Source organism: Geotrypetes seraphini, chromosome 5, assembly GCF_902459505.1.
Source record: "Geotrypetes seraphini chromosome 5, aGeoSer1.1, whole genome shotgun sequence".
NCBI classification, from domain to species: Eukaryota; Metazoa; Chordata; class Amphibia; order Gymnophiona; family Dermophiidae; genus Geotrypetes; species Geotrypetes seraphini.
In genome coordinates, this window is record NC_047088.1 from 13871826 (window position 1) to 13943914 (window position 72089).

General features: G+C 43.0%; 1 protein-coding gene across 1 annotated transcript; it reads left to right on the forward strand.

Moving 5' to 3' along the window:
* The first annotated feature begins 3154 nt into the window (after positions 1 to 3154).
* On the forward strand, positions 3155 to 49377 carry CDX4 (caudal type homeobox 4). Its single transcript, XM_033946865.1, has 3 exons — positions 3155 to 3675; positions 43290 to 43435; positions 48570 to 49377. Exons 1-3 carry the CDS (start codon positions 3237 to 3239, stop codon positions 48801 to 48803), a joined length of 819 nt encoding a protein of 272 aa, XP_033802756.1. The 5' UTR covers positions 3155 to 3236; the 3' UTR covers positions 48804 to 49377.
* The last annotated feature ends 22712 nt before the right edge of the window (positions 49378 to 72089 follow it).

Below are 72089 nucleotides of genomic sequence, written 5' to 3' on the forward strand. Positions count from 1 at the left end.
TTGGGCAAGCCACTTAACACTTTATTATCCCAGCTACAAAATACATACCTGAATAAAATATGGAAACCACCTTCATTGTAACAATACACAGGAAAAGCACTGTAGAAGTCCTATGCCCTTTGCATAGCTAACTAAACAAAGATAGGCCTGTCTTTTGTGTGGTTCTAGCTGCCTGCAACAATGCTGAATTTAATGGGTGCCCACATAACTTCCAGCTCCACCCACCGACTGCCCCAGCATTAACAGCAGCTCTGCAATAGTCCAAGCGGTCCATTGCTGCTGACCATCGGGCAAGGCCTGCTGAGCAGGGCATTAGTGAACAAGAGCTTCTCCCCTTTCAATTACTTCCCCCATGGGATCTCTCTTGGTCCTAAAAAGGTAGTGCGGGTCTTGAAGGATTAGTATTATTATCTGGTAACATCTCCAAAATGTCAGTTTTCTGGCATGCAGTCTATGAGATAATAGAGCATGGATAGGCAGAGAAGATAGGCCTTATGGTCCTATTATTTTTATCTAATTGCAAATTCATAGAATTCTTCTGATTCGGTTTACATGAATTTTTTCAGGTATTCAAGCCTGCCTCAGGGGTGTGTCAATTGGATCTAGTTGATGACTGGATCCAATCAAAGGATCCAGTTGATGACCTGACATGGTCCGTGTTTCGGCCTCCGGCTGGAGGCCTGCCTCAGGGGTGTGTCAATTGATCCACTAGGTGTCACTCCAGTGCTGGAAATACAAACTTAAAAAAGCTTCTTGACGTATGTATAGCTCGTGTACCCTGGTTCTTCAGCTTTGGGCTTTCGTCATGAGTTGTACATACAACAACAAGCTTTTTTAGATTTGTATTTCCAGCACTGGAGTGACACCTAGTGGACCAATTGACACACCCCCAGAGGCCAAAACATGGACCATGTTGGCTCATCAACTGGATCCTTTTACAATAAAGACATCACACCTATAGGACTTTTTATTCATGTTTATATTCAGGTGTTTCAATTAATCAAATGTGATGGAACACCAATAGTATATATGATGCAATTTAAATCAAGGGAAAAAAGACCTCAAAATACCCCAAGAATGCAATCAATAAGTCACAATCATATTGGGGTTGGGTATCATCATAGGTCAAAAACCCTTGAATTTTTAGTTTTAATGATTTCAATTTTATATTGTGATTTTATATTATTTTTATAATTAACTTTTCATTATCATAATTAACATGTTTTTGATTTTAAGTTTATAGAAATAAAGGATTGTTTGTCTCAACGTTGACATCGTCTATCCTACTCCCCACTTCTGCTCATTCAGATTACTGAGGTCCAATGACCAACACTTATTAGTCATCCCTTACTTAAAATTATTATAATACACGACGGCACTTCATCTTTTCCGTTACAGCTCCTCAAACATGGAATTCCCTCCCTATTTACTTAAGAGAGGAGAAAAATTTGGATAATTTTAAGAGCAAACTGAAAAGCTTTCTTTTTAAAGACACATTTAATGACTAAAAGGGACTGTCTAGGAGTTTCATTTTTATTTTCACAACTTCTTTGAGATTCTTCGCCCTTTCCCTTCCTATTGTTTTCAACCATAAGTGTCTTTTCTTCTATTAACCAAATTGTATTTCTTTCCCTATCCTTTCCTCGCGTTTTATTATGTTTTGTAAGGTTCCGTTTTTTTGTTAGTTTTGTTTGTCCCCCCAATTTTGTAATTTTATTGATTTGTTCATCGCTTAGAATTTTGAATAAGCGATTAAATCAAATTTCATAATAAACTTGAAACTTTCATAATAATAAACTTGCTCTTTCTGTTGGACTTTGCATAGGGTTTCTTTTCTTTGTTCTACCTTCAAAGTTCGGCACCCTTTGTACAATCACACTCAGCAGCACCTAAAGTGAATTAGCCACTGGAAGGCATCTACAACTTAGACAGGGTTTTCTTGGCCTAAAATATTGGGGCCTAACTCAGTCCACACCAAACTCCGCCCCTAACCATGCCTACTTTTCAAGTATGAGCCTCAGTTTAGACGACCACTTGGGACCTATAAAGTTAGGAGCCCAGCAAATTGCATTTTTTTAGGTTATTCAATTAACAGCGCCGATTGAACTAACTAAACAATTAAGATAGGCGCCTATTTCGGCTAGGCGCGCCAATCGAGATGCCGAACCGTAGGTGCCTTTTATAGAAGCAGGGCCTTGGTGCATGCTAAGCTTTATTAAAAGGGCCCCAATTATTATTTATGGTACATCAAATAAAACCATAAGAATAGCCTTACTGGGTCAGACCAATGGTCCACCTAGCCCAGTAGCCAATCCAGGTCCCAAGTACCTGGCAAAAACCCAAAGAGCAGCAGCAACATTCCAGAGCTGAGATTGTGGTGTCATAATGCCTCATTCCACCAATGCCTGAGAGCCAACCTCAAAAGTGATGTCACAGTGGCTTGATTGTCCTTTACTTGGCTCAAATAAGAATAGCCTTACTGGATCAGACCAATGGTTCATCTAGCCCAGTAGCCCATCTTCATGGGGGCCACTAGTACCTGGCAAAAGCCCAAATAGTAGCAACATTCCATGCTACTGATCCAGGGCAAGCAGTGGCTTCTCCCATGTCTTTCTCAATAACAGACTATGGACTTTTCCTCCAGGAAATTGTTCAAACCTTTCTTAAAACCAGCTACGTTAATTGCTCTTACCACAACCTCCGGCAACGCGTTCCAGAGCTTAACTATTCTCTGAGTGAAAAAAATATTTCCTCTTATTGCTTTTAAATATTTTTCCCTGTAACTTCAACAAGTGTCCCCTAGTCTTTGTAATTTTTGACAGCCAAAAACTGATCCATATATTGTACAAAAGCGAGCTTATAATGGTGTCATCAGGATGGCTTTGCCTACATCGATTTTCAGAGATGTAAGAAAACCTTGAAGCCAGAAGAAAGTGGAAATGAGGAAGTTTGGGGGGGGGGGGGGGAGAGAGAGATCTGTAACATAGGAAGCAGCAGAAGTCACAGTAAGGTGGAGTTGGTCAGACAATCAGCCCTTCATTTGAATGCAAATGTGATTTTGTGGGAAGGTATCTGTGACATCAGGCGGACCAAAGTAAACTGTTACCACCAGCACCTGGTTTCACTGTTGTTAACCATGTGTAGCAAAGAGACATCGGGACAAGCATGAGACATCTATAGGGCAAGAGCGAATAACGACCAAGCCGCAGAATGTCCCGACAAAATATAGTCCAGCTATGAAAATTGGGTCTGGGAACTATCCTTTGGGTAGAGAAAACAGCATGTATCCAGGATCCATGAGATGTACCAACAGCAGCCTGCCAGCACAGAACTTTGTGTCTACGCCGGCATATTCGGATTATGTGGGATACCATCCCATGCCTGGAATGGACAGCCACGAGCAGTCTTCTGCAGGATGGGCTTCTCACTATGGAACGTCCAGGGAGGACTGGAATACTTATGGCCCTGGTCCTTCCAGTACAATTGCTGCGCCCGTAACTGGCTTATCTCATGGGCAGATTCCCTACAGCTCCCCTGACTACAACTCCTTACACCCTCCTGGATCTGGGATTTTACCTTCAATAGATACCATTCACAGAGTGCAAATCTCTCCAAACAACCAGAGGCACAGTTCCTATGAATGGATGGGGAAAACTGTACAGTCCACCTCCACTGGTAAGCAGGCTAAGTTCCACCATGCAACTGGCTCTGAATTTACTCTTCCAAATAATATCTATAGCATTTTGGGCTGTTGTTGGGGGTTTTTTTTTCCTTTAAATTTAGATCAAAGGTCAATGGGACTCCTCCTCTTTTGAGTAAAGCACATGAAAACTAAAAAAGAGATTTTTGTGGTCAGTATCACTGCTTCCAATAATAATTCAACAGATTCAAAGCCAGATCATGGACAGATTCAAAGACTAGGCAAGAATCCAACAATGATATTGGTGATTGTAGGTGGGGGTTTGGGGGGGGGAGGTTGTTTGGGGTTTTTTGTTTTGTTTTTTTGCAGCACCTGCTCTGTTTTAAACTTCATATGTTAAATGGTTTATGGCACATCCATACATTACATTATGTATTTTTCTAATGCTGAATAATGTTAAGGAGGGAATTTTTAGGTGGGGGTTTATCTGTTGGTTTAAATGTATATGAGCCTTTGGATTGGTGCAAATATTTGCAAATTTTCGGGTCTTTCTTGCCCAAGCCTTAAATCTGACTCCTACTTAATTTCTGATTTTTACTGCTAAGAAATATACATGGATGTTTGCGGATGCTTTTGGGGGGGATATACGAGGGACCGCTGGAAAGTTCTCAGCCCAGCCAAGAAGAGAATGATGTGGAGCCAAGAAACTTAAAAGTTATTCCACACTTTTCTTGGCATTTTTTTCATTTCAATGATATGAAAAGTGTGGATCATCTTTTAAGTGTCATGGTTCTACATCATTCGCTTCTTGGCTGGGCTGAGAACTTTCCAGTGGCCCCTCGTATTTTTTTTGTTGAAACGTGCAAAAGGAATTTTAGTGCAGGGCTTTTTTGATGGGTGCTAACTTATTGAATAGGGTCACTAGGGGATTTCACAATGATCTTTCAATAGATACGGTAACTCTCCTAGCCTGTTTGACAAATTTCAAAGCCAATATATTCAGCGACAGACACTGGCAACCACAGAAGCACACTGTGGAATATTGAAAATCTTTCCACATGCAGAGACTAACAGACCGGAAGCTGAAGCTTTTCTGTTTAGAATCCACGGCGGTGGAAGAAATGAATTCCTGACTGCATCGGTCTGCAGTTTGGCAGCAAAAAATTTCATACTACTGGAAAATCAGAGCTTATATAAAACAACATCCCCCCCCCTTTTACAAAAGCATAGTGTGGTTTTTAGCACTGATCATGGCGGTAATAGCTCCTCATGGAATTCCTATGAGTCTCGGAGCTGTGACCGCTGCTATAATCCACGCTACGTTTTTTTAAAAAAGGGGGATTATTTGTATATCACTATACCTACACAGTTTGTTGTGGTTAACAAGTCAAAAAAGCTGAACATCCTCAGAACAAATACAATATTCATTACTCTATCATAAGCTTACAATACAAATACATTTTGAGCTAGGTCTGAAATAAGTAGAAGATGCAATGCAGTACAATGTCTGTTACTCTATCATAAGAACATAAGAGGTTGCCCCCGCTGAGTCAGACCAGAGGTCCATCCTGCTCAGCGGTCCGCTCCCGCGGCGGCCCATCAGGCCTAGTGCCTGAACAGTGATCCCTGATTAATTTTATAACTTACTTCTAATCCCATCCCTATAATCTACCTCTACTCTTATCTGTACCCCTCAATCCCTTTGTCTTCCAAGTACCTATCTAAAGCTTCTTTGAACCCCTGTAGCGTGCTCCTGTTTATCACATCCTCCGGTAGCGCGTTCCATGTATCCACCACCCTCTGTGTGAAAAAGAACTTCCTGGCGTTTGTTCTAAACTTCTCCCCTTTCAATTTCTCTGAGTGCCCCCTTGTACTTGTTGATCCCCTTAATTTGAAAAATCTGTCCCTGTCTATTTTTTCTATGCCCTTCATGATCTTGAAGGTTTCTATCATGTCTCCTCTAAGTCTCCGCTTTTCCAGGAAGAAAAGCCCTAGTTTTTTCAGTCTGTCAGTATATGAGAGGTTTTCCATACCCCTTATCAGTTTAGTTGCTCTTCTCTGGACTCTCTCAAGTACTTCCATGTCCTTCTTGAGGTACGGTGACCAGAATTGAACACAGTACTCCAGGTGCGGGCGCATGTAAGATATAGATGACCATATAATTGGGAGTAACTCAGGGCCCATATGAGCTACTTGAAACGATAGTGATTTTTCCACATACGGTCTCTTAGATCAATTGTACCTCTCAAAGAAGGAAAAGAAAAAAATGTTATTACGCGAAGCACGAGAAGGGGCCGCATGGTCAGACGACTCCGTCATATAATTTCGTAACAGACCATGCAATGGCTTGTCCACAAGGCAGTCAAATTTAAACATGATATGGGCCTCCACACGAAACCAATGAAGCCTGGTCTGATTTCTTCAGGCCAAAAATAAGTTGCACACCAGGTCCCACTGTGGTGCAATGGTTAGAGCTACAGCCTCAGCCCCCTGAGGTTGTGGGTTCAAACCCGGCGCTGCTCCCTGTGACCCTGGGCAAGTCACCTAATCCTCCGCTAGATAGGTTGCGAGGCCATCAGGACAGATTAGGAAAATGCTTGAAGCACCTGGATGTAGAACTGCTTTGAATGTGGTTGTATAACTTTAAAAAGGCAGTACACAAGTCCCATTCCCCAAAGAGTGCTGAAATATACAAAGCCAATTAAAATGCTTCTGAGCACTTGTTAGATACACAATGTTATAATAATAGAGACTTGTAATCTGGGGTTTGCTAAGTAAGCAAACATTGGCATTAATCTATCCTTGCCTGGGAATGTCCTCTTTTCCAGTTCGATTAACCCAGGTAATGCACCTTTCCCCACTGAAAGAAGTATTTCAGCCTTCCTTAATAGAAATATAGGACAGCAGAAAAGGACCACCCAGTTTCGTGGCCCCCAGGGTTTTCCCTTTACTTCTATAAAAGCAAGCAAAGATGAAATGCTCTCTATAGTCCGTAAAGCAAAATTAACTTACACTCTCTAAAATTGAAACGGGATAGATTCCGTACGAACATAAGGAAGTTCTTCTTCACCCAGAGAGTGGTAGAAAACTGGAACGCTCTTCCGGAGGCTGTCATAGGGGAAAACACCCTCCAGGGATTCAAGACAAAGTTAGACAAGTTCCTGCTGAACCAGAACATACGCAGGTAGGGCTGGTCTCAGGGCGCTGGTCTTTGACCAGAGGGCCGCCGCGTGAGCGGACTGCTAGGCACGATGGACCACAGGTCTGACCCAGCAGCAGCAATTCTTCTGTTCTTATTAGGATTTATTTTTTCCTTGTGTACTCTCTGTTCCTCAGCCTGCTTCCAGAGTCCTGCAATCCCTTTCCCAGCACCAGCAACCTGACAGGCACGATCAAAGGATAGCACTGAATCCAGCTCTCCCAACTTACACTCAAAAACTAAGCAGTCTAGAAGACAGCTACCGGCATTTTCTCTTTCTGGGGGTATATACTGTAGCTTTCTATTTCAGCACTGCATGCTGGAAGAAAGCATTTCACATTGGCTCTGAACTAGGGAATGACACGGGGATAACTTTGTCCCCATCCCCATGAGTTTTGTTGCTATCCCTGTGTCTGCCCCATTCCTGTAAGCTCTGCCTTAAGCACACAAGCCTCAAACAGTCATGATTTTAAAGTGTTTGAGGCTTGTGCAGATGAAGTAGGAGCTCAGGCATTGGTGGAATGAGGCATTATGACATCACAATCTGAGCTCTAGAATGTTGCTACTTAGGATTTTAAAGGGTTTGAGGTTTGTGCAGATGAGGACGGAGCTTAGGCATTGGTGGAATGAGGCATTATGACATCACAATCTGAGCTCTAGAATGTTGCTACTTAGGATTTTAAAGGGTTTGAGGTTTGTGCAGATGAGGACGGAGCTTAGGCATTGGTGGAATGAGGCATTATGACATCACAATCTGAGCTCTAGAATGTTGCTACTTAGGATTTTAAAGGGTTTGAGGTTTGTGCAGATGAGGACGGAGCTTGTAGGAATGGGGCAGGGACAGGAAAAGACCCCACGGGGACAGGACAGGAAAATGAGTTCCCGCGAGGATGGGAACAATTTGTCCCATGTCATTTTCTACTCTGAACTAAGTGTTTAAAATTGCATTCACTACTGGTGAACTACATGCACTGGCAGATGCCCCTCTGATGCTAATCTCTGCAAAACATAGCCTTTGGATAGAGCTAATATGTTTACAAGTGTTCAGTAGCCCCCCAGACTGAAGGCCATTGATTTTCCAGTTGTGAAACAAGCTTGCACCAGTTTCAGGAAGGGCTGTAGCCCACTGGTTGAGTTGCTGCCTCTATAGCCAGTTGTGAGATCAAATCCCAGTGCTGCTCCTTGTGACCCTGGGGCCACCACTTTGAATGTCGGCTCTGAAATACAAGTCTCTATTCCCTCCTTTACATATTTTTCTTCCCAAAAGCTACCAGAGCACTGAATCCTAAAAGGCATGTCTAGAAGACAGCAATCCAAGGGTGTACAACCCAGCACCATACAACCTTCCCTCGCACTCGGCTGCACTCTGGAATCTAATCACCAGAAGCTGGTTCCCTGGTAGGCTCCATGAGAAAGAGCAGGAGCCTGGAATTTTATTATAGAGCTATACATTCTTTGGGAGGCAAGTTCTAAGGTCATTTTTCCTTCATGATTTTGTCCCCTATACTGTACTTACAGGTATAGTACAATGGAATAGTAAAGATCTGGGCGGGTTTCACAGCCGTACAGAACCTCCCTTACTCTATGATTGAAATCTACAAAATCCTGAGTGGAGAAGAACACGTTGCCAGAGGTTGTGGTAAAAGCGGATAGTGTAGCTGGCTTTAAGAAAGGTTTGGACAGGTTCCTGGAGGAAAAGTTCATAGTCTATTATTGACAAAGACAGGAGGGAAGCCTCTGCTTGCCCTGGATCGGTAGCATGGAATGTTGCTACTCTTTGGGATTCTAAGAACAAAAGAATAGCCTTAGTGGGTCAGACCAATGGTCCATCAAGCCCAGTAACCCGTTCTCATGGTGGCCAATTCAGGTCACTAGTACCTGGCCAAAACCCATACTACCAATCTAGGGCAAGCAGTGGCTTCCCTCCTGTCTTTGTCAATAACAGACTATGGACATTTCCTCCAGAAACTTATCCAAACTTTTCTTAAAAGCAGCTATGCTATCCGCTATTCTAGAATCTTGTTATTCTCTGAGATTCCGGAATCTTGCTATTCTTTGAGATACTGGAATATTGCTACGCCTTGGTTTTGGCCAGCTACTAGTGACCTGGATTGGCCACTGTGAGAACGGACTACTGGGCTTGATGGACCTTTGGTCTGAGCCAGTAAGGCTATTCTTATGTACATCCTCTGGGAGGCAATATTTCCAGACTTTTGGCTTGATTATTTTTTTTAAATCAAAACTAGACTGTATGCCTCTGGTTTTTTAAAAAAAAGTTCTTCTCATACCAAACAACTCCACTGAGCTGACCAGTCGGGTTATTTTAACACAATCACTACTGAGGAATTCTTTATTAATTCATACAGTATGTTGTCTGCAGCGCAGCTGATTTGACCCACTATATTAGACTTCTGTCTTGTCCCTTGTGTTGAAAATGCAACATCCATACAATTCACAATTGCATCACAAAAAAGTAAGCCAAGACTGATTAAAATAAGTGTGCACATATGTCACTCACAGTTACGTGTGAAAAATATATATATTTTTTTCATGCTGTCAAAATTGCTGGGGAAACCTGTATCTCCTAGGAGAGAATCCCTTCGTAAGACAGTTCCTTCTGTAACAAATGAAAATTTCTCATAAGCAAATGTCAATTTCTCTGCACCAAACCACTCAACGAATTTATTGAGTTTGTGCCTGACATAAATTGCACCGTGAGATAAAAGTAAATGATAAACAACCCATTCTTTTTTTGGAGGGGGCTATAATTCATGGAAATACAGTAGGCCAACAAAGTCCACTACAAAATCACATTTTCTCGCTTCTTTACAAAGCCGCACTAGCGATTTTAGCGCCGGCCATGGTGGTAACAGCTCGGATGCTCATAGGAATTCTATCCCCCCCCTTTCACAAAAGCGTAGCGTGGTTTATAGCGCCAGCAATAGTTCCTATGCTCATAGAAATTCTATGAACATTGGAGCTGTTACTGCTAAAAACATTAGTGCGGCTTTGTAAAGAGGGGGTTTATGACTAGCTTTTAGAAAATAGCACTTTTTTTTTCCACCTTAAGTACAAGCGGAATGAGAATGCCAGAGGGAAACATGACATGATGATAAGGATATCATAAGCCTTATTCAATAAAGGATTTTGAAATGGGAATAAAAAGGGGAAAGTTGTTTTCTGAATGAGGCCAGACATTTAATCTACGCATCACTCAGTTCAAAAATTTAGAAATAAAAATCGGTACGCCATTAGCTGCATTCTGGTCGTTTTTGGAGGGAAGGCTTTGTTCTCCCGTAAGATCCTTCCAGCTAAACACCCCGGTGTCAAAATGGGCTTTTTTTTTTTTTCTTATTTGCTCAAGAAAGAAACTACAGAAACCAATGCCAGCAGAAATCAAAGAGAAGAGATAGAGGAAGTCATAAATCACTCTGAAGTGGTGTGCCAGTGTCCTTGAGGTAATAAATATTTGCAGAAGGCACAAAAAAAGAATCCACCTCTACACTAGGACCTTACACGTATCCCTAGAGTTCCTGCTCTGTAATATTACTGAAACACAAAACGTATTAAAAAAATACATTTCTGAGCAAATACTGACAATATTCCTATTAAAGTACCATAAGGCAAGTAGCAGCACAGACATCTTGGGATTGCTTTTCTTCTCTCATAAAACAGGCTTTATATCTCTGTGTATGCCATTAAGAATTTCATATAAGCAGCATGGTCAACAATTTGCCTTTTAAACGCTAGACCAAATCCAATTTTCCCTTCTCATTTTGACCTAAGGCCTGATACCTTGAGCTGATGATACCTGATGCTTTATGCAAGGATCAACAAAAGAAGATGATCCAAATTTCCACAGGAGGAGAAAGTACAATCCAAACAAACAAGACTGTGGAAATTCAATGCTCTTCATGCTGCTTTTATTTATCAAAAACAATACTCCCCCGAAATTTGCAGGGATTTCATTCTAGGAAACCCTGCGAATTTTGAAAAAATGTGAATGTGATTTTTCGCCTGTCAAGAGGCAGGAGAGGGCAGCTGGAGCGCCGACGGGTGAAGAAAATCACTCGTGGTCTGCTCCGACCGCCTCTTCCTGTAGTAAAGTCGGGCTACACCAGTCAGGAGCTGCATTGACACGCAGTTCCTGATTGGTGTAGCCCAACTTTACTACAGGAAGAGGTGGTCGAAGCAGACTGCAAATGAGCAAGTCCGTGATTCGCGAACCACGAATTCGCAGGGAAACACTGTATTTTTAAAATGCAAAATCCCTCTATCACTGAATTTCCACCGTCTTGTTTGTTTGGATTTTGCTTTATGCATGGATAACATTTTGGGGAGGGAGATAAGCAAAGTACTGGTCCTGTTCCCCACTTGCTGGAACAATGCAGGCATGCTACTTAGGATTTTAAAGTGTTTGAGGCTTGTGCAGATGAGGACGGAGCTTAGGCATTGGTGGAATGAGGCATTATGACATCACAATCTGAGCTCTAGAATGTTGCTACTTAGGATTTTAAAGTGTTTGAGGCTTGTGCAGATGAGGACAGAGCTTAGGCATTGGTGGAATGAGGCATTATGACATCACAATCTGAGCTCTAGAATGTTGCTACTTAGGATTTTAAAGTGTTTGAGGCTTGTGCATATGAGGACGGAGCTTAGGCATTGGTGGAATGAGGCATTATGACATCACAATCTGAGCTCTAGAATGTTGCTACTTAGGATTTGAAAGTGTTTGAGGCTTGTGCAGATGAGGACGGAGCTTAGGCATTGGTGGAATGAGACATTATGACATCACAAGCTGAGCTCTAGAATGTTGCTACTTAGGATTTTAAAGGGTTTGAGGCTTGTGCAGATGAGGACGGAACTTAGGCATTGGTGGAATGAGGCATTATGACATCACAATCTCAGCTCTAGAATGTTGCTACTTAGGATTTGAAAGTGTTTGAGGCTTGTGCAGATGAGGACGGAGCTTATGCATTGGTGGAATGAAGGATTATGACATCACAATCTGAGCTCTAGAATGTTGCTACTTATGATTATAAAGTGTTTGAGGCTTGTGCAGATGAGGACAGAGCTTAGGTATTGGTGGAATGAGGCATTATGACATCACAATCTCAGCTCTAGAATGTTGCTACTTAGGATTTCAAAGTGTTTGAGGCTTGTGCAGATGAGGACGGAGCTTATGCATTGATGGAATGAAGCATTATGACATCACAATCTGAGCTCTAGAATGTTGCTACTTATGATTATAAAGTGTTTGAGGCTTGTGCAGATGAGGACGGAGCTTAGGCATTGGTGGAATGAGGCATTATGACATCACAATCTGAGCTCTAGAATGTTGCTACTTAGGATTTTAAAGTGTTTGAGGCTTGTGCAGATGAGGACAGAGCTTAGGTATTGGTGGAATGAGGCATTATGACATCACAATCTCAGCTCTAGAATGTTGCTACTTAGGATTTCAAAGTGTTTGAGGCTTGTGCAGATGAGGACGGAGCTTATGCATTGATGGAATGAAGCATTATGACATCACAATCTGAGCTCTAGAATGTTGCTACTTATGATTATAAAGTGTTTGAGGCTTGTGCAGATGAGGACGGAGCTTAGGCATTGGTGGAATGAGGCATTATGACATCACAATCTGAGCTCTAGAATGTTGCTACTTAGGATTTTAAAGTGTTTGAGGCTTGTGCAGATGAGAACGGAGCTTGCAGGAATGGGGCAAGGTCAGGAAAATAACTCCCCGGGACGGGGTGGGAAAATGAGTTCCCGTGGGGGTGGGAAAAAAATTTGTCCCCGTGTCATTCTCTACTGTATAATGCATGCCCTGGGACATAATGATGAGCCAACGATGACCTACTATGTAACTATGACTTAACTGTATTAATAACTGTACTGATCTCCCTGTACTAACAACTCTATTGAATGTCCCTGTCAAACTAAACTGATCTTTGTGTCTCTGCTTCTCATATCTTCATTACCCCCCCCCCCGCCCTGTTTCTTATCTGTTGTGCTTTTATGCCCTCTATCAACCCTTTCACCTTTCTTTTACCCTCTGATGGTTTGTAAACATGTAACTCCTATCCCTAATGTATTTTAGGTTTTGGATTTTTTTTTTTTTTTTTTGTAACCTCCATAACTGCATAACACTCCTGTGCTAGCGGTATATCAAATGTAATAAATCCAATCCGATCCATTGTAACTTTCTGGGTAACTGACCCAACCTCTTGTAATCTGACCTTGAACTGAATAGGTAAAGGCGGAGTAGAAAACCTGATTAACATAAAATTAACATAAAGAAAACCTGATTAACATAAAATTAACATTTTCAAGTTTCAAGTTTAATCTTTATTTGATTAAACAATATCTAAGCGATATCTAAGCGATAACAATATCTAAGCGATGTACAGTATAAAAACCATCAGATTGTGGTAATACATTTAGTTTACAAAAGTCAATTAAAAGACAGACAATGTTAGACTAACAAGAAGGGGTGGGAAGGAAGGGGAAAAGTTACAATTTTGTTATATGTTAGAAATTAACATCAAAAGGGAAGCACATTGGGTAGTAATGGGTAAAGATGATATAAGAAGAATGTGAAAACTTAAAGTGTTATGTTTTATGAATCGAATGCGTCTTGAAATAGATATGTTTCCTATTGTGTGTCCCGGATGACGGGACATTCCAAAAATGTCGTTGCCATTGTATGTCCCATAAAGAGCCAGGAACACAAAATATTTGAATTTACAGACTTCTGACTTATTTACATTATGTTTACAATAGCTGTAAATGATAACGGTGAATAATACAAAACTTTGCTAAAATAATTACGATTGGAACCAGCGTAACGTACAATGTATAACGATAGGAAAAGGTTAAACATAAAGAGTGGAGTGGAGTGGAAGATCCAATAGATCTTCTGTCTGGCATGGGGGTATTTCCCCTCTTTCTCCATTTCCCTGCAACACCTATCTCTGCATTAGCTAGTTAATGCAAGGTAGCTGGCCAATGCGTCCGTGCACACTGTCCACCCATGCCATGCCACTGACAGGTTCAGTAATATGCAGTTTTATGCGCAGAAACAGACGGGCTACCACAAAACCCCGTACCCCCCTTTTATAAAACTGCGGAAGCAGTTTTTAGCACAGGCCAGAGCGTCGGTAGCAGCGCAGAGCATTCAGCCCGCCAGCCTGCGCTAAAAAACGCTTCTATGGTTTTGAAAAAGGGGGAGGGGGGTTAATGAAGTTGCAGGGTAGCCCATTTCTATGTATTAATCATATATTCAGTCCATATTTTGAATCTTTGTGACCAGAGAGAATTTTACACAGCCTTTCTGTGACGAAGATTAGATCAGACCCTCAGGATTTCTACAAAAGTTTTTTTTGGGGGAGGGATTAAATGAGAGACGTCTTGCAATGTTGAAAATGAACATTTTTTTTCTAATGGACCTCTGGATGACTTTCTCAAAACGGTCCAAACTCAGACTTAAATGTCCTATTGGGAATGCCCCTCGTTGACTTTTAACATCATGAAGGCTAAAAAAAATGTTACCAAGTTTTTTTTAAAAAACACTGGGTTTACTGAATAAAATCAACAAATTCTCTTGGCCAAGATACCAATCAATAGGGATTCAGTCTAGCATGCAAATGTGTCTACACCTACATGTAAAGGATAATATTCTAAGATTTTTTTATTGCAAGTAAATCAACATGTAGAGAAGCCTGTTCACCTATAATAGCCAAAGTTAACCTGTGATAAGCAAAAAACTTCTGCATTAATGGTAAAACCTAAGAAGAACCATGCAAGGAAGATTATGGTCCATCAAGTCCATGCATGTTCTGGAAGGCAGCTGTGCCGTTACCAAGAAATAACTGTCCAAGTCCTGAACAGCACCGCCAATAACGCAGAAAGAGGTTAGCTGCACTTCTTGAGGTTTAGATAACTGCACAGCATTATCTGTCTTGTTAGCAGTTAACGTACGGAAATGATTAAGGACCTCTGTCTCTTCATTGTCAGGCACGGTCCCTACCCATTCCACGCCCCCAATAACAATTTCCACATGGTCATTAGCATGTAGAAACAAATAATGCAGCCCTGCGTTAAACTGAGTGGAGTAGAAGGGGTACAAGTGGATCGATTTTTCACTCCGTCAGAAATTACAAAGACTAGGGGACACTCGATGAAGTTACAGGGAAATACTTTGAAAACCCATAGGAGGAAATATTTTTTCACTCGGAGAATAGTTAAGCTCTGGAACGCGTAGCTGGTTTTAAGAAAGGTTTGGACAAGTTCCTAACTAAACTAAACTAAACTAAATTAAGCCTTAAGTTTGTATACCGCATCATCTCCATAAAGATAGAGCTTGACACGGTTTACAGGTAGTTCAATAAATGAGGGAAGGACATAATAAGAAATCAGAGGTTATGAAGAGGATAGCTAGCTTTATATTTTAAATAGATAGCTTTACGTTTTGGAGAAAAGCCAGGTTTTCAGATGCTTTCGGAATAATTGGAATGAGCCTAGGTTCCGCAGCGGGGCAGGGAGGTTGTTCCAAAGCTCAGTGAATTTGAAGAAAAGGGATTTCCCTAATTTACCTGCATACATGATGCCTTTTAACGAGGGGAAAGATAGTTTGAGTATGTGGGTGAATCTGGTAGTGTCAGGTCTCGAAGAATTCCAGGATAGTGGGATTAGTTCCTGGAGGAAAAATCCATAGTCTGTTATTGGGAAAGACATGGGGGAAGCCTCTGCATGGAATGTTGCTACTCTGGGGTTCCAGAATCTTGAGATTCTGAATGGAATGTTGCTACTCTTTGGGGTTCCGGAATCTTTTGTTACTCTTTGGGATTCCGGAATCTTGCTATTCTTTAGGATTCTGAATGGAATGTTGGTACTCCTTGGGTTTTGGCCAGGTACTAGGGACTTGGATTGGCCACTGTGAGAACGGGCTACTGGGCTTGATGGACCATTGTTCTGACCCAGTAAGGCTATTCTTATGCTCTTAAATACAAAACACAGTGCTGATTTTCTAGATGATTTTTTTTTAAGTGCTTTGAAGTTTTATTAAATAATTACTGTTTTAATGTATTTGTCAGTTATAACCTCTCCTTTTACAAGTGGTGGCAGTAACACTCATAGGAATTCTATGAGCGGCAAAGCTGTTGCTGCTGCGGGTGGCGCTACAAACCGCGCTATGCTTTTGTAAAAGGGGGGGAAGGGTGTACATTATTTTTGTTTGTTGGAATCTGCCTAGAAATGTTGCTAGCGCGGAATATACATTTTTGAAATTAATAAATAAATGTATAATAAGCAGGCCTATTTATGTAAAATTGTCTTGGGGTACATAGTGCTGATGTATTAAAGGAAGATGATGACGAGAGCTGGGCTAGACTTGCAAAGTATATATTTGTTTCCAAAATGCACTTGCACGAAAGTTAAGGTCTGAAACTTCCTTTTTAAATTTTATATTTATTAAATTTTATATAACATACATGAGATAACAAGAACCCAAAGGAATAAGCTGTACAGCTGAGCTATTTATAATTTATAAAGACCGGATAACCAAATTAGACAAATAAAGGTCAAGAGTTTTCCACTTGCGGAATCTTAAAGTTATATATAAAATATGAAAAAATTAGAGTCTTCATATTTTTAAAAAAGTAAAACCCAGGTCCACCACATATATAGAGAGAGGTGTGTATTGTCCTTCTAATGGGTAATGATGAGCTTCGAAGAAATTGTATTCAAAAAGTCAAATAATGAGCAATCTTCCATCGGATGACAGAGAAGTCAAAGCAATAGATTCCCAGATGATAAGTCTCGGTGATACTCTGAAATCCAAATATCTGACCAGAAGACTTGAACGTTGTTACGATCTAGATCTGAGGGTTGAGGCTTTGATGATGTCTTTAAGGAGGAGTGAATACATTTTGCACAGCAGTAGGTCTCTGCAAACAGAGCCAAATATCACATATTTTCCTCTTACTATTACACCCTACCTCACCTCTGTAGTATCCCAGTTTCCAGGGATTTAAATTTGAATAGAGTGTAAATTATGGGACCTCCATTATACTTAGCTCTCATAAACAAGAGTAACGTTCTGGCATTTTTACTAGGCTTGAAGAAAAGATGTTAAGGTTTCTTGACTCGATTGACTTCCATTCATCAAAGACAACAAAGTGATGAGAGACACCAATTACAAAGATTTGACTAGTGCAAAAATATAACACATAAGGGTAATTAATAACTAATATAAAATGTATCAGTGATGATGAAATGTGCTGGTACTTTAGCTACATGTTTGACTTGAATGTAGGTTTTCCGTAGGGATCGGCATTATTATTCAACCTCTATTTTTTTTTTCCTTTATTTATCAAGTTTATAATTATTATACAAGTAATACACTTGTTAACGAAAACCAGAAATAATACATAATGCATAGGAAATTATAATTGAAAGCTTATCTATATTCTCTTTCTTAGACCACCATTAACGGGGTCAACCTCTATTTGATTCCATTATGTGGGGTACTGCGAGAACTACAGGTTGAATTCAGACTGTATGCAGAAGAAATTCAATTTTTTCCCCTATGGATCAGAATTTTAAATTGATTGTGTAAAATTAGACACGTGCTTGAGAAAAATTCCGTCCTGGATGCAACGTGTCGATTTTTTTTCTCTACAACATCACTAAAATCTAGCCTTTCCTTTCTGAGCCCTCATCCACGCTCTCGTCACCTCTCTCCTGGATTTCTGCAAGGTCCTTCTTGCAGGTCTTTCGCTAAGTCATCTCTCTCCCCTTCCATCTGTTCAGAATGCTGCTTCACGCCTCATTTTCCGCCAGGGTCGTTAGGCTCACATTACCCCTCTCAAGTCACTTCATTGGCTCCTTGTCTGTTTCCGTATAGCGTTCAACGCCTTTTACTGAATCTGCAGCTCCTCTGTATCTCTCCTCTCTTGTTCCTGTCTACACTCCGCCCCGAGAACTCCGTCAGTCGGGTAGGTCTCTCTTGTCAACTCTCATCTCCGTCCCTTCCACCTTGCTGTGCTGTATGCCTGGAACAATCTGCCTGATTGGTGCTTTGGGCTCCCTCTCTGGCAGTAGTCATATCCAGGTTGAAGGCCAATTTTTTTGAACTCCTGACCCTACCAACTCGTAAAGCACCAATATGTGCGTCGTTCCCTCTGTAGTCCCCTACTCTAGCCGCTTCATCAATCCCCTTGTAAATCCCTACCTGAGCAGTATGCACGGATTTATCTTTCGTCCTGTGTATCTGTCTTAATTAGATATTAAGCTCTTTTGAGCAGGGACTGTCTCTTAAGTGTTTAACGTGTGTCTAGTAACGCTATAGAAATACTGAATACAGTAGTAGTGGGAGTAAATAAATAGTTTTGCTCTAGATGTTTCAAAAACTGAAATTATGCTAGTTGGCCAGATTGTTAAGGAAGGTGATATTGGTCCTGTTGTTTTTAAGGTACGAAGAGTCCAATCAAAAGTCAGATTGTAAGTTTAGGTATCATCATCGACTCTTAATTGACTCGACAGCCTCAGATCGCTAAACTGGTGTAATGTTGTTTCTCCAACTGAACGTTGGCCATTGTTATTAAAGTCAGACTTTTGAGTCGTTGTTCAGAGATTAGTGCTGTCAAGGATAGACTATTTTGCTCTTCCCACATTTATTTATTTATTTAACCCGTCCTCCCAAAGGAGCCCAGAACTGGTTACAAGAGTACATTCATAGTATGGGTAGGACATACTTCGGTGAGAAATACAGAGTTTACAGCATTGACAGAACTGCCCCTGCTGGGTCAGACCCCGGGTCCATCGTGCCCAGCAGTCCGCTCACGCGGCGGTCCTCTGGTCAAAGACCAGCACCCTAACTGAGACTAGCCCTACCTGAGTACGTTCTGGTTCATCAGGAACTTGTCTAACTTTGTCTTGAGTCCCTGGAGGGTGTTTCCCCCTATAACAGACTCCGGAAGAGCGTTCCAGTTTTCTACCACTCTCTGGGTGAAGAAGAACTTCCTTACATTTGTACAGAATTTATCCCCTTTTAACTTTAGAGAGTACCCTCTCATTCTCTCTACCTTGGAGAGGGTGAACAACCTGTCCTTATCTACTTTGTCTTGAGTCCCTGGAGGGTGTTTCCCCCTATAACAGACTCCGGAAGAGCGTTCCAGTTTTCTACCACTCTCTGGGTGAAGAAGAACTTCCTTACATTTGTACAGAATTTATCCCCTTTTAACTTTAGAGAGTACCCTCTCATTCTCTCTACCTTGGAGAGGGTGAACAACCTGTCCTTATCTACTTTGTCTTGAGTCCCTGGAGGGTGTTTCCCCCTATAACAGACTCCGGAAGAGCGTTCCAGTTTTCTACCACTCTCTGGGTGAAGAAGAACTTCCTTACGTTCGTACGGAATCTGTCCCCTTTCAATTCTAGAGACAGTATAGACAAAGGGTTTTAGATTTCAGCATTTACAGTGTGGACATAACATACAGACTTCAAATACAGACTTAGTGGACATGGAGGTAAAGTAGGTTTGTGTCGAGAATCACTCCCAGGCTGTAAGGGTGCCTAAGTATCCCCCCTCCCTCCCATCCCTGCCCCTCTCCCTTCCCCTCTCTTCTCTGTGAGTCGCCTTGAGCCTGCATAGGTCTGCGCGACTCAGAAATAGAAGATTAGATTAGACTATTGTAATAGTTTTTATTTAGGCTTATCTGAGCCTAGGGCGCTTGCACGTCAAGTTGAGAGAATGCAGCTGCGTTTCTGATCCGTGGGTTGAATCGTTTTGATTCTGTGATTGGGTTGGTGAAAACTTTGCAATGGCTACCAGTATCTTATAGAATATGCTCCCCACCCCGTTTTTTTTTTTTTTTACAAAGCCGCTTTAGGCTTTTTTATCACCAGCTATGGCGCTCCTAGGAATTCTATACACATCAGAGCTAGTACCACTGCAGCAGGCAATTAAAAAAAAGGCCTAATGGTTAAATTGGTGCTTGGTTTTAAAACATTGTGTGACCTTTGCTCCTGCAAACTTTGTGAAAGTGCTACAACATAAGAACATAAGAATTGCCACTGCTGAGTCAAACCAGTGGTCTATCATGCCCAGCAGCCCGCTCACGTGGCGGCCCTCTGGTCTAAGACCAGCACCCTATGTGAGACTAGCCCTACCAGCGCACGTTCTTGTTCAGCAGAAACTTGTCTAACTTTGTCTTGAGTCCCTGGAGGGTGTTTCCCCTATAACAGCCTCTGGAAGAGCGTTCCAGTTTTCTACCACTCTCTGGGTGAAGAAGAACTTCCTTACGTTTGTACAGAATTTATCCCCTTTTAACTTTAGAGAGTACCCTCTCATTCTCTCTACCTTGGAGAGGGTGAACAACCTGTCCTTATCTACTTTGTCTTGAGTCCCTGGAGGGTGTTTCCCCCTATAACAGACTCCGGAAGAGCGTTCCAGTTTTCTACCACTCTCTGGGTGAAGAAGAACTTCCTTACGTTCGTACGGAATCTGTCCCCTTTCAATTCTAGAGACAGTATAGACAAAGGGTTTTAGATTTCAGCATTTACAGTGTGGACATAACATACAGACTTCAAATACAGACTTAGTGGACATGGAGGTAAAGTAGGTTTGTGTCGAGAATCACTCCCAGGCTGTAAGGGTGCCTAAGTATCCCCCCTCCCTCCCATCCCTGCCCCTCTCCCTTCCCCTCTCTTCTCTGTGAGTCGCCTTGAGCCTGCATAGGTCTGCGCGACTCAGAAATAGAAGATTAGATTAGACTATTGTAATAGTTTTTATTTAGGCTTATCTGAGCCTAGGGCGCTTGCACGTCAAGTTGAGAGAATGCAGCTGCGTTTCTGATCCGTGGGTTGAATCGTTTTGATTCTGTGATTGGGTTGGTGAAAACTTTGCAATGGCTACCAGTATCTTATAGAATATGCTCCCCACCCCCTTTTTTTTTTTTTACAAAGCCGCTTTAGGCTTTTTTATCACCAGCTATGGCGCTCCTAGGAATTCTATACACATCAGAGCTAGTACCACTGCAGCAGGCAATTAAAAAAAAGGCCTAATGGTTAAATTGGTGCTTGGTTTTAAAACATTGTGTGACCTTTGCTCCTGCAAACTTTGTGAAAGTGCTACAACATAAGAACATAAGAATTGCCACTGCTGAGTCAAACCAGTGGTCTATCATGCCCAGCAGCCCGCTCACGTGGCGGCCCTCTGGTCTAAGACCAGCACCCTATGTGAGACTAGCCCTACCAGCGCACGTTCTTGTTCAGCAGAAACTTGTCTAACTTTGTCTTGAGTCCCTGGAGGGTGTTTCCCCTATAACAGCCTCTGGAAGAGCATTCCAGTTTTCTACCACTCTCTGGGTGAAGAAGAACTTCCTTACGTTTGTACGGAATCTATCCCCTTTCAACTTTAGAGAGTGCCCTCTCGTTCTCTCTACCTTGGAGAGGATGAACAACCTGTCCTTATCTACTTTGTCTTGAGTCCCTGGGGGGTGTTTTCCCCTATAGCAGCCTCCGGAAGAGCGTTCCAGTTTTCCACCACACTCTGGGTGAAGAAGAACTTCCATACGTTTGTACGGAATCTATCACCATTAAGGGGGACATTCTATGAAACACCCAGAGTTAGGCACCTAACTTAACCCTTTAATTGGTGAAACAGCTGCCTTGCGTAACTTGGTGTTGAACGAGAGCAAGAGTGCCAAGTAACAGGCATTTGGAGCTGCAGATCTCCCATAAGAACATAAGAAATGCCTTCTCCGGATCAAACCTAGGTCCATCTAGTCCGGCGATCCGCACACGCGGATAAGAGCCATAGAAGACATGTTGCTTCTGAACAGCAATGCCAAATAAAGGGTTACTAACTATTAGCTTCAATATGAGCTTTAACAAACTCATAATTGAAAAAAATAATATTTAATTTTGAGATAGGCGTCTGTCTGGCTTAGGCGCGATTCCACAAAGATAGGCATCTATCACATGGCGTTTATCAGCGCCTGAACACACCACAATGGACTAAGTCCTCTTTGTCATAAAACAAGCGAACCAAAAGGACTTCTGCAAATAATTGTGATCAATATATTTAAATCAAAGTGCTCATAAGCTCTCAGATTTTTTTAAATCAGTTTAAGCAGGGATATGGTATCTTTCATCGAGCTATAAGCTTTACTGATAATTTAAATGCTTTGTGCAAAAAAACTTATAATAAAGTGCTTAATATTTAGTGCAACCATAGAGCTTGATGCCCAGCACTTATCTTTTTATTCGTTACCAGTACATCTGCTTAATAAACGTAGCTCCATATGGCCTGTGGAACCCTACGGGACCCGTTTCGCCTTCTTGACGGCTTCTTCAGGGGTCTAGATTAAGGTGAACAGCTTAGCTTCGGTTATAAAGCGCCATTTTGCTTTATAACCAAAGCTATGCTGTTCACCTTAATCTAGGTGTGATTCTCTAAAGAACTTATAATGTAGGCCTTTAAAACCCTGGCCTACATTACAGGGGCCTAGGTTGTAAGTTAGATCAGTGTTTTTCAACCTTTTTACACCTATGGACTGGCAGAAATAAAAGAATTATTCTGTGGACCGGCATCGGTCCGTGGACCGGCGGTTGAAGAACACTGGGCTTAGTCGTGGGCCAGACCCCGCCCCATCTCTACCCAATCTCCACCCCACACCCCGCCCCCATAATAGTACTAATTGCACCTTGCATGTCCCGTGCCTCATCTGGAAGCCTTCCCTCTGACGTTGCAACGTCAGAGAGAAGGCTTCCGGTTCAGGCGCAGGACGCCCATAGGAGCCGCTGCCCGTGGCTTTGTGCACTGAATCAGTGAGGAAGAGAGAGTTGGCTCGACGATAATGCCGCATCGATCGCACCGTGGACCAGCCGTTGAAGAACACTGTTTTGGGCCTGATGCACGTGCTGGCCCTGTGGACCGGCAGGAAATTTCTGTGGACCGGCACTGGTCCATGGACCGGTGGTTGAAGAACACTGAGTTAGATGACTCTAAGTGCATAAGATCAGACCAGTGACCCATCGTGCCCAGCAGTCCGCTCCCGCGGTGGCCTCAAGGTCAAAGACCAGTGCCCTGAGACCAGCCCTACCTGCTTACGTACTGCTTCAACAGGAACCCGTCCAACTTTGTCTTAAATCCCTGGAGGGTGTTTTCCCCTATAATAATTCTGTAATGGGCGCCTAAGTGTGACTGATATGCAATAGGTATTTAACTTTCGATGCCCATTACAGAATCTGGCCCTATGTGCCTCACTGTGCTTTGAGATTAGGGTTAGCAGTCGTCTGGATTTACCCGGACATGTCCTCTTTTCAGAGGCTCGAAATGTAAACGCTGGAAACACAAAGTTCAGATTTCGAGCCTCTTTGGCGATTTGATTTTGGTTGGTGAAGCTATTTATGTTATTCCACATTTGTAAAGGTTGCGTATTTTATATCTCGGATCCCTGAGGAAGGCGTGTTTTGCCGAAACACAGCCCGTGTCGGGTCCTTCTATGACAAACGTGAATAAAAGCAGTGTCAAGAACATTGGATTTCCACAGTCTCGTGTGTTTGAAGAAATCTAGTCTTCATACAAAAAAGTTATTGTACAGGATATTTTGATATGCACGATGCAAAACACTGCAAGGACAGTCTTCAAAGGGACATATCCAGGTAGCTAAAACTTACACTGCTAGATCCTCTAGAATTAAAATTTTTCTACCACAGCAGCCACCTATGGAAAAAGTCAGCCTTGCAGAATGGTACAAGCCAGGGGAGGAAGGGAGAAAATTTGCCTGCAGACAGTTATGGGTGGGGGGACAAGAAGCGAGGTTCTAATAAAACGTCCAAGAGTAGAAACCACAATACAAACCTATGAAAACTGATATGTTAAATATTTAATAAATGTAATAACGAATAGCAATAACTAACAAAATATTTTACTACAACTAATAACAGTGAAAAGACAAACTTAATAATCAAATGGATAATTCTAAAAGTTGACGGAATATTTCAGCTTTTACCTGCAGCCGGGGCAAAAATCCAGCATGTCACAGGTCCTGTCAGAAATGACAAAATAATGGCTAACCTCCGAAGACTTCCAGATAGTGCAGGCAATCATGAAATACTTCTGAGAAGGAAAAAGGAAGAGGTCTTTATAGGAGATAAGACAACTAGAAATAAAGCTTCTATAGGTAAGCAGGGGTGGCTGCAGAATGCATGAGACTACATTACACACAATGCATTGCTCCCATATGGCAGGAAATTACTGCAGTACTATATTCTAGGAAGTGGGAATAGCATTAGCACATCTTTGAGTTATATCACAAAACCAGTATAAGTCTACTGGGGGCAGAACAAGTAGCCCCATCTGTCTTTCCTTCTTCCTCCTACTGGAGTGCGCTACCTCTGTGGGATGCCTAGACCTGACCAGCCCTGACTGGTTTTAGGCTTCAACCATGTGACTCGGCACTGGGCCTGATAAAGCTTCATTTAATATTTAGCGTACAAGGATGTAACAAATTAATACTCCTTTACCCCCTCAGGAAATGCTGTAAGCAGCTGCGAAAGGTCACGGCAGCCATTTTAGAAGGCAGCCGTGAGGGGGCAGGAGCAAGAAGGCCGCACTCCTGCCATAAAGTCCCTGCTGGACCACCAGGTACCTTGGTAGGCCTGGGGAAGGGGAATCATGGATCTGGGAGGGAGATTAAAGGGTCAGGACCTGGAGAGCTGCAGCCACAAGGAGACAGGAGCGAGAGGGCTGCGCTTCTGCCATGAAGACCCCTCTAGACCAACAGGTACCTCGGTAGGCCCAGAAGGATTGGATTGTGGGGTTGGGAGGGAGATTAAGAGGTCAGGGTCTGGAGAGGGGAGAGAACCTTGGCTATGGGTTGGGGGATAGGCAGAGACAGGAGGGGGAGGGAAGAGAGGAGCAGAGACCTGCGAGGGGTAGGAGAGAAGAAAGAGGGGAGAGAAGCTAGACCTTGGAGAGGGAGAGCCCTGGAATATCTCAAACTCCCTTCTCTACTCATTAGAGCTCTTTGTAAACCTTGGGTCAAAGTTTTAGGATAAGTTGGCTCTTTGCTTTAAAAAGTTTGCCGACTCCTGCGCCAGGCGCTGCCCATGTAGGTATCTAGCACTGCCTAACCTAGAATCTGGCCCAAAATGGCTGCAAGTTTTCTGAGGCTTCCCCTCTACCAATCTACATCAGCAATCCTATCTTGTGTTTAGTAGCTTGTTGCACACAGGGCCAGGGCGGAAAGGAAGGAATGTCTCTTCTGCTCAGGCTACAGAAAAAAATCGCACTAGGCCAATAGAGGCAAGAGTGATTTTTAAGCTCGGCTGTACCTGTGGGTTATTACCCAGTTATCTCATGGATCATTTTAAATTTGCCAGTAGAAAACATCTATGTGATCTTCAGCTCTTTGATTTTCCTTTTGTAAAAGGATGTGTGTATAAACGCTTTTTTAATAAGATCTTAGTACATCAGGCAGCATTATGGGATAAACAAATTAGTATGTATCTTTCTATCTCTACTTCTTATCTGGCATTTAGAAAATTTATGAAGACTGATCTATTTGGTAAATATTATAATTAATTCATTGTGTTTATATCGTGTATACTTGTATTTCAATTTTTGTTAACCGCACAGAACCGCGAGGTAGCTCCGGTATATAAGAAATTTTGTTACGTTATGTTAGGCAAATTAGAACAGTATTAAACCCCACGTCTGCATGCATGTTGCGGATCATAGGGCAGTATAAAGTCAACGACATACTTCTGAATTTGGTGTGGACAGGACATCCTCTCTTTTCTGTGCAGACAATTCTCTGCTATGACATTTAAAGGCAAGCTACGGCTCTTGGAGTAGGATGGGCCAAGGGGACTACGCCAAAGCCCCAGGAAAGTGAGGATGCACGGCTGCAGAAGGGGGGGGGGGGAACTCACCATGGGATGAGGGAGGATCTGTGGTACTGCGTTTTGATCTTGAAGTGAGGTGGTTGAACATTAATCTGCCCAGTGTGGGAGGGAGGCAAATCCCGGGCTTAGACTAAGATTCACTGGGAGCTCAGAAGTAGAGAAGGTTAAGGCCCCAAATTCGGTAACCGATGCCTAATCTTAGGCACCTATTTTGGAGGCGCCCAACTAGATAAGCGCCTATCCAAATTGAGTAACAAGCTCAATTACGGTAAGCTTTTTAATCAGCACTAATTGAAACATAGGCGCCTGTCAAGAAAGAGCGATTCTGTAACAAGGCGCCTCTAAAAATTTAGGCGGCCTTCAAAATACCAGGCGCTATGCATGTTAGGCGTGGCTTTGTGTTAGGCGCCTTGTTACAGAATCGCTGCTCTTAAGCGTGCTTAAGTGCTCGCATGGGCGCCTAACTTTTAGTTGTGCCTAGAGCTGGCCTATTTCTTGGACGCCTCCAAAATAGGTTCTGCTCAGCGTGATTCACTAAACAGCGCCCAATTTTACTTGAATCGCGCTAAACGGTGCCTAAATCAGCGCCTAATTTTTTTGGGCGCTTCTTATAGAATTTGCCCTTACGTGCTGAATGTTGTTGCTGCCACATGGAGGAAATATTTTCTTTTTCTTTTTTAAGAATCTACTCACCTAAATTTAAGTTTCAAGTTTATTTTAAAATTTGATCAAACGCTTATGAAAATTTCTAAGCGATGCAGATAATAAAATTATGGGGAAACGAGAAAGTTAAAAGTACGGAGAGAGACAAACTTCAAACCTAGACAAACAGAAACAAAGGGAAAGGGGGTGGAAGTACAATGGTTTAAGAAAAGGGGTACAAAAAGAAGGGAGAAAACGAAAGGTAGGGGGAAAGATAAGAACGCAGGCAGCTCGATTCTTACAGCAGTCAGGGGGGTGGCAGCAAATTATCAATGGGCCCCTTTTACTAAGCTGCGCTAACCCCCCGCGCTAAGCGGAAAATACTAATGCCAGCTCTATGGAAGTGTTCGCGTGTAGCACGTGCTAAAAACGCTAGCGCAGCTTAGTAAAAGGAGCCCAATATGTTGCTCAGCCATCAGATTTCAAAATTTACCTAATATCAACCAACTAAAAATAGCCGTAATTTTTTTAAAATTGCCATATACATGCCTCGAAACTGCACAAAGACAGGTGTATATTGAGGGTTGGGGTTGGGGGGTCCAGAAGGGTAATTGACTGTTTTCTCATCCAAAAATGTATAACTTTCTATCCTTGTGTAGTAAGTCGACCCTTCTGCTGTTGGTCATTATTTCAAATATCTACTCCTTGTGTTATAAAAGCCTAACTTTATTCACAAATTCTGTATTTTCTTATTTACAGGTTAATTTTGGCTATCTGTTTCCATTTAGACTAATGGGGGGGAACACCCCAAAAATGTAATGTGAACCCACTAGGTACAGAGATGGTACAGCCCTGTATACACCTTGTAGTACTATAAATTTATGTTTATTAGTAGTTATAGGACGCTCTTCGCTACATCAGCGCGGTTTATAAAAATTAAGAAAAGGAAAAGACCGCCAATAAAGAACAGAAGAAATAAAGGAGCATAAGAAAAACCTATTTCCCAAAAATTAAATATAAAGATTACAATTAAAATGAAGGGAATGCCTAGCTAAAAAGATAAGTCTTCAATGAAGACCTACATTTAATATATGAGAACTCACAACGTAACTCATTTGGAACAGAAGCAAAAAGGGCAGTTGCAAGTTGACGTTGGCCTAACCAGATGACTTGGAGGTAAGGTTAATTGACTTAAGGCCGATGAGCGTAGAGTACAAGTAAGTTTATAAGGAACAAGTAATTTTGCAAGAAAGTCGGGTTGCCCATTGTGCAGTACTTTAAATGCTAAAGTTAAAGCTTTATGCATTAAATGATATTTGATAGGTAGCCAGTTATGTTCTTTAATTAGCGGAGAGACGTGATCATATCTTCAGGAATTAGTAAGAATTCTAATAGCAGTCTGTAATTTCTTAAGAGATACCTGAGAAAGTCCAAAATACATGATGTTACAATAATCCAATGAACATAAGCTTTCCCATCCCAGGGCAGAGCCGAAGGTCCATCAAGCCCAGTGTCCTGTTTCCAACAGTGGTCAATCCAGGTCACAAGTACCTGGCAAGATCCCAAAAGAGTACAACAGATTTTATGATGCTTATCCTAGAAATAAGCAGTGGATTTTCCCCAAGTCCATTTTTAATAATAGCAGTGATATTTTGAGTGTTTCATTTATTCCTATCTAAATTATTAATGAAAAGTTATTCCATATTTTAAAAACAGATATAGGTGACTGGAACTCGTGTAGGAGTAACAAGATAACAAAAGTATCAGCTTCTTCTCATGGTAATTCAGTTCTCTTTGTAAACTTGTTGTGAGGCCTGTTTTTATCTGGATAACCCTGTCTTGGATTTTGAGGCCTATCTGTCCGAAAGAGGCAGCAGGTTCCTTTTAACACTTCTTTTTCTGGCTTTGATATGCAGCCTGGTCTCTCTCAACCCCCCCTCCTTTCTGCGGGGGTTATATTGCCGGAAAGGGTGATGATTTTCACAGCAAATAAAGAGGCCTTGCTTTATTGTCTCCTGAAGAAAGGCTCTCTAAACTTTATGACCAAGGTGAATTGGAAAGCTCTTTCCTTTCCCCTTCTAATCCAGGCCTTATTTTTCAAAATGACTGAGTCCAGGATTACCCTGCTAAATTTTAACTCCTTCTCTGTTTGACTTTGATTTTCCACTTTATCAAATAAAAACTCAAAGCAAATCACAATCCATAAACCAAGCCCCATTACAAATTACAGTGTTCCACCAAAGTCCATAAACCACATCCAATTTATGAGTTCTATATCAACCCTAAAAAAGCTCCTATTAATTTGTATAGTACAAAGTCTACTTGACCAATCCAGTACCATCAGTAAATAAATTGCTTCCAAAAAGAGGCTCAGGAATTGCCTTCCCCAACAGCCAAATTTTAATTTTCTTCACAAATTCCAGGGACTGATTCTATAAATGACAATTTAACCCCCTCCCCCCTTTTTACAAAACTGAGGAAGCGTTTTTTAGCGCAGAAGGCACGCTGAATGCTCTGCACTGCTCCTGACACGCATAGAGTTCCTACGAGCGTCAGAAGCAGCGTAGAGGATTCAGTGCCTATGCTAAAAAAACGCTTCCGCGGTTTTGTAAAAGGGGGGAAAGTTAGGTGGCAGTAGGCACTATTTCACGCCTAACTTAAGTGAGCTGCAGCTGTATATGCTACTTAATGTCCCATTTAAATTTTAAAAAATGTAGCCACCTATCCGCACCTCCCAAAATGGCGCCATAATCATGGCTATGGAGGCACTTACGGCCGAAGTAGACATGGCCAACGCCGGAAATGCCAATAGGCACTGGTAGGCACCGGAAAAGTAGGCCTTCAAAACCTTGGCCTACCTTACATGCAATTTGCAATTCTGCAAACGGTGCAGCTGCGTGACTGACACGCGATCAGCAGCGCTTTTGTAAGTGGTCATCAACTGCCGTTTGCAGAATCTGGCCCTAAGTGGGTTTGAGTTGCAAAAGAGGCAAATGCCATTCTTTTTTTTTAATTGAAATTTTACAAATACAAAAGTATAAGACTAAATCAAAACAATAAGCTGCAGACACCAAAATATACCTATTAATATGTAAAATATAGTATAGTTAATCTACAAAGTAAAGTTAATTGGGATTTACATGAGTCCTTCCATATTCATCAAGAGGGGTCCAAATTTTTGTGAATCTGGCTATGTTATTTTGTTTGAACGTTATTATTTCCTCAGACTTTCTGATGACACAAAGGTGATTCCACCATTCGTAATAATTAAGCCTCGAATTGTCTTTCCAATTGGAAACAATATGGTGGATAGCTAAGGCAATCAGGAAATCAAATATTTTTTTTATATAACGGTGGTATCGATATATCTGGATTATGATTGATTTATATGACATGGGCAACTCATTAATATTCATGTTTACAACTGAGCAGATTTTGGACCAAATGGCTGACCAGTAAACTTGTAAGTTAGGACATTCATATAAGAGGTGTATTAGAGTCCCAGGTTGCTGTTGGCATGACCAACAGAGATCTGAAGTCGCATGTAATACTTTAGCCATTTTAGCATAATGAAAAATGTAGACTGGCATATGGATGCCGACATAGTAGGTCTAGCTGAGAATGCCCAATCTATTACTCTTGGATTTTCATTGAAATCTGTTGCCCACATATTATCGAAGGGAATATCTTTTTCTCCCTCACACTCTCTTAAGATTTGATATAGTTTTGATGCTCTTTTGGAGCAAATACCATTCCATAAGCCATTTCTGGTTTTACCTGTGAATGGGCTGATGTTTCTAACCGTGACTCCCTCTAATGACATAAAAGGAAGCAAAAGCTCCTTAGGACAGAATGGCTCCATTCGGATAATACGCTGAACAACATCTGCTGCGTCACGAAGCTCAAGCGGCTCCTTCAGAACTGGTGTAACGTGATAATAGAGCCATATTGTGAAGGAAGGCAGATGCTTCAGTGAAAGGAAACTGCAGTTATGTGTCTCAGGCAAATAAGGCTGTAAATTGCCAATTTTTTTTTCATGCACTCAAATGGATCCATGAGCAGATAAGTGTGGTGTTCAGAAGGATCCCTAAACTTTGAATCACTTCTGTTTCAGCTCTATTAGAGAATGACACAGGGACAAATTTTCCCATCCCGGTGAGTTCTTTTCCTATCCCTGCTCCATCCCTGCAAGCTCTGTCCTCATCTGCACAAGCCTCAGACACTTTAAAATCTTAAGTAGCAACATTCTAGAGCTCAGATTGTGATGTCATAATGCCTCATTCCACTAATGTCTAAGCTCCGTCCTCATCTGCACAAGCCTCAGACTTTCAAATCCTAAGTAGCAACATTCTAGAGCTCAGGTTGTGATGTCATAATGCCTCATTCCACCAATGCCTAAGCTCCGTCCTCATCTGCACAAGCCTCAGACTTTCAAATCCTAAGTAGCAACATTCTAGAGCTCAGGTTGTGATGTCATAATGCCTCATTCCACCAATGCCTAAGCTCCGTCCTCATCTGCACAAGCCTCAAACACTTTAAAATCCTAAGTAGCAACATTCTAGAGCTCAGATCGTGATGTCATAATGCTTCATTCAACCAATGGCTGAGCTCTGCCCTCATCTGCACAAGCCTCAAACACTGCAAAATCATAAGTGTTCAAGGCTTGTCAGGTTAAGGCAGAGCTTACAGGAATGGGGCAGAGACAGGGGCAGCAACAAAACTCAGGGGAAATTGAGTTCCTGCAGGGACGGAGACAAATTTGTCCACGTGTCATTCTCTAAATTCTATTCCCTCAGTTAGAGGAGAAGACTGCCGATTCTCTGTTTTGTCTGTTGACCCATCTTTGAATAAAAACCTCAAGACCCATCTAGACTGCCTGTTATCAATTTCTGATGAACTAATTCAGAGTCTCCATTATCTTTGAAGGTGAAGGTAAAGCGCAGATGAAATATTCTCTGTGGTATTGAGACATGAATGGAAGCCAGGCAGACCTAACAGAGCTTAGACTGTTCATCTGATGTCATCTTATATAGTTCTATGCATTCAAGGCATTCTAGACATATGCATCTAAGATACTACTTTATCCATATAAGACATTCTGAAAGTTTGACTTATTCTGAATGAAATACTTATAATCCTAATGAAATTATTTTTGCAGCAGACTGGATAGCCATAAAACTTGAATTGGGGCCGTATACTAGCAGGATTCTTTTTTGAGGGGGTGGGGTGGGTCGGAAGGGAAGATCTGTCTCTATTTACAGTTCAGATTATTATCCAAAGGTGTGGTACCCAACCTGCTCTGAGGGAACCCCCAGCCAGGTAGGTTTTCAGGATATACACAATGAATATGCAGTGAAGTTATATGGGCATCTTTCCTATGAATATTCAATGTACAGTAGGTATCCTAAAAACCTGACTGGTTTCAGAAAAACCGAAACTGAAAACCAAAGTGTGTTTACTGTGACTGACTTGTGCCATATTCAGTGACAGCCGAGGTCAATAACTCCCCAGAGAGGCGAATTCCTAAGGAGCTCATCCCAAAATCCTGCTATAATTTTGTATGACAAAGTTTAAAACACACCTTAAGACATTCCTCTTTAAAAACGCTTATCAAAATTCCAACTGAGTTCCCAAATAAAAACGCTTTCAGGAAGCGATACCCCATTTTTTCATCTTGTTTTATTCTTCCCTTCCTTTTATTTTCATTTATATAATGTATTTATTTTTTTTTATTAATCTTTATTCATTTTTAAAACTCACAATAAATGTAACATAAAATACAATCATTTTATACTTTAACATCACTTAATATATCATCAAATTCTAACTCGCATCAAATATCCCTCCTCCCTTATATCCAACAATTATTCATAAGCATAAGAAATCATAAAATATTCCCACCCCCTCCCCACCCCACCCTGGACGTGTATGAACAAAAGGGAAAAAAATTAATATTTATTCTATGCAGGAATTTCAATCTTTACAGTATCTTGTTAATGGCTCCTAAATAACCTGAAATTTCTTAAAATTTCCCTGCTGCATGGCAATTATCCTTTCCATTTTAAATATGGGCCACAAAGAATTCCATCAAAAGCTATAATTCAGCCTATGCCAATTTTTCCAATAATTCGTTATATGGCAACCCCTCTCATAATGAGTAGAAGCTTATTATTAGAGGATATTTGGTTCTTAGCCCTCATTGATATGCCAAACAATATGGAGTCATAGGATAATGCCACCGGATTATCTAACAAACTATTTATTTGACCCCATATTGATTTCCAAAAGACAAGTATCAATGGACAATAGAATAACAAATGATCTAATGTCCCAGCTTCAAGATGACAGTGCCAGCATCTATTAGATTTAGAGCTATCCAGCTTCTGTAAACGAACCGGGGTCCAAATGTTTTTTTTTTTAACTTTCCCTTCCCCTTTCTTTCCTTCTGTCCCATACCCATTGTAATCAAGTCTTTGTTTTGATCTCAATCCCCCTATTTTTATTTAGACCTTTTTTTTTTGTTATACATAATTTTAATATTTTAAATAATTTTTTTACATTTTATCATTGTAAACCGACCAGATACTTGTGATGGTCAGTATATCAAAATATTAATAAACTTGAAACGTATGAGAAGGATTTCTTTGGAGTACAATATTTATTTTAAAAACTACTGTGCAAAATCCTAAGTGTAGTTCATAAATAAGAATCCAAAGAGTAGCCCCCTGGTGGTCTAGTGGTGTAGCCAGGGCAAGAGTGATGCTCCAGCCACGGCAGCCATTTTGAGAGCAGAGCCACACTAGGCAGGAATAAGTGGGCACTTCGCCTGCCCCAACTATACCCCTAGACAGCAGTGTGTGGTGAGGGCTTTCAGGGGGTAGATTCAGTGACTTCCCAGCTTAATGGGCTAAGGATCTGAATTACGTATTTACATCTTCTAATTCCTACCGACAGTTTTGACGTGCTTTAAAAACGCATCTCTTTACGGAATCTTTTGGAAGTTAGATATTTGTTGCTGTGTTCATCTGTATTTTTTATCTTTTGTGAACCGCATAGAACTTAGCGGTATTTGCGGTATAGAAGTGAGTTTTATGTTATGTTATGTCTACAGCCCTGCTTTTTTTATTTTGTTTACTTTTTGTTTGTAGCAGTTTCATTTGTTGGGTAGGCAGCCTGCTCAACCAATCAAACTGCACCGAACAAAAAGTAACCCCTCCCCCAAAAGAAGCAGGGCTCTTGGGCTGGGGATTCTCCGAACCCCCTGAAGGTCCTGGCAGTATTAATCTGAATTTGATTGGCTGAGCAGCATTTGCCAGTTGTCTGCTCAACCAATCAAATTCAGAACAGTGCCCTCAGGGCCTTTAGGGGGTGGGCTGAATCCCCTGAAGGCCCTGATCGTGCACCACTGCCCCTAGACCACCAGGACTGTCAGAGAGGTCTGGGAGGTCTACAGATAGAAAGGTGAGGACTTGGAGGGGGGGGGAAGGGGCAGGTCCTGCCCTGAGGAGAGAGGAAGACATATGGGACAAAGTATAAATTTTCTGCATCCACCAAAAACTTATGATCATTTTCAGCCAAAACTAAAAACATGGCTGAAAATTAAAATAATTTTCAACCAAAACTGGACAAAAAGGGCCTTAACTTGTAGGCACCAGTCAATGCGCTTGTCAATCATGCGCATGAGGCCATTTATAGAATCATGCCTAGCAGCGCCGAAGGGTTTTCTTAGCCTACTGTACCAGCGCCAAACACAGACAACTAGAGATGCCTAAGTCAACCTCGCCCATAGCCTCTCCTACTTTACAGGTAGGCATCGCTAGGTGCCAGACAGTATTCTGTGCACAGCTTTAATTAACCCCCAAAGCCCATAGGGATTTAAAGGGTTTGGGGGCTTTTGCCGCATGGCAGTCAGTAGTGCAGCTTTGTAAAAGAGGGGTTTTATTGTTTATCATTTTTTTGTGTCGTTTTTTAAATGCATGGTCAATTACCATACCAAATGAAGCAATTAAAACCAATTAGGCTCCAAGCAGAATTCAGTTAGGCGTAGCTAGACGCCTAACCAAGGTGACATTTCTAGAATTTTCCCCAAAATGAATTTGGCCCTGAAATTTGGTTGACCTCCATTACAAACGAACACAGGCAGGAATGATTGGCATCACTCAGTGCTTTTCGTGTGCAAATGCCAGCACCAATTTAGAACATAAGAATAGCCTTACTGGGTCAGACCAATGGTCCATCAAGCCAATTAGCCTGTTCTCACGGTGGCCAATCCAGGTCACTAGTACCTGACCAAAACCCAAAGAGTAGCAACATTCCATGCTACTGATCCAGGGCAAGCAATGGCTTCCCCCATGTGTTTCTCAGTAACAGACTATGGACTTTTCCTCCAAGAAATTGTCCAAGCCCTTCTTAAAACCAGCTACACTATCTGCTCTTACCACAACCTCTGGCAACGCGTTCCAGAGCTTAACTATTCTCTGAGTGAAAAAATATTTCCTCCTATTGGTTTTCAAAGTATTTCCCTGTAACTTCATCAAGTGTCCCCTAGTCTTTGTCATTTTTGACGGAGTGAAAAATCGATCCACTTGTACCCGTTCTACTCCACTCAAGATTTTGTAGACTTCAGTCCTATCTCCCCTCATCTGTCTCTTTTCCAAGCTGAAGAGGCCTAACTGTTTTAGTCTTTCCTCATACGAGAGAAGTTCCATCCCCTTTACCATCTTGGTCGCTCTTCTTTGAACCTTTTCTAGCGCCATTATATATTTCTTGAGATAAGGAGACCAGAATTGAACGCAATACTCCAGATGAGGTCGCACCATAGAGCATTATAACATTCTTAGCACTTGCAAAAGGAACCAGGTAAAATAACTCTTTTTCCCAAATTGTTGAGCGTTGGGCAACATGGAGGTTAGCACAATTTTTTTTTTAACGGCAGGGGGATTGGAATTTGATCTTCCGCTTGGACAAGGTGTATTAAGCGGTTTACTATCAGGTAGTCAAGCATTTTTACCTATCTGTCCCAGCGGGCTCACAGTCCATCTTATGTCCCTGGGGCAGTGCCCAAGGTCGCAAGAAGCAGTGTGGGGTTTGAACCCACAATCTCAGCGGTGCTGAATCACGGGTGGAGAACTCAGGTCCAAAAAACCAGCTAGTAGGCGCTCATGCCTGCCTTGGAGCTGACACAAAAGTCAGCATGGATATATATATATTTTTTTAAATATACGTGAGTTTTCATTGCAAAAAACCTCATGTCTATTCTATTAGTGCACCCTATCCATGTCCCTTTGAAATCTCATCTCAGAAATCTACACTTGGAAATAGCAATTTTCTACAATTATTTTACACATCTTTGCAATCTACATATATAAATGCTTCTAAAACAACCCTCTATAAGAATTTAGGAGTTACAACTCACTGCAGACTTTGCTCAATATTCTACCGTTCCTCCTCCTTTTCCCACCCATCTTGCTGGTTTCATTTTGCAGATACAGACCAGTTTTTAGTACAGTATATTGGCTTTTTTTCTCTCTTTCTTTTGTCCAAGGGAACCATCTGAAGCAATATGACAGCTACTAATCTGGGAAATCTTAACAAATAATGGAACTACAAATATATTGTTATGCATGAAAAACAGGGGTCACTGTGAAATTAAACAGGTGGAGGGGCATAATCGAAAGAAACGTCTAAGTCCTTTTCGTCTAAGTCGCAAGTCGTCCAACGTCAGACACAGCATAGGACACATTTTCGAAAAATACGCCCAAAATTTATTTATTTATTTATTCCGAAAATCGTCTAAATATACGTCCAGCCGCCTGATCGTCCAAGCTGCTAAATCATCTATCTTTATACCACATTTTCATCCAAATATTCATCCAAGTCAAAAACACCTAGAATAAGCCCTGTTGGACGTGGGAGGGGTCAGCAAAGTGATGGACTGGACACCCAGACATGGCATCTGAATAGTGGGGTACCTTACAGGGCACTGCTATGAACTTCACAAAAAGGGTGCCCCATAAACATCTCACTACAGCTCCCTTATAGGTCATGGTGAGCCCCCCATAACACCCCCAAAACGTATTATGCCCACCTGTCTACATCCCCAATAGCCCTTATGGCTGCGGGAGCCACTTATATGGCAGTAAAAAAGGGTTTGGGGGATTTTGGGGGAGTGCTCATGTTTCACCATGAATGTAGTGATTACAGTGGCTTATGGGCCTGGGTCCTCTTCTCCATGGGTCCCTAACCCACCCCCAAGATGACTTAAGCCGCCTCTGTGCAGCTCTACTAGGCTTTCCTATGGCAGGCTGCCAGGTGCTGATGTTCTGGAGGCAGATAGTTAAAGCTGTGATTGTGATTTTTAGGGGGGGGGGTCGGTGATCACTGGGGTAGTGTGTGGGGGTCTGTACTATGTGTTTGTAGTGCTTATCTGGTCACTTTATATAGGTTTTTGTGACAGACCATGTTTTAAATGGCCTAAGTCACAACGTCCAAGTTCCGTCTAGGCTGTTTTGTAAAACTTTCGGTTATATATTCAGTATGACTAAGTCTAGCACGGCCCACGGCACGCCCATATCCTGCCCTCGATACTCCTCCTTAAACGCCCTGTTTAGCTCTGGTCATTCAGCGGCACTGGGAAGGCCTAGGTCGTTTGTAAACACGTCCAAAACCCGTTTCGTTTATGATCGTCCAAGTGCCAACTAAGGCCGGTTTTTGAACGTTTTTCTATTTCAATTATGAGCCCCTAAGTTGTATAGACTTAAATTTATACATGCTTAATATTTATTATTTATTTAAAAAAATTCTAACCCGCTTCAACCTAACAAAAATACAACACAAACACAACTGCAACAAATATTAAAATAATAAAGCATAGCTTATCTGACATATACCTCAGGCAATAACACAGCCCAATCAAGTAAGCGCTTCCATAAACAAAGTTGTTTTCAAAACCTCTTTAAATTTCTGGATATCAGGGAGCGTTTGAAGTTATTCCACAATGATACACCTGAAATCAAAATTGCAGATGCTCTGGTACTTGAATAATGAACACATAGCAATCCATCTGTTGTCAATCGTAAAGTTTCTTCTGATCTCAGGTATCTATTTGGATGATATAAGCTCATCACCTGTGTCAGATACCAGGGAGTCTTACAATGAATAACTTTAAATATCAATACCAAAACCTTAAACACAATCCGGAACTTAACAGGTAACCAATCGAGCTAGTTTAATGATGGCGTTATGTGTTCAAAATCTTGTGCCACCACAAAGGAGGCGAGCTGCTGAATTTTGCACTACTTGTAATGCCTTGCGCTATAAAGATGCAAGCCCCAAGTAGAGGGCGTTAAGAACATAAAAATTGCCTTACTGGGTTAGACCAATGGTCCATCAAGCCAAGTAGCCCATTCTCACGGTGGCCAATCTGGGTCTCTAGTACCTGGCCAAAACCCAAAGAGTAGCAACATTCCATTTAGAATCCTAAAGAATAGCAAGATTCTAGAACCCCAAAGAGTAACAAAAGATTCTAGAACCCCAAAGAGTAGCAACATTCCATGCTACCGATCCAGGGCAACCAGTGGCTTCCCCCATGTCTTTCTCAATAAAAGACTATGGACTTTTCCTCCTGGAACTTGTCCAAACCTTTCTTTAAACCAGCTATGCTATCCGCTCTTACCACAACCTCTAGCAATGCGTAACTTCAAGTGTCCCCTATTTTTTGTAATTTTTGACAGAGTGGAAAATCGATTCACTTGTACCCGTTCTACTCCACTCAGGTTTTTGTAATCCAATCTTTGAATTACCATAGATTGTACCACTAAATGGAAATCATAAGATGGAAGCATAGGTTTTAATCTACTCAGCAGTCGCACGTGGAAGAAAGCGGACTTGACCACTGCCAATACCTGCTTGATGTGGAATCAAGCCAAACCACCCGGTATCTTCCATTTCTTTTGTAATATAAGTCTCATGTGATTAATCTGAACACTCTCGGGCCACAATGGATCCCCAACTCTATCCACTAACATCACCTCTGTCTTTGCAAAATTTAACACCAATTTGTGACCAGCCATCCAATGATCTACAGCTTGTAAACACATATGTAATTTTGTCCTCATCTCACTTGTCCAATCAGTCACTGGGAAAATATAATTGAACATGTTAGCTATATATGGACATCTTTTCTCTTTATCACTTCTCTTCTTCATCTCTCTTTAGGAATTGATTTTTCTTTGATATGGAATATAATTTAAAATATAAACCACTTGGGTCTGTAATATGCTGTATACGGTATAACAAATGATAATAAACATAACATATGGCTCAAAACAAACTGTGGAACCAATGTTCTATATGAGAAAATATATTAAAACAATTTAAAAACAGTCAATAAGCTGCAATATGTAAAAAAAATGCAGATGTGATACAAAATATACACATATGTAAAGGAAATGCACTGTTGTGTAATAATGACACCAAACTACAGAGCATCAAAACTACAAATTTATGTCCCCAACTGAATACTGAGATCTGAAACAGAAAAACGGCTGATCCTGCCACCTGGCCACTCATTTGCGTCTGAGACAGTTTGAAGACGCTCTTATTCTCATTACATAGCCAGATTATGGCACATCATCCCCCCATCCATTAGATCACTAGACAGTCTTTGGAACTTCAGGAAGGCCGTGAAAACCTTCCTCCTTACAATCCCAGCTCCTTAACGACCCACGTCTACACCCCGGATGGATGGATCTCAAAGGTTCCACCTAATACACCAAATGGTACCTCACGAAAACTCACTTGAATTACTACCACATTCTCCGACACCCAAGAAGCTAAGAAAAGCTATGTTACCTCCATGTTATATCGACACTGTAAACGCTAAAATTTATTCCACCTTATATAACCCCTCCCCCCATGTTATATATACACTATTCCGCCATTACCTTGCGGTTCAAGGCGGATTACAAAAGGAGTTATCTGGCCATTTCCAGAGAATTGCGGTGTTAGTTTGTCTTCAAGGATTTCTTGAATAGCATGGTTTTTATTTCTTTTCTGAACAATTTGTAGTCTGGGGTCGTTACCAGTAAACTGGAGAGTTGGTGGTCCAGTTTTGCTGCTTGTGTGGCTAGAAGGCCATCGTACAGTTTTTTTCGTTTGACGCCTCTGATTGGGGGGATGCGTGAACGGTTTGTGGGTTCTCCTGTGTCTGGTTGAGGTAGTTTGGATTAGGCGGTTGTTTAGATAGGCTGTAAACGCTGCAACTTACTCCACCCTATGTCTACTAAGTCTGAATTTTTAAGTCTGTATGTTATGTCTTCACTGTAAATGCTGTAAAGCCTGTATTTCTCACTAAAACTTGTCCTACCCATACTATGAATGTACTCCTGTAACCCGTACTGGGCTCCTTTGGGAGGACGGGCTAAATAAATGAGCTGTTATTCAAAAAATGTATATAGATGGTACGGACCCGGCACAGTCCGTGGTTTGGCTATGAATAGCCTCGGGGGTCCAATATGGAATTCACTACCATGTAAGACAGTGTCCTGCAAACTTTTCGGCCGGAAGGCACCCGGAAATGCATGGACGCCAACACGATGACGTCATGCCTATGTGGAACAACACCTTAAGTGACCTAATCCTGAACGCGCCAACATACCATTCATTCAGCAAATCACTAAAAACTTTCTGTGTGACCCCTCCCCACATTTTCTATCTTAAACTGCAGCTCTTCCCCCATTTCCTATTTGTTTACGTCATGTCAAAATTTTGTGTGTGTGGGGGGGGGGGTTAATTTAATTTTAATTTTATATTATTGATTTTAATGTGACGCTTAGATACAGGATGATTTGCGGGATATTGAATATTAATAAACTTGAAAAGCAGCTCTAAATCAAATCCAGAAATAGTGCAATCATATGCAACAAGAAGAGACTCACAAGCACGTAACTAACTCGTGTCGTGTTCGCACCATCTATATACATTTTTTTGTATAAGAGTTCTATTGAATTTATATTATTACACATCAGTGCATTTGCTTTACATATGTGTATATTTTGTATCATGTGTGCATTTTTTTTACATATAGCAGCATTTAGCTATATTGTTTATTGAAAGCTTCTAGACCGCTACTAATAACTGGGGAGTCAAGTCAGAGCAGTTTGCATGAGCTTCTGTAAAGGTGGTACAATACATGAGCTTCGGTAGAGGTGTTAGAATACAGAGTTAATTAGAGCTTCTGCGAGGTGCGACAATACATGGGCTCTATACAGAGGTACAGGGGCTTCTGTAGCAGTGTTTATTTATTTATTTTTTAAATTTATAGACCACTTATGTCTAAGCGGTTTCCATACAAAACATACATAATATTCAGTCAAGCATCACATTACACCATGTTATAACCAGGTTTGGACAAGTTCCTGGAGGAAAAGTCCATAGTCTGTTATTGCACTGCTTGCCCTGGATCAGTAGTATGGAATATTGCTCTTCCTTGTGTTTTGGCCAGGTACTAGTGGACCTGGATTGGCTACTGGGCTTGATGGACCATTGGTCTGACCCAGTAAGGCTATTCTTATGGTCTTATGTTCTTATGATCAATTTCTGTTACATTTACAATCTAATAAAATATTCTCAACATAAATTCAAACCTAAAAATCTCTTCATATCCCTCATCTGGGTCAGGGTGAGAATAAAAATCATCAAATTTCTGTTCCAACTAGAGGTCTGCACGGGAACGGGGATCGCGGGAATCCTGCGGGTCCCGCGGGAATCCCCCCTAGTCCACGGGACTTCCACGGGAACCCCCCTCTGCCCAACGGGACTCCCACGGGGATGGAAGGCTTTGGAAGCAGGGTTCGTCCATATAATATAATGGACACGTCAGCCTTAGTAAAAGAGGGGGTTTATAAGTTAATTACCTGAACAGAAAACAAAATAAGGGTTCCACCAAAGAGATTCCACAAGGAAAACAGCAAAAGAAACTGTGGAATTGATGAGCCTGTCAGAAGAAATTGCTGCTTTTTATGGGGACGGGCGGGGATGGAGGTAATTCCTTGCGGGGACAGGTGGGGATGGAGAGGATCCTGACGGGGACGGGTGGGGACGGAGAGGATCCTGGCAGGGACGGGTGGGGACTGAGAGGATCCTGGCAGGGACGGGCAGGGATGGATGGGATTTCTGTCCTCGTGCAACTCTCTAGTTCCAACATATACTAATACTGGATCAATCTTCATTCTATATCATAAATGGTGTCAACAAATACAGTTATTAATATCGGCATAATTATGCCATAATCAATCATCCTACTTATGTTACTTATGTTCCATCAATCATCCTACTTATATGCATATGTTTATACCACATCAATCAAATATTGACTGTTTTTAATTTGTTTTAATAAATTTTGTCATTTAGAACATCAGTTCCACAGATTTTTTTTGTCTTGGATCTTCTATTTTCCTGTGGAATATTTTGGTGTTTTATTGTTCTTGATTTTTCAACTATGCATGGCTAACACCAGACATTTCAGCGTTGGCTACATCCTACCTATACGGTGTCTGTTAAGTTTCTGGCAAAATAGCACCTTGTAAGAGATGTAAAGTGATCTATGGTGCACTGTGCTTTGAGATAAAAGGATCTGGCATTTTGTTTATGGTTGCTGAATACCAAAGACATTCATTTGTGAGATCACCTTGTAGCTCTATGTAGGCCTGTGCACCATATTAACACCTCAAAAGAATTTAGAGAACTGCTTTAGGGAGCATGTCCCACATCAAAACGAGTTTACACAAGATCAAAGCCAATTTAAAAAGGTCACATAGGTCATTTAAGTTCCACAGGTAGCCCTAGTGTAAAAAAAACCAATCAATCACAGAAAACACATGTGATCTGTTTCAGTGATTTGCATTGAAGAAATCAGTGCAACTGCCGCTAATCCCAGGAAGCAAGAAGGTAGACTGGAATCGACATTGGGCCAGAAGTCCCTGAGGAGAATAACAACCGCCTCTTATCGCCATTTTTCTGAAGCTGGTGCTTCATTGAGGAACAAAGAAAGTGCCAGATTCACTAAACGCACCAATCGTGTCCCGACCAGTTTGTGATCGTTCTCTGACCCAACTCAATTCACTAAGCTCCCGCCCGATCCGATCCGCCCATGCAAATGAGGGGAGATGGCATACATAAGTAGGAAGGCTAAGCAGGAGAAGGAACACCCATTGGGTTTGCCGATCCAACATGAAACAACTGCTGAGGGCCAGTCGCTTACTGTCCTTGCCGACTCTCCTGCTCTCTGCCGTCCTGAAATCCCAGTATCGAGGTTACAACCCCAACCATCAAAATTAAAAATATAACTGCAAAACTGTAATATATCTATACATGCCCATGAACTCCCTTTTTATATATTCTGCAAAAAGCAAAGGCTAGCCCGTGGTTTTAACTCGCGGGTTTAAAGCGTGTTCTGTTCCATAATCTGGCTGCACAAAAATCATTCCTATTAAAATGTCCACTCGTAGGGCCAGCAAGTAAACTGCGGCCACCCCTCCCCCTTTATTTTGAGCTCGCCTGTGCGAGGAGCAAGCGCAAATGGCATCTACAACCAACAAGGATAATCTGCACATGCGTCTCGATCGCTTGTGGGCGTGCGTCCAATCAGATCATTTGCATGCTGAATCTGTAGTGAATCGGTCGCTCGGCAAAACTCGGCCACGGATCACCCAACAACGATCCCGATCGGTGAGTTGAGTGAATCTAGGCCAAAGACTCACCCTGATTAAACTTTCCTCAGCAATTAATTAATTGTTTCCAGAGCCTGTCCCTTCCAGATGCCATCTTGCACAGTTGCAGGGATCAACTTAGAGTTTGCAATACTGTGTCTTAATCTTCTTATTTCCTTACTCACAGGTAAAACCAGGACAAAGGAGAAATACCGGGTAGTCTACACAGATCACCAGAGATTAGAGCTGGAGAAAGAATTTCACTATAACAAATACATTACCATCAGGAGAAAATCGGAACTTGCAGCCAACCTGAGACTTTCTGAGAGACAGGTACAATGAACTACATTTAACATTTGTTTAGAGGCCGACTTGAAAGTGCTTTCTATAAATGACTGTTCCAGCTCTATGAGGGTGGTTCTAGGTAACTCAGGGGTTTAGGAAGTTGTTAAAAACCCACTTTTTGTCCAGGCATTTAACTGAAATGAAGGGTTTTCTATATTTAGGGTGCTTTCAGTATGATGATTGGCTTATGGATGTTCGGTTATTTTATTGATGTAATCATTTATTTTTAAATGTTGGTTTGTTTTAATGATTTTGGATGGTTTTGTTTTTTTATTGTAAGCTGCCTAGGTTTTAAATGGATAAATATTTTAAATAAATAAACAGATGTCTAAAGAGCACTTATTCTTTACAGAATACTAGCATAGCATAACAGGTGAAATACACATCTATAATATAGAAGCAAGTATTACACTAACCATAGGCATCGGATCAGGGGAGGCCACAGGGGCCACGGCCTCCTCAAAAATTGACAATCAGAAGTATGGCTCTCCCAACTCCCCCACCTACCAGCTCCCAGCTGCACTTCTTCTTCCTGTGTAGGCAGGGCGCTGCAGAAAGAACACTTCCGGGACAGGCAGGAAGACAGCGGGAGGCTGGCTTTGTTGTACTGCCAGCTCCATGAAGATTTTAAATTATAGGTGCGGGGAAGTGGTAGGTAGGAGAGTCGGGAACTGGGAAGAGGTCGCAGTCATACCACAGGATCCAGCTGAAAGGGGGGGAGCTGGGGTTGGGAATGAGGGAAGGACAGATGCTGTATGGGCTGGGGGTTGGGAAGGCAGGGAAGGACAGATGCTGCATAGGCTGGGAGGGGGTTGGGAAGGACAGATGCTGAACGGGCTGCGGGGGACTGGGAAAGCAAAGGACAGATGTTGCATGGGCTGGGAGGGGGTTGGGAAAGAAGGGAGGGAAAGAGAGATGCATGGGTGGGGTGGTGGGAAGGGAGGGAAAGAGAGATGCTGCCGGTGGGTGAGGGAAGAGAAAAAGAGAATTGTTGGACATAGGTATGTGGAGTGGGAGGGAAAGAGAGAAGGTAAACAGGGAGAAAGGAAGAAAGAGGGAGAACTGTTGGACATGATAGTGGTGGAGAGGAGATAGGGAGAATTGTTACACTGGGAGGGAGGCGAGATGACTCAAAGAAGGGAGAGATGTCAGATTCCAGAGAAGGATGATGGAAGGAGGGAAGAGAGAGATGACAGACCACTGGAATGGGAAGGAGAGAGAGATGCCAATCCACAGAATGGAAGGGAAGGAGGGGAGAGAGATATATCAGACTACAGGAAGCAGAGATGAGAAGGAGAGAGATGTTAGACCATGGGTAGAGGGAGAGAGAAATGCCAGACCATGGGAAAAGAGAGAGATTCCAGGCTATGGAAAGGAGAGGAGAAAGATGCCAGACAATAGGAAGGGGGAAACAGAGATATCTGACTATAGGAGAGGAAGAGAGAGAGGGATGCGATGGTGCACAGAGATGGAAGGGAAGGAAAGACAGAGGGAGGAGATGGAGCACAGCAATGGGTGTGGCAGGCAAGAGATAAGAATAAATGCTTTTTATGGATAGACTAGTCTTTAAGCCCGTTACATTAATGGGTGTTAGAGTAGATGTCTGTCTGTCTGGGGGGGGGGTTTCTTTGTCTCTCTCTCCTTGCGCTGCCTGTCTGTCTGTCATTTTTTCTGTCTGTGTGTCTCCCTATGTCCTTAGTGCCCTCAGTGCCTCCTTCCTATGTCCTTAGTGCCCCTTCCTATGTCCTTAGTGCCCCTAGTGCCTCCTTCCCATGTCCTTAGTACCCCTTCCTATGTCCTTAGTGCCTCCAGTACCACCTTCCTGTGTCCATAATGTCCCCAGTGCCTCCTTCTCATGTCCTTAGTGCCCCCAGTGCCTCTGTACTGTGTCCTTAGTGCCCCAATGCCTGCGTACTGTATCCTTAGTGCCCCTAGTGCCTCCTTCCCGTGTCCTTAGTGCCCCCAGTGCCTCTGTCCTGCTTAGTGCCCTCAGTGCATCTTATGTCCTTAGTGCCCTATGTCCTTAGTGCCCCCAGTGCCTCCTTCCTATGTCCCCATCATTATCTTCCAGACTTTGTCCCACCCCCACCCCCGATGCCAGTCTACCTGCCTGCCTCCACCCCCCTGAGCAGCATGTTTCCATTGAAACCCCCCACCCCACCCCTGATGCCTGCCTGCCTGCCTCCCATCCCCCTAAGCAGCATGTTTCCATTGAAACCCCCCCGATGCCAGCCTGCCTGCCTGTCTCCCATCCCCCTGAGCAGCATGTATCCATTGAAACTCCCCCCCAATGCCAGCCTGCCTGTCTCCCATCCCCCTGAGCAGCATGTTTCCATTGAAACTCCCCCCGATGCCAGCCTGCCTGCCTCCCATCCCCCTGAGCAGCATGTTTCCATTGAAACTCCCCCACCCCACCCCCGATGCCAGCCTGCCTGCCATCCCCCTGAGCAGCATGTTTCCATTGAAACCCCCCAATCCCCCCATGATGCCAGCCTGCTTGCCTGCCTCCCATCCCCCTGAGCAGCATGTTTTTACCCCCCCCCTCCCGCGCTGACCCTACCCGGCACACCAGAAACCCCTGTTGACCCTCCCAGCCAACCCTCCCACCACTAGATGGCCGACAAACCTCATAGCTCCAGCAGCATCCCAGGCACAGTAAACACGCTGCTTCGGGTCTTCTACTGGCCTAATTTCCTCTGGGATGCGGCAGAGGAAATTAAGCCAGTAGAAGACCGCGAAGCAGCGTGTTTAATGTGCCTGGGACACTGCTGGAGCTGCGAGGTTTGTTGGCCATCTAGCAGTGGGAGGGTTGGCTGGGAGGGTCAACGGGGGTTTCTGGTGTGCCGGGTAGGGTCGGCTGGAGGGGGGGGGGAGTTGCGGCTTGTTAGTGGTGTGCCGGGTAGGGTCGGCCTGGGGGGGAGGGAGTTGCGGTGTGTTACCTGCCGCCGGTCCTTAGACGTGCGCATGCGTACTCTTACCTGCCACAGCCCGACAGATCAAGGATCAGGGAACACGGGGTAAGAGTGCGCATGCGCGCTTAGCATTTTATTATATAGGATGGGAATAGGTGAGCAGAAAGAGGGAGGAGATTATACACATGGATAGATGGAAAGGGAAGGCATGGAAAAGTAGATTTTGAGAAGAAAGCAGAAAAATGGAAGAAAGTTGAATGTTAAAAGTTAATGCTCAAGATGGATGTATGGCAGAAAGTGAAGGAGAGAAAAACAGCAAATGGATAAGGTGGCCCTGGATACACAGTTAAGAGCACAAACAGAAGGAAGTACAGCCAGAGACTGGGAAAAGATGGTTAGAAAAATAAAATCACCAGACAACAAAGGTAGGGAAATGATTTTATTTTCAATTTATTGATTTAAATGTATCAGTTTTGAGAATTTACATCTGTCTATATTTTGCACTGTTTAGGAAGAAATGCATTTGTTTCTATTTCTCTGGGGTTGTACTGCATGCAGAGTCTTGCATCTTAGGGTTTCGTTTGTATATATTAGTACTTTTAGTTTGTGGTCCTGTGTTCTGCATAGGAGTTTTTATCTGTGTTCTGCATGTGTGACCAAGGCCAGGTGTTCTGGTAGGAATGAATACTGAGAAGCATACAGTGTGCTTTGTGTATTTTAATTTTGTGGTTAACCATTATGTGTTGTTAATATGATTATATTGTGTGTATACAGTATATGAAAATGAATGGAAAAAATGATATTACAATTAGTACTATTGTGGGGGCCGGATCTGGGTGGAGCTTTTGCCCCCCCCCCCAAATAAAAAAGCGTTCCGCTGCCTATGACGCTAACTACAGAGCTGATGTAAGTGCTAGCACTTAAATGCTACAGATGCATGCAGGTGAGTTTCACCCATGTGTATGCCTACCTGTAAAACATATGCTATAAAGATGTACACATATTTACAGAACAACACTTACGGCCTCTTTTACAAAGCCGCGCAGCAACAGTCCCGAAGCCCTTTAAATCTCTGTGGGCTTCGGGGCCGTTAGCGCAGCGCAGCCGCTAGCGCGGCTTTGTTAAAGAGGCCGTTAGGCTAGGGGTACCAGATTTCTTCATTTAAAAAAAGAGAAGACACGTGGCCCCCACCTGCTCCCTCTGGCGGTTCATAGACAACGGTGCGAAAGACAAAAGCGCGCCCAGACAATTGAGCACAGCGCGGAGGTGCGCGTCGCTCTAAATTACTGTTTTTAGGGCTCCGACGGGGGTGTGTGGGGGGAACCCCCCCACTTTACTTAATAGACATTGCGCCGGCGTTATGGGGGGTTTGGGGGGTTGTAACCCTCCACATTTTACTGTAAATTTAACTTTTTCCCTAAAAACAGGGAAAAAGTGAAGTTTTCAGTAAAATGTGGGGGGTTACAACCCCCCAAACCCCCCACAACGCCCCCACAACGCAGCGCGATGTCTATTAAGTAAACTGGGGGGGTTACCTCCCCCACGTCCCTCACGTCGGAGCCCTAAAAACAGTAATTTAGAGCGGCGCACGCCTCCGCGCTGCGCTCAATTGTCTGGGCGCGCCTTTGTCCCGGCGTGCTTTTGACCTGACACCCCCTCTGGCCGGCAGGCCCACCTCTTCAAAATGATGGGCCTTTCCCTTCTCGTTGTATCCTGGGATGCACCGGGGAGGAGCCTAAGGCTCTGATTGACCCAGGCGCTTAAGGCTCCTCCTATGGGACTCTCATAAGCTTCGGTAGCCTGCAGAGGTCCAATGAGCTACTAATATTCAACGCCGGTGCCTGGACTTGTATTAAATTTGGATACTTTGTGGGTTGCTACAACATCCATGAAGAAATCTGTACATCCACAAACTTCCATCCTAGGTTCCTGAGCCGTCAAACACTAGTCATGTTCAAATGTGTTCCCTAAAACTGTGGTGACACCCAGTAGCTGGTCAACGCATGATGTACAGACTTCTCCATGGATGTCTAAATTAATTACAGGAGACTTATGCACTTAGAACTCTATTTGGAATTACAACCCAAGCTGCTACTTTGCACTTATGTCATGATTTCAGTTATTTGCTCTTTTCACAGAATTTCCTCCATGATAAGAGTTTCTCCTGATCTCAAACCTCTCTTTTTTTTCTCTCTCTTCTTATGGTACAGGTAAAAATCTGGTTCCAGAACCGACGAGCAAAGGAAAGGAAATTATTTAAGAAGAAAATAACTCAGTTTGATGGACTGGGTTCTCTTCATAGTGACTCTGGTTCTGCAAGCCCAATCCCTCTTTCGGACACTCTGACCACTGCAGAAATGCCCAATTCCTTGTTTCCACCTCCTCTTCCAGTAAATGGTCTATTGCACACTGGAAACCGGAAACAAGTCACGGTGTCTCAATAAGGAAACGGCAACAAACACCTCTAATATGTGACAGCAAAACAACTGTTTATGGAGAACATAAATCTGCGAGAAGTTGCGGGATTTGTCAATCTCAGGGACATCCTTAAGGCTGTAGCGTTTAGCACACAGACTTTTCGTGCAGCAGAGAAAAAACAGTGAATGTTACAAAAATCATTCTATAATCATCTGCTTTGCTCTATGGAAACCTTTTCTAAAGTCTAAAGAGGGCACCTGGAAAACTACAATTTCTGTTTTATTTTTTTTTCCTGATCACCTTTCATGAACAGAAGAACCTTGGTTATTCCCAGCCAATAAGAAATACATTCAGTCTTCAAGAGGACATTGTTTTAAAGACATTTACACCGATAAATAGTGATCTATCCATGCAAATTGTCTGATGGACAAGGCCCACCCTAAACATAGTCAAAAATATTCATGTTTGCCATAAGTACTTTCATGCTTTGCACCCAATGTAGACAGCCTGAAAACTGCCTCTCTGAGATGCAGCCGTAAAAAATGTACATTAAACACAGCCATCCAGCTGCTTCTCTGTGCCATTTTTGCTGTCAAATGACCAGGGTCAGCCACTGAGGAATGGCCTAATACTTTCAAATTTTTATTAAATGTTTACCATTTTATTAAATAAAAATAATATTAAACATCCCAAAGTATGTAGAAACCGAGACCTAACTACATAGGTCTACATAAGTAACAGTGGGATTTCACTTTTGGAGACTTTCATATCCTTGATGGGGTGCAGTTGGCTACATAAGTGATTTGGTTTTAATTTCTGGGGGCTTGATAGATAATTTTGGATGAATGTCCTATGTTATCTGTCCAGAAAGGTATTCCAGGGGTGGTGTCACTTACCTCCCCCTTTTACTAAACCACGATGGCGGTTTTTAGTGTAGGGAGTCGCGCTGATTGCTGCGTGCTGCTCCAGACGCTCATAGGAACTCTATGAGCATCGGGAGCAGCACAGAGCATTCAGCACGGCTTCCTGCGCTAAAAACCACTATCACGGTTTAGTAAAAGGGGGCATTAGACATTTAAAGGTGGCTTTTAGAAAGGAGGTAGACATCGGACTTCAGACGTCCAGGTCAAGCTGTCTCAAGTTAAACATAGTAACATAGTAGATGACAGCAGATAAAGACCCGGAAGGTCCATCCAGTCTGGCCGACCTGATTCAATTTAAAGTTCCGCTGGCATTTTGAAAAGTATCTGCTGACACAGAGCCTGTTCTAAAACACAGGGTGAACTGAATGTTTGTGCCCTACTTACATGTAGTAAGAGAATCCATTTTAGAATCATAAACATCTGAAGGGCACATAAACATTGACTTAGAAGATAATAAGCCCGCTAGGGACAGAGAAAGTGCCTGCATATAATAAACTGATCTGGCTGTATAAATGCAAAAGAGGAAAGAGATGGGCAGACTCGATGGGCCATTTGGCCTTTATCTGCCATCATGTTTCTATAATCAGAAAGTTCTATGACATCACAATGCAAGTGTTAAGAGCCTTAGCCAATAGGGAGAGGAGAAAGTAGATGCTGCTGATGGGCCATTTGGCATTTATCTGCCATCATGTTTCTATGTTTTTATGCCAAACAACAAACAAAAGAAGTAAGGTTCAGAGAGGAAAGAAGATCCACAAAGACTAATCTTCGTAACCCCACACGCTATTTTATTTCCCAACACTTGTTACACCATTCCTCAAAAAACTCTCGTTGGGCCCTACCTTCCCTTCCAATTGTTGTCCTGTCTCCATCTTCCTCTTTTTATCCAAGTTACTTGAACCTGCTATTCACCACCATTATCATGACTCTCTTTCACCTCATGCTATCATTCGGGCTTTCACCTTCTTCATTCTCCAGAAACTGCCCTTACAAAAGTCTCCAATGACCTTTTCCTGGCCAAATCCAGATTCCTCTACTCCATCCCTATCCTTTTTGGATCTATCTGCAGCTTTTGACATGGTAAATCACCACCTACTCATCGATACACTGTCCTCACTTGAATTTCAGGGCTCTGTTATCTCATCGTTTTCTTCATGTTTCTCATCATACCTTTAGCATATGCTGTGATGGATCTTCCTCTACCACCATTCTGCTGTCGGTCGGTGAACTTCAGGGCTCTGTCCTGGGATCCCTTCTTTTTTCCATCTACACTTCTTCCAATCTACACTTGGTGCTCTAATCTCCTCCCCGTGGCTTTCAGTATCACCTCTATGCCACCTGAGATCTCGACATTCAGTCCCGGGTTTCAACCTGTTTGTCTGACATCCCTACCTGGACATCTCACTGCCATCTAAAATTAAACATGGCCAAGACTGAGCTTCTTATCTTTCCACCTAAACCCGCCTCTCCTCTTCCCCCGTTCTCTGTTTCTATGAACAATGCCCTCATCCTCCCTGTCTTGTTGGCACGCAATATTGGGGTAATTTTGTACTCATCTCTCTTCTTCTCCTCACATATCCAACAGACTGCCAATACCTGTTGTTTCTTTCTCTACAATATCGCTAAAATCAGACCCTTCCTTTCTGACCGTACTGCTAAGACCTTCATCCATACACTCATCACCTCTCGCCTAAACTACTGCAACCTGCTTCTCACTAGCCTTCTGCTAAACCATCTCTTTCCCCTTCAATCTGTTCAGAACTCTGTTGCATGCCTCATATTCCACCAGCATTATCCCTCTCCTCAAGTCACTTCATTGGCTTCCTATCCATTTCCATATACAGTTCAAACTCCTCTTATTGACCTACAAGTGTATTCGTTCCGCAGCTCCTCGGTATCTTTCCTCTCTCATCTCGCCCCACAATCCCCCCCCTCCCCCGGCACTCCACTCAATAGGTAAGTCTCTCTTCTTATCTGTACCCTTCTCCTTTACAACTCCAGACTTTGTCCCTTCTTCTTTGCTGAACCATATGCTTGGAACAAACTTCTTGACTTGGTACGTCAGGCTCCGGCTCCGGCAGTATTAAAATCCAGACTCAAAGCCCACTTCTTTGAAGCTGCTTTCAATTCCAACTCCAACCCACCTTCTAACACCAATATCTGTCTTATCATTCCCTCTGTAATTCGTCCACCTGAGCACAGTGCATTGATGCACTTTCTTGTCCACTTTCTCTGTCTTGATTAGATTGTAAGATCTTTTGAGCAGGGACTGTCTCTTCTGTGTTTTGATGTATAGCTCTGCTTATGTCTAGTAGCACTATAGAAATGATTAGTAGTAGTAGTAATTTCTAAAAAAAAAAAAAAAATCCAGTCTTTAATGCTGCTGATTCCACAATCTTTTGTGTTGTTAACAAATATCCAAGTTTAAATCCAGGGAAACGACAACCCAACATGGGCCATGTTTCAGCACTATTGCCTGTGTCAGGAGTCCTAGATTCTACTCCATGTAACTAATGGATCATGGATCAGAACAAAGTTCTCAGCAGCATTACTCTCTTACCCTGACACATGTGTACAACATTCCCAGAATTTTACGCTCATTTCACTCTGATTTGGTTGACCTGTTATTTATGTGTTGGTACACAAGCATCTAAGAGCTAGCCGCGCATGCGCAGTCCTATTTGCGTGTTCCGTGCACTGTAGGTCTGTGGCCGCAGGACTGCGCATGCGCCAGTCCCCAGCTTTACTTCTCTCTGACTACGGACCCACAAAGGCACCACCGCGACTCCTCTCTCATCTTCCGACGCAACTGCAGCTCATGAGAGGAGCCGCGGGGGCGCCTTTGAAAATGGCTCCCTTCTCCGAGTGCCCACCCCCTCCTCCTTTTTTTGCGATCCATCGAGCGGCTCCCCAGCCTTCTTCCACCACCTACCGAGCCCCCAGCCCTGTTTTCAGCTCCTCCTGCACGGGCCCAAAACAAAAAAGGAAACGCGACTCTTCCCCACCCGAAACACTATGCTGGCTCCTCACAAAACCAAAACTCCCACGCAGCCGAACTTGCAATATCGCACGGGAGCCCCAGCTCGATCCACTCCTCCAGACCGACGATGCACACAACTTGAACCACATGCAGACTTACATTGCACGCCCGAACTCACAGCCAAACGGCGTATGCGCCAGTTAGCTGCATCGCGCGACAGGAGCGACTCTGGCAGCGGATGGCGGGAGGAGGGCTCATGGTCCTGCCGCCGCTGCCGCTCCTGTTTATAGCGGCCTGCACGTCGCCGCCTCCCCCCCTCCCGCAACAACCGCTACCGCTCCTGTTCTTCCCCTCCCTCCAGTCACCGCTGCCATTCCTATTTAAAACGGCCTGCTGAGGTTCGCGGCCGGCTGTAGCGAACCTCGCAGGCCGCTCTCCACGTGGTAGCACGTTCCCTCTGACGCGATCGCGTCAGAGGGAACATGCTACTGAGGTGAACAGCGGCCTGCGAGGTTCGCTACAGCCGGCCGCGAACCTCAGCAGGCCGTTTTAAATAGGAATGGCAGCGGTGACTGGAGGGAGGGGAAGAGGAAAAAGAAGGGCCATGGAGCAGGCAAGAAAGGGGGCTGTTTTGGTGGGAGGGTTGTGCAGATAGCAATCATGGGGGGGGGCGAGGGGGCGAACAGAAAGGGGCCATGGAGCAGGCATTGCAGAACAGGGGGAGAGGGAAAGGAGGCTGCTTTGGGGGGAGGGGTGTGCTGGGGGCCACGGAGCAGTTAGGCATTGCAGAACAGGGGGAGATGGAAAGGGGGCTGCTTTGGCAAGCAGGGGGGCCAGGGAGACAGACAGAAAGAAAGACGGACAGACAGGGGACCAGGGAGAGACACAGACACAAATAATGACAGACAGACAGCGTCCAAGGAGAGAGAGACAAATAAAAAAAACCCAGACATACAGACATCTATTCTGGGCGGCGGGAGGAAGGCAGTATGGAGTGCTGCTGGGAGGAGGGCTTCGAGCCGCACAAGACTGTCCCCAAAGCCCCTGCGGAGAGTTGGGCCAACTTCTCCTTCCTCACCGACGCCGAAGAAGCTGCAGGCCCCGCTCCCTGTCGCGCTCTGAGCACTCACGATTGGCTGAAGGGTGTCATGCCAATGCTGCAGGTACAGGGGGATGCTTTTGTTGCAGAGGTGTGCTGGGGGGTAGACAGCTTTGCTTGCGGGGGGAGGGGGAAGACACAAGGGGGTTAGGGAGAGGGAAAGGGGTATGCTGGGGGCAGACAGCTTTGCTCTGGGGGGCGGGGGAATGACACAAGGACACAGACACAAAGAATGACACACACGGGGCCAGAGAGACAGCCAGTGTCCAAGGAGAGAAAAACAAATAAACATAGACAGACAGACAGACAGCGGTCAAGGGGAGAGAGAGAAAGAAAGAAAGACAGACACACACATCTATTCTAGCACCCGTTAATGTAACGGGCTTAAAGACTAGTTTATAAAATAGCTACTCACCTTTAGCAGATGTTCTCCAAGGAGAGCAGACATATATTCTCACATCTGGATGGCATCATCCACTGAACCCAGCATGGACAGTCAAAAAGTGTATTGCCACTTTAAATCTTTTAGGACAGCCCGCACCGCGCACATGCTGGTGCTTTCCCATCTGACATCAGCTTGCTGGACCTGCAGTTCAGTAAAATAGCTAATAAGCCAACTAGGGAGGTGGGAGGGTTGTGAGAATATTTGTCCTCAGAGAACCCCTGCCACAGGTGAGTAACTTTGCTTTCTCCAAGGACAAACAGGCATCATAGTCTCACATTTGGGACTCCTAAGCTGCCAGGGTCATGCCTCTAGCAATAGGGTTACTGGTAACTACCATGAACCTGACGAAGCCCAAAGGTTTGGAGGGTAAGTTGGCATTTTGTGCAGCTGCTTGGCCAAACTAACTATCCCATCTGGAATGATTTTCTAAACAATAATGGGACGTGAAGGTATGGATTGAGGACCAAGTGACTGATTTACAAATGTCCTCAATCGGTGTAGAACAAAGATGGGCTACTGATGTCACCATTGCATGAACTTTATGAGCAGTGACCTAGCCTGCAAGTGTCAGCCCAGCCCAAGCATATGCAAAGAAGATACAGGTTACCAGCCATGTGGAGATGGCTGTCTTGGTGACAGGATAAGTTGAGTGATGGGAAAAGTTGAGTGATAGTTCTGCGAGACTTGGTGCGATCCAAGCAGTAAGCTAGTGCATGTTTACAGTTCAGGGTATGAAGAGCTGTCTCACTAGGGTGAGAACGTGGTTTTAGGAAGAAGACTGGTTAAGATGAATTTCAGAGATGACTTTCGGGAGGAACTTCAGATGTGTGCGGAATGTTGTATAGAGTGGATCCAATACTAGTTCGTGAAGTTCATTGACCCAGCATGCAGATGTGAGGGCTATGAGGAAGACCACTTTCCAAGTCAGTATGAGAGAAGAAGTTGCAAGAGATTCAAAAGGAGACTTTATCAGAGTGGATATCACAACATTGAGGTCCCAGGCAATGGCAGGAGGCTTAGTAATGTAGAGGCTTTTCATGAATCTGGAAACCAAAGGATGTACAGATAGAAGTTTCTTGTCCAGTGGTAGTATAAAGAAATAAAACCAATGCATTTTACGATGAGCTTTCGAAGGTGACCCTTATTTTTCGGATCTGAAATAAGCAAATGTTGACAAATATCAGTATATATAAGGAAAACATGGAAGCATTTCAGGGATAGGAAGAGGGAGGGGTGGGTGGGTGGGTGGGAGACAGAGAGATAACAAAGCAGTTTTAAATGTCTTTATAGTGAGAAAGAAAGCCCAGATTTCTGTTAAGTCCTATCTGATAGGTGTCAAAATACCTTATCATTTTGATTTCAAAGGTTTTATGTTCTTGGATTGTTGTAAAGTTCTCACCATAAAATCATTGGTGCAGTGGTCAGTTTCATACATAGGGTAAAATCACTACTTTCCAGCAAATAAAAGAAAATTCTATACAACCTTTCCCCACCAGAACGATCTGCCATAAAAAGCTTACAAAATAATCAAAACATTGTCATCAATCCTGCAGACAAAGGAGGTGCTATAGTAATTATGGACACACATAAGTAATTGAAGAAGGATACAAACAACTCTCAAATAAAGATGATCGTAAACAGCTCAAAAGCCTCATCAAAACACTTCCAAAGCAGATACAACCACATTTAATGAAAATGATACCTAACCATCCTTCTGTGGGCACATTCTACATGATGCCAAAAATTCATAAACCTGGCAGACCAATCATATCCGGTACTGACACACTTACAGAAGAAATTTCTGATTAGCTTTAAAAAGTCATCCTTTCAAACCACAAAAGAAATTGACCTTATTCTCTCCATAAAAAGCACACACAAGAAAACAAAAAATTGTGGAGAATCGATGTCCAAGCTGATGGCTTTATTGAAACAAATAAATAATCCACATAGATACATCTAGGGCCGGAACCTCTAGAAACATATGGACCCTACACGGTCCATGTTTCGACGTAATTGTCTTCTTCAGGGGTCCCTACTTGTCCTAAAAGTGAACTTGTGGATTAAAACGAAAGGTCTCTGCATATAACCAATGCGCTCAAAATGACCGAGTCATGCTCCAAGCTTTCGAGCCTGGGAGCTTGGAGAACGACTCTGTCGTTTTGAGCGCGTCGGTTTTATGCGAGCCCTTTAGTTTTAATCCACAAGTTCACTTTTAGGACCAGTAGGGACCCCTGAAGAAGACAATTATGTCAGAACACAGACCGTGTAGGGTCCATATATTTCTAGAGGTTCCAGCCCTAGATGTATCTATGTGGATTATTTATTTGTTTCAATAAAGCCATCAGCTTAGACATCGATTCGCCACAATTTTGTGTTTTCTTTAGCATCCTTTCAAACTATTATTCATTTATTTACATTTAGATTGTTTCACTATAAGAGGAGATTTGAAAACGAAGTGCTTCTCATTGAGGATAAGACCCCTGAGACAGACCATACAGCCGAAACACGTACGTGTCAGGTCTTCAATGAATAAAAAGATTGAGCACCAAGGTCGCCTCTTTTGCTTCTCTTTGTTCTACTCTGAGGAGGTAGAATCTCCTGTTTGTGTGTATCAAGGTAAGGAAAGACATGAAACCCGCATGAGCGGAGGATTCCGGCTACTACCACCATGCATTTCTCGGTGCTGACGCCAGTCCAAAGGGTAAGACACTGTACTGGAAATGGCATGAACACACTCAAAAGTGAAGATATTTCCTTTGGGTAGATAAGATGGGAATGTGGGAATTTGAGGTCTTGAGAACAGAGTCAACCATTCTTCTCTAATTGTGGTATCAGAGTCCTCCGAGAGACCATGCAAAACATCTTCTTCACTAAGTATTTGTTGAGAGCATGGAGGTTCAGAATTGGACAGAGACCTCCAGTCTTTTTCAGTATCAGTAGATGGAGTAGAACCCTCAGTCCCTCTCCAGCAGAGGAGCTTGTTCTATTGCATTGAGCTAGAGTAGGGCTTAGAGCTCTTGATGAAAGATGGTCTTCTGAAGGGAAGATGGTTCAGAGGTTTTTGCAGTAAGTGAAGGGCATAACCCTGGTCCATCATCTGGAAAACCATTGATCCAATGTTATAAGGGTTCAGCAATGATAAAAGTAGTGGAATCTGCCTCCTATGGTAAGAGTCTGAGAGAGATGCTGGCAATGCTCTCTAGAAGGAAGTCAAAAAGACTGCTGTTGCTTGGATTGTGGTAGAGACTGAGGTTTCTGTTATGTCTGCTGTCTAGGACACCTTTGATTTGTAGCTCAGGATGATGTAGATGGTTGATTATATCTACGCATAGAGTAGTAGTAAGAGCATTTTGAGGTATTGGAATACAGTCAGGACAATTGTGATTGAGGTTTTTTTGGATGACAAGGTTGTGGGTCTTGATCTTTTATGTAGCCTCCTCAATGCGATCACCAAATAGATCATCACCTAAGCAAAGGATGTTGGAGAGGCAGTCTTGTACAGTGGTGTCCAAATCTGAAATACGGAGCCAAGCACGTTGCAATAGATACTGCTGAAGTTCAGGAGGTGATGCTAAAGGCATCAAATGTAGATCTAACCATACATTTTCTGGTTTCTAACAAATCATTAGTCAGATGTTGAAAAGACTTGAGCTGGTCTGCTCATAATCTGATAGCTGTTGAATCAAACACTTCAAATGAAAAGTCATGTAAAATTTGTAACTGAGTATTCTGTTAGCGAGCGCAGTTGCTTGGAATAATTTTCTTCCAAATTTGGCTAAGGTTCTGCCCTCTCTGCCTGGTGGAGAACTGGTGTATATATATGATAACTATTTGCTCGTTTTAGGGCCGGCTCAGCTACCAAAGTTGGAGCTATAGTTGGTGTTTATCAAATCCTGGAGAGGGCTGGATTCTATATAAAGTGCCCAATTTTTGTGGAGCCACTGGTAGAGATAATCGAGTTTCCCCCTTTTAAATAGGGCTTCCTTCGTAAGTTTATGGAGTGGTATCTTGATGCAATCTTTAGGCCATTGCTTGTAGTCCAAAGCATCCATAAGCTCTGCCTTAAGCTCCTCTTCTGACTCCATATTGATTGGAAGTGCTTGGCCCATCTGTCTGATGAAATTGGTAAGGGCAGACTTTCAGGTGGTGATCTGCATTGAAGAGGTGGTGGTAAAGGATCCAATGGTATCCCACAAGACACGTCCGCAGAGAAGGCTGGGTCATCATCAGAAGAGCAGGGTGACCAATTGAAATCAGAGGCCACAATGTCGGCTCTTCTAGAAGGAGCGCATTGAGGAGATCGTCGAGAGGGGTGTGGAGAATGGAAGGAAGAACATCGAGAGGTTGGTGCGCTCCGCTCCCTAGAAGATAATGCATGTGTGGTGCATCTCTTCAATGCAGAGGTGTCTGAGAGCAATGCCTCGATGTACTGCATGGGCAATGCTCGGACTGGCCTGAAGCTGGGAGAGATGATGCAGGCCCAGCCCTTACATTATAAGGGGAGAATACAGCGTTATTGACAATTACGTAAAAATTAGACATTTCTGATTATACATTGACCACTGCCCTTATGATTTCCCAATCCAAGGAACTGTTGCTTTTCTAATGTCTTTCCACTGCCTTTAGAGAAAAACCTTGCCTCTTTCCTTTGTAGCATTGCCGTCCAAAACTACATTACATTTTTTTTCTGTGTTCTTCCTATCCTACTTACCTTTTCTGTTGTGCTTGTAAATAGAGAACTCTTTGGTGAGAAGTCTGATTTGAGAAGGGTCTGTGAAGTGTGTAGCAACCTAACCTTTCAAAGTGCACTATAATGCTCCTTGCACTGTTTCCGTGAAGCAGTGGGTTACATATTGATTTCTGCAAGGGTTGCCCATGCTTGGGAACATTCCCAGTTAGATTATCACCAGAATAAAGGATCTCGGAGCATATAAAAAGTGGTAGAAGCGGACATTTTGAAACTGCCAATTCAGAGGGCTGCCATGGTATGACAAAAATCAGATGAATGGTGCTGATGAAAGCATGTGGATTTGGGGTAGCTTGGTGGCTTAAAACGGGCATTGTAAAACTGTCAGCTCTCTCTTGGGGGTCTCAGAAGAAACTAAACATCCCTTGGTGTACAGGTGTAAGACACTAAGGAGTACAACGGATACAAGTTAATCAATTTTTCACTCCATCAAAGATTACAAAGACTAGGGGACACTCGATGAACTTACAGGGAAATACTTTTAAAACCAATAGGAGGACATTTTTTCATTCAGAGAATAGTTAAACCCTGGAATGCATTGTGGTATGAGAAGATAGCCTAGCTGGTTTTAAGAAATGTTTGGACAAGTTCCTGGAGGAAAAGTCTATAGTCTGTTATTGAGAAATACACTGCTTGCCCTGGATCAGTAGTGTGGAATGTTGCTATTCCTTGGGTTTTGGTCGGGTACTTGGAACCTGAATTGGCTACCGTGAGAATGGGCTACTGGGCTTGATGGACTATTGGTCTGACCCAGTAAGGATATTCTTATGTTCTTAAGGGGAGAAGTTATTAAGCTTAGGGGCTAGTCCCTTACAAGATTTAAAGGGCTTTAACACGGCTTGTCTTGCTCTGTCAATGTGATATTTATACTGCTCATGAGACAGCTTTCAGAGCAGCGTACAACAGCAAACATTAAATGCAAGGAGGAGAGACGTGCGCAGTATCTAAGCGCTGGACTCCTAAATCCGGCAATAATGAGACGCAAAACATGCAAACGCATTTAAAGCAGCTCTTGGGAAGAGGTCTGGAGGAGGGTCTATCCTTGCTGGGGGGGTAGGGAGATCAGAAGCGGGGGCTGATCTAGGAGTCAGCGAGGGGAATGAGGTGGGGGAATGTTCTGGTGGGGGTGGGAGGGCTAGGAGGATCAAAGTGGCTAAAGATCCCCCTGAATGTTATGCAACTTTCACATTTCTCTTTCTTTGCTTTACCACTCAAGGGCAGACCATCCGAGGATTTGCAGGTCCCAGCTCTTCCCTTCAGATGAAGCTTTTTCCAGTGGGGGGGGGGGGGGGGCTCTGTGTCTGTCCCTACCTCCACTTGCTTCCGCAGTGTCTGTTCCTTAGCTGCCTGCAGTCTGGTCATTACCACATCAATTTTCACTCTGAACAAAGCTTACGAATCGAGTGTTTTCCCCCCAAAACATATTTAATGAAATAGATGGCACCTCTCTTCAAAGGGAAGGAAAAGACTTCAGATATGCCTCTAAAGTGGGTTACCTATAAGTGACTTTCCAAATCTATTGAGACAACCCATCATTAGTCATTTATTACTAATACTACTATTTATCATTTCTATAGCACTGTAATTTTAACATGCAATAGACAGTCCCTGCTCAGAAGAGCTTACAACCTAATTTGGACAGACAGGACAAATGGGACAGATAGGGGTTGGGGAGTTTCTTGCAGAGAGAAGAAAAGGATGGACGTCGGCATCTTACGGTGAGTGGGAGTTAGGTATTGAAAGGAGCCTTGAAAAAAATGCGGATTTTAGCTTGGGTTTGAACACTGCTAGAGACGGAGCTCGACATGTTGACTCGGGCAGTCTGTATTCAGTGTATTTCATTTCATCCACCCCTCAGTGGCTATTCCATGTTACTTCTTGAAATGTTTAACATTTATGAAACATCATTAACTTAACTCGGGCAACCTGGGCTCGATGGCGCTTCTCCGTTTCACTTTTTGCTTCACCAGGAGCCGACACCTAGCAAACAATAGCCGCTAGCTATAAAAAGACAAACATCTGTTAAATCTGATTCAAAAAGTTCCTTCGCAATTTTAATACTTTCTTTTACGACATAAGGCATACATTACTTCTCTCTCCTCTTGCATTCATGCCTGTGCGCAAGCTCCAGAATAACAACAAATGGGAGCAGACCAGTGTAATAAATCAGTTAGTGTATGAGCTGAAGCTCTGTCTGTCAGTACATTTGCTATCACCAGACAGGTCTGTACTTGGATTTTATCTGATGGCTTTTAAAGACTTGTTTTATTTATTTATTCTCTTATCTGCTTGTGGCAAATAAATTCAACTGAAGCTTTATTACACTGGTCTGCTACGATTTGTTGTAACTCAGCTAAAGACATTCAGATCAGTATTTAAATGCCACAGACAGCATTTTTTTATTTATGTATATTCAGCACTGCTATCCATAAAAGCAGTGATAATGGATATATGTACATAAACACGCTCGAGGAATGGGCCGCGAAATGGCAAATGAGGTTCAACGTGGATGAGTGCAAGGTGATGCATTTCGGTAACAAAAATCTTATACACGAATACAGGATGTCCGCTGCAGTACTCGGAGAGACTCCCCAGGAAAGAGACTTGGGAGTATTTATAGACAAGTCAATGAAGCCATCCATGCAATGTGCGGTGGCGACAAAAAAGGCGAACAGAATGCTAGGAATGATTATGAAGGGGATCACAAACAAATTGGAGAAGGTTATCATGCCACTGTATCGGGCCATGGTGCGCCCCCATCTGGAATACTACGTCCAATACTGGTCGCTGTACATGAAAAAGGACATATTACTACTCGAAAGGGTCCACAGAAGAGTGACAAAAATGGTTAAGGGACTGGAGGAGTTGTCATACGGTGAGAGATTAAAGAAACTGGGCCTCTTCTCCCTTGAAAAGAGGAGACAGAGAGGGGACATGATCGAAACATTCATGATAATAAAGGGAATAGACTTAGTAGATAAAGACAGGTTGTTCACCCTCTCCAAGGTAGGGAGAACGAGAGGGCACTCACTAAAGTTGAAAGGGGAAAGATTCCGTACAAACGTAAGGAAGTTCTTCTTCACCCAGAAAGTGGTAGAGGACTGGAACGCTCTTCCGGAGTCTCACGAACAGATCGGAGAAGGTTATCTTGCCGCTGTACCGGGCCATGGTGCGCCCTCACCTGGAGTACTGCATCCAGCACTGGTCACCGTACATGAAGAAGGACACGGTAATACTCGAAAGGGTCCAGAGAAGAGCAACTAAAATGGTTAAGGGGCTGAAGGAGTTGCCATACAGTGAGAGATTAGAGAAACTGGGCCTCTTCTTCCTTGAAAAGAGGAGATTGAGAGGGGACATGCATCGAAACATTCAAAATACTGAAGGGAATAGACTTAGCAGATAAAGACAGATTGTTCACCCTCTCCAAGGTAGAGAGAACGAAAGGGTACTCTCTAAAGTTAAAAGGGGATAGATTCCGTACAAACGTAAGGAAGTTCTTCTTCACCCAGAGAGTGGTAGAAAACTGGAACGCTCTTCCGGAGTCTGTCATAGGGGAAAACACCCTTCAGGGACTCAAGACAAAGTAGATAAAGACAGGTTGTTCACCCTCTCCAAGGTAGAGAGAACGAAAGGGTACTCTCTAAAGTTGAAAGGGGATAGATTCCGTACAAATGTAAGGAAGTTCTTCTTCACCCAGAGAGTGGTAGAAAACTGGAACACTCTTCCGGAGGCTATTATAGGGGAAAACACCCTCCAGGTATTCAAGAGAAGGTTAGACAAGTTCCTGCTGAACCAGAACGTATGCAGGTGAGGCTAGACTCAGTTAGGGCACGGATCTTTGACCAAAGGGCCACCGCGTGAGCAAACTGCTGGGCACGATGGACCACTGGTCTGACCCAGCAGCGACAATTCTTATGCTCTTATTTTCTTACTCAATAGTGCAAATGCAAAAACACACAAAGAAGTGGCTTTAAAATGTGCTCGCACAATAGTATACACAGAATTTCTGACTTTTTTTTAGTGCTCAGAGATCATTCAGGTATCAGACCATGGTACAAGCCTGGACAAATGAACATCTAATCATAGCACTTTTTAAAATATACGCAACATCATCGTGTCACATCCACGCATGCTCGGAAGCCCTCCCAGACACAGCCCTGAGCCGAAAACCCGGACAAACTCCTTACAGGTTAGAAAGACGTCTGAGAAGAGGACATGTCTGGATAAATCCGGACATCTAGTAACCCCACTTTCAAGTGGGATCTTTATTCGTGATGACATCAGTTTTCACAAGACTCAACACTAGCAGTGTTTTAACGCCTCAAAGGCGCCTTCCTCCGGAGTCTTCAATTGTAGGTGGATGCTACTTAAACTTTACATATGCAAAGTCTTGCGAATAAGTCCAGCAAGCATCCGTGATTCCTGTATCATACAACGGAGCAAACAAGACTGTGCTTGCAAAATCAGTCTCCGCTATCCAAGCGGCAAGTTTCTCCCACTTCCTTTTGACTGTGTTTCTTGCCTCTGTAGGGATTTTGTGTCGCTACTTCTTGTGATTTGATACTATCCAGATAGAATCAAAGAACTCTGCAAGAATATTATAGTACCTCTGAATATTGACCGTCAGGGACCTTTCCATATAGTGGCTCTGGGTACACAGATAAATGTTTCTGATCACAAATGGCAGTTTAAAACTTCCAGCCTTGAATGGTCTCAGAGAGATGAATTTTACCATATAAAGGACTTGGGGCTAGATTCACTAAACCTTCCGATCCTGTACCGACATTGAAAAACCAGCTTTACTGGTTTTGCAATCGTTCCCCAACTCGATTCACTACACAACTTCCCGATCAATCTCCTATCTGATCCGATCCACCCATGCAAATTAGGGTAACTAGCATGCAAAAGTAGGAAGCGGTCGATTCACTAAGCAGAAGAAGAAACACCGATTGGGTTTGCCGATCAGATAAGAAGCAACTGCAGAAAACCAGTCGTTTACTATCCTTGCTGACTCTCCTGCCCAGAAATATCAGTAGCGAGGTTACAACCCCATATAAAATAACCATTAAAATTAAAAATAAAACCATAAAATAATTTTATATATGCGTAAGAATTCATTCCTGTTTTATATATTTTGTAAAAAGCACATTGCGAGCCCGTGGTTTTAACCTGCGGGTTTAAAGCGTGTTCTGTTCGATAAATGTCCATAGTCTGGCTACACAAAAATCTAATTCACTGCATCGGTCACAAATCATTCCTTTTTAAAAATGTCCAACTAATAGGGCCAGCAAAAGTAAACTGTAGCCAACCCTCCCCCTTTCTTTTGAGCTCGCTTATGCTTTGCGGGCAGTGCATTCGACGCCCGCCAATGAGGTGTGGGAATAAACCCCGCCCACTAACTACGCAGTGCAAAGTGCATACGTAAATTGCATCAATAACCAACAAGGATACTCTGCGCATGCGTTTCGATCGCTATAGGGCATGCGTCCAATGAGACCATTTGCATGTAGAATCTGTTGTGAATCGGTCGCTCGGAAAAAATCGGCCAAGAATCGCCCAACAACCATCCAGTCGACAAGTTTAGTGAATCGAACCCTTGATTATTTTACATATAGATCACCAAAACTTCAAGCATGGGCAGGAGTCATAATTCAGACCCAGAATCAGAGCTTTCTTTCCATTTATTGAAAATGACCCATTTATCATACCAGCTCGTAAACCGCTGATCACAATGTCCAACTGCAAAACCTTCAGAAGAGAATTAAAAATCAAGTTATTCAGGAAATTTGTCAAGTAAAACTAACCTTCTTAATATATCCCGGACCCTAATGCATCTTCTAATTATCTATCCTGTAACCTTACTGGGATGCCCAGACCAATTCTTTTGTAATCTGCCTAGAACCGAAAGGTATTGACAGAATAGAAGACACTAATGTAATGCAAAATACAAAACCAAACCTAAATGGTATGGAGTAAAAGAATATCAAAGAAGAGACAAGTTATTCATGTAGTTCTAATGAGAATAACTAATGGGCAGACTGGATGGACCATTCAGGCCTTTATCTGCCGTCTTTACTATGTTACTATGTTACCTGGCAGAAATCCAAAGGGTAGCAACATTCCAGAGCCGAGATTGTGATGTCATAATGCCTCATTCCACCAATGTCTAAGAGCCAACCTCATCAGTGATGTCACAATGGTTTGATTAGATAGCAAATTCAGCATTTGGAACCTAGGACAATACCAGGTGGAATTTACAGTCTATGACCCAGAAATATCAAAGAAGAGACAAGTTAATTGAATCATGTATTTGCAATGGGCAGACTGTTCAGGTCTTTATCTGCCGTCATTTACTATGTTACTATGATATTCTGGGCACATGTAATATCTCGTACTTTCAAACAAAGCAGTATACAGCAAATCAAAGAGGACCATGTTCTAAAATCAATAAAAGGACAATTTTCAAAGGTATTTTTGTTTATACAATGCATTTATATGTGTAAAATGGTTTGGGGAAAATTGCCTCTTCTAAATGCATAATTTTACCTGCAGAGGGAGTAGGTGCCTCTTGGGGTAAGGATAGAACTTATATGAATACTTTTGTTTTTCAAAAAAGCACCTACAATCAGTGGCGTGCCTAGGATATGTGACACCCGGGGCACATCATTTTCCAACACCCTCCCCCTCCTCTATATGAAAAACATGATTTTTAGTAATAATCCACACGTTGCACAACAAGAGTCTACCTAGGAAAAGGCAGCATCTTACATACTGCTGTGAGCGGTAGAACATTAATACACCCATTGTATAGAACAATTAAACAAGCCAGACTAGTACAGATCGATCCTGTAGTCAGTGCTATCAGAAAACCATGTCTTTTATACACACAGAACACAGAAACACCATTGCCCAGTTTGGAATATGTAATCATAAACTAAAATAGAAATATGTGAACAAAAGTTAAACTGAACCACCAAGAAGCCAGACTCTGCATACAATGCAACACCACAGAAACAGTGATGCATGTCCCCTAATATTGTGTGAGAAACAGCAATCATCACTTTACAAATTACTATTGCTACCGATGCCTATAAAAACGGTGCTGGAATCCAGTGGTGTAGTAAGGGGGGGGGTTGGGGGGTGCAGGCACCCATCCTCCTTCACCGCCCCCCACTGTCGCACAGGTGCGCTGCTTCCCTTCACCCGTACCTTTGTAAAGTACCTGGCGCACGAAGCAACCCCCCAAGCTGCTGTCGTGCCAGCGTCAGCTCTTCCTCCAATGTCACTTCCAGAACCTGTGCCCAGGAAGTGACATCGGTGGAAACACCAGGAACATTACAGAGGTATGGGGGAAGGGAACATATGGCCCTAGGAACATTACAGAGGTACGGGAGAAGGAAAGCAACGTGCATGTGGCGGGGGGAGGGGAAGGAGAGTATGGAGGGGCCGAGAAGAGGGCAGGGAAGGGGCCTCGCTTTGCCACTTCTGGAATCGCACCTTCTGAGGCGCCTCCTGATGCCTAACGCCACTGTAGGTGGGGCTGACGCCGGAAGTGACATTAGGTGCCAGTGGGTACCTCTGGAGGCGTGATTCGTGTCAGAGGTAGGAGCAAGAAATGTAGGCCTTGAAAACCCTGGCCTACATTTCCAGCGCCTACCTTTGCCGCAGGTGAGATTCTCTACATGTCACCGTCACATGATTGACACGCGCCATTTAGAGAATCAAGGCCTATGTCATTTTAGGGCTCATTTTTGCTCCAATTGAAAAATGGTGCCACATTTATCAAAGAATACTTTCATTATTTTCATACAGGAAATATACTCCCCCCCCTTGTAGCGCAGTATTTAGTGCCAGCCACGGCACTAACAGCTCTGAAGCATGTAGAATTCCTATGAGCATTGAAGCTGTTACTGCCACGGCCGACACTAAAAACTGTGCTACGGTTTTGTAAAAAGTGGGGGGGTGGTATGGGGGGGATAATGATAAAACTTTTGCACCATAGAAAAACATCTACAGATCTTTTTTTAGCCCTGCAAGAGGAAACACAGATATGATCTAATGCAAAAACATAAAAGAACTGATGAAATTTAGCACACAGAAAAACCTGTCAGATTTTCTATTTTATGGACCTCTTGCATGTGTATTTTTCATGTTTATTTATCTTCAGAGCTACTCATAAATGAAAAAAAAAAAGCCTCTTAATTATGGCTTGTTTTAACTCATGCCTTTTCAGTTGTAGCTGAAAATGAGTTAGAACTTACATCAGACACAGGAGCCATTTTTCTGTTCATGGAAGACTTAGAAGGGGGTGCAGAAAAGTTCCTAAATTCTGAGCGTTCTTTTGCCACTGTAGCTGAAACGAGTGTTATCATATTTCATTAAGTGCCAATTTGCCGAAACAAAATTCTCTGTTTTTTGACATTGTTTCAGATCATTTTTTTTTTTTTTTTTTCAAATTTTCTTTTTATTAAGAAAAGAAGTATACAAAGAAGTAAACCACAATCCGAATACAAAGAACCAGGAACAAAGTAAAACACCAGACTAGAGGGTCTACCGCGTGGTTTCTGCGCGGAGACAAAAGATACTCAGCAAAAGCCAAAAAGAACCCACCCCCCAAACCCCCCTCAACCCCACCCCACACCCCCCAAGCACTCCAGTGTCAGAAATTTAGAAGGGCACTTCGGGCACCCGGAGACAAATTGTCCCAAACCGGAGCCCAAACCGCTCGGAATTTCCTCCATTGACCAGGGCCACTCTTTTTAGTATCCAAATATTCATACTTCAGCAAAGTAAACAGTTCATTTTTCCACATTGTGAGGGTAGGCACCTCGGCCTGCCTCCATAACAAGAGGATACATTTACGAGATAACAAAAAAGCCTTCTTCAGCAACAGGGAATTACCCCTAGAAAGTCCCAAAGAGGTAAAGTGATAAAAAAGGAAAACCTTCGCTCCAAGGGGAAGTCGTTTCTTTAAGATCGTCTGTAGATGAAGGCCAACAAAAGACCAGAAGGTTTGTATTCTGTCACAGGACCAAAACATATGCAACAAACCAGCAGGGGCAGCACGGCATTTAGGGCATTCAGCATGAGTTGCAATACCAGCCACCAAGGCCTTATATGGGGAAATGTAAAGTCTCAACAAGAATTTGTAGTGCTGTTCTTGCAGTACCACCGAGCGAGTCAGTCTCGGAAGATGTCGCATGAGGAGACGCAAATCCTCACCAGTGATCTGCTCAGTAGAGGCAAGGTCCAGATTCCAAACAGCAGCCACCGTATCATAATTCCAAGGTACCGAAAAACTGCCCAAGCTGATCTGATGAAAGGAGAGACTCATACTGGTCGAACGGGACAGGGTCAAAGTCTCCCAAACCAAGTCCGCCTTATCTTCCTGCAAAGTAGAACGGTCCAGAGAGTGCAGATAGTGACTGACTTGACCATAAGAAAGCCAATCCCGAGCCTGTACTACACCCCGAGCCTGAAGAGCAGGGAAGGAAACCGGAAGGCCCTGTGTCGTCACCACATCCCGCACATAACAAAGGCCATTGGTCGACCAAGTCTTCAAATAAGTTTTAGAGTCATCCGGATCCAAGTCCCGATTTCCCCACAAGGGTAAAAGCACTGTAGAAGTAAAAGGCACCTGCATCCGTTTGCATAACCATTGCCAACATTGACGCATAGATTTCAACAAAGGATGAGAACGAGTTGGAAAAATCCGATGGGGTCGCTTCGCATGAAGATAATACAACAAATGTGTAGGCGCCATCAGTTGCTGTTCCAGGGATCAGATCATTAATTGAACCATATCCATGTCATTCTCTTCTTGGTTGGGCTGAGAACTTTTCAGCACCCCCTCCTAGTGTGAAGCCTTTTCAGTCTCTGGAAGTTGCAACCGGAAAAAGGAAATAGATGCCCCATTTTGAGGAAAAAAAAACCCAAATGGTCACATTATCCATGTCCCCACCCCTCATCTTTCCTCTCCTCCTGCCCCTGCATCCATGTCCCCTCCTCTCCCCCAAACTTTCAATGCAACATTTTATTTATTTATTTAATCGATTTTGTAGCCCGCCCTCCCAGAAGAGCCCAGAATGGGTTACAAGTTTACATACATAGTAGGAATAATTCCAATGAAGGAGTAAGGATTATAACAATAGTATGACAGTTCTGATAAATTACAGTTACTACATAGGTGATGGGACTAGGCCAGTCCCATCACTATAACAGGATTACTACAGTAGTACAACATTTCTGACAAATTACAATTGCAACATAAGTGATAGAGCTATTTGCAGTAACAAGATAATGTTAGTAAATCACAAGGGGGGTAGGGACGGTCTTTGTGGGCTGTGCTCAATAATAAGATGGGTTTTGACCGCCTTTCTGAAGTTAAGTATTCCTGCTAGTGATCTCATAGAGTTTGGGATTCCATTCCATAGTCTGGGTAAAAAGTGAGAGTAAATGTGCTTTTGGGCGTTTTCTAGGTTGAGGATTCGTTCCGGTGGGGCGGAAAATCTTCTCTCGTCTTGCGATTTTAGAGGCCTTCCCCTCTTCTTCTCCCCCTGCAGGTTTAGCATCCATGTCCCCTCCTTTTCCCCCCACCCCATTTGCAGCACAGGATCTTTGTTCCCCTTCTCTTCCCTACCACGGACTAACATCCATGTTCCTTCCTTCCCCCCTCTCATATTGTGGTCTAGCATCCAGATCCTCATCCACTCCTTTCCCCCTCCCCTCCCGGGAATGGCCTTTCTCCCTCCGACTGACCCACTCCCCCTTGAGATCAGACATATCTGCAGACCTTCCAGAGCAGCAGCAGTGGCAGTAGCTAGCCGGCAGAGGCAGTGCTGTGAATGGGCTGCTTGCATCTGGCTTTGCCAGACCCTCCCTCTACCGTGTCATCTTTCTACAGGAAGTGATATGGAAGAGGGAAGGCCCTGATGGGGCCGGCTGCAAGCAGCTTATTCGCAGTGCTGCCTCTGCTGTCACTGCTGCTTCCTTGGAAGACCCACAGGTATGTCAGATCTCATGGGGGCAGAATTCCGCCAGAAGTAATTTTATAAAAATGGCCAGACTATAGTTTTAGATGTCTATATCCTGGCTTTATAAAACCCAGATTTGGACGTCATGCAATATGGATGTCAAAATACAAATAGAGCTTCTAAACTTAAAGTATCTCTTATAGTTATATTCACAAATCCACATATATGAGAGACCTTCAAAAAATTTCCGCACTTTTATTTTTTAAACACTATTTGTTAAATATCTCAAAAGCAAATTACATCACTTTACCACGTAATCACCCTATTTCCTGAATGACTAGTCACATGACATTCTATGATACGCCCTCTTACCACTGCTCCCTCCCCAACCCTTTCCTGTTAAAATATGAAAGTAATGTAATGTAATGTAATGTAATTTATTTCTTATATACCGCTACATCCGTTAGGTTCTAAGCGGTTTACAGAAAATATACATTAAGATTAGAAATAAGAAAGGTACTTGAAAAATTCCCTTACTGTCCCGAAGGCTCACAATCTAACTAAAGTACCTGGAGGGTAATAGAGAAGTGAAAAGTAGAGTTAGAGGAAAAATAAAAATAAAATAAACATTTTAACAAGACAGCATTGATCTAAATACTTTGGAAGGTAGAAGAGAGGAGAGAAAGGAATAGAAGCAGAAGGGGGAGCCGTTGAACAGTAGAATTCTGGAGAAATTTAAATGATAGAAATAGAACAAAACAAAGACAAAAGGCAAAACAATAGATAAGATTAAAGATAAATCATAAGCTGGAAAGAAAAATAAAATAAAACTTTGTCTTTTGAAGGACCCTCATGTATTAGTTTTTCTAAAGTAATATATTTCAATCCAAATCTAATCTAATACTTGGTTTTGTATACCGAGACTTCAATCTAAGAGAGCTCGACTCGGTTTCCAATAGTTAGATTAAGCTGAAAGAAACATATTGAATGGATCTCAAAAAGAATTAATTACCAAAGTGTTTAGTAAACAAAACAGTCTTCAAAGCCTTACGAAAAGAAGAAAGGGAACCTGAACTTCTCAGGAAAAGTGGAAGATCATTCCAAAGTTGTGTGAACTTGAAGGACAGAGAGAGGCCAAAATTCTTGGTTCTTTTGATACCTTTACTAGATGGGCAGGAAAGCTTAAGTTGTTGATCGCCTCTTGCAAAAGAGAATCTATAAAGATTCCAAGATAAAGGAACTAAGGGAGTAAAAATACAAAGAAGAATTTTAAAAACAACACAGGCACACTTAAACTGGACTCTAAAATACACTGGAAGCCAGTGAAGGTTGACGAGCAGTGGCATCACATGATCAAACTTACACTTCTCAAAAATCAGCCTGGCAGCAGTATTCTGGACTAACTAGGCTTTAAGCCCGTTACATTAACGGGTGCTAGAATAGATGTGTGTTTCTGTATTTCTTCCTTTCTCTCTCTCCTTGGCCGCTTTCTGTCTGTCTTTCTTTCTGTCTCTCTCTTTCCTTGACTGTCCACCACCACCCCTTGCCTGCTCTTCCTGTCCAGCAGCAGCCCTTCTACCTTCATTTTATGTCTCCCTGTCCAGCAGTATCTCTTCCTTGCTCCCCCTGTCCAACAGTAGAACTCCTTTCCTGTTACCTCCCCTCTGTCCAGCAGCACCTCTTCCCTGCTCCCCCTGTCCAGCATCCAGCTTCCTGGTCGTTCGCGTCTGCCCTCCTCTTCAAAACAGCCTGCTGAGGTTCGTGGCCGGCTGTAGCAAACCTCGCAGGCCCCTCTGCATGTGGGTAGCACGTTCCCTCTGACGCAATCCCATGCGTCAGAGGGAACGTGCTACCGAGGTGCAGAGTGGCTTGCGAAGTTCTCTACAGCTGGCTGCGAACCTCAGCAGGCTGCTTTGAAGAGGATCAGCAGCGGCGGCAGCGGTTGATGTGTGAGGGTGGGAGGGGGGAGTTGCTGGCGTGTTCCCTGCCTCTGTGTTCCAAAATGGAATTTGGCACGGACCCAGAGACCACGGTGGCAGGGATCACACCATCCTAAGTGCGCATGCGCGCTTAGGGTTTTATTATAGAGGATTGTAATCTGTACAAATTTTAATCTTTCTGAATTAAAAAAATACATTCTAAATA

Excerpts from the sequence above, each read along its gene's own strand:
- CDX4 (XM_033946865.1), top strand. The coding sequence starts at position 3,237 with ATGAAAATTGGGTCTGGGAACTATCCTTTGGGTAGAGAAAACAGCATG. Across the intron at positions 3,676-43,289 it reads TGTACAGTCCACCTCCACTG|GTAAAACCAGGACAAAGGAG; the intron begins GTAAGCAGGCTA and ends CCTTACTCACAG. Across the intron at positions 43,436-48,569 it reads TGAGACTTTCTGAGAGACAG|GTAAAAATCTGGTTCCAGAA; the intron begins GTACAATGAACT and ends CTTATGGTACAG.